The sequence below is a fragment of the Notolabrus celidotus genome, chromosome 16, assembly GCF_009762535.1.
Source record: "Notolabrus celidotus isolate fNotCel1 chromosome 16, fNotCel1.pri, whole genome shotgun sequence".
Taxonomy (NCBI): Eukaryota; Metazoa; Chordata; class Actinopteri; order Labriformes; family Labridae; genus Notolabrus; species Notolabrus celidotus.
This window is the reverse complement of record NC_048287.1, coordinates 27,978,364-28,050,452: the sequence shown is the minus strand read 5'-3', so window position 1 is coordinate 28,050,452 and position 72,089 is coordinate 27,978,364. Positions and strand designations below refer to the sequence as shown.

Genomic DNA, 72,089 nt, shown 5'->3' with positions numbered 1-72,089 from the left:
TCTAAACTAGAAACAAGCAGAAACGCCAAACAGAAAGTCGATCAGTGGAGCTGCAAAAAAAGGTTAAACTTATTCTAAACAAGAGGCAATAAACCTGAACATGATCCAACTTCTGTATGTAGCTCTGTGGAAAGAGTAGATGTTTAAATATAACATTTAATGATCAGTAAAACACCAACGTCTGTGAGATGTACAGCTTGTTTTTAAAAGGAATACATGTGCGTGTGAGGACATTCTGTTCTGTTGTTTCTTCTCAGGTTTTGGCTGAGAAATATCAGTCGTGACTGTTTGTGTTGATTCACAGTTGAGTTAATTCCAGGCTGTTTAGAGAAGCTTTTGAATGGGTCACAGCACACGCTGTCATTTTCAAAATTACTTTCTGTCAGAATGAAAATGACTGAGCAGCAACAACAACAACAACAACAACAACTACAGCACAGTTTAATGTCACCCCGTACCTCCTTACCTCTCCATCAAATCTGTCACATTCACAGCACGTCAAAGATAAGAGAGGCTTAGTCAAGCATTTAAAACGTACTGAGCGTGACGTGTTTCACACTGCAACCAAAACAACCTGCATCTGCACAGGATGACATTAAATCTAAAGTTTCCTCTGTGTTCCTCTCTGTGTGTACCTACAGGACACGTCACACAAGATAAATGTGCAGACATTACAGAGCATGTCCCAGTGCTGCTTCTCCCCATTACCCTGAAGGAAAGGTCCACTAATCCCGTCAGAGAGAGCGGTTGTGGGCTTTAGAAAAAGGAACAAAGAGGGCCAAAGCAAGGCCAACTCATTCCCCTGAGACTGTGTGTGTGTGTGTGTGTGTGTGTGTGTCTGTTACCAGCCTAAACAGCTGTTTGAAAAGATTATACTGTTTCCTCAGTCCCAAATAATGGACTCATTCGCCAACCGAGGAGAGGCTTATTCAACCTTTATTTTTGCCATCATCATTATTTACATTGTGCCTGACCACAAAAGAGAGACACTCATATGGTCCAGATCTGGACCCACCAATGAATTTCCAACAACTGCCTCAAATAATATGCAGGAGTCAACCAAATGCAAATATTCTCTAAAAAACACCAAAAATATTTACATTAATTAGAACTTAAACATAACTTTAATAATGGCTGCCATTATTTGAGATGTGGAAGTTCAGCCCTGTGAGATCTTCATGATATTTGATAGCCCATGCTCTGTAGATCTTGCCTTGTTCACATTTAAAGCCTTTTAAAAAAGCTGATAAATACCAAAGACTTTATAAACATGAACCCTGTCTTAGTAATGTCACCCATTAGTTTCTGAAGAGACTCCCATAAGCCCACCAATGGTGGTCACCAGAGGCAGAACTGAGGCCTCCAGGCACACACCTATAATGTGTCCACCTGTCAATTAAATCAAACCCCAAATTAAGCAAATCTTAGCATAGCATTGTGTAGCCCTTAGCCCTGGTATAATCAGAAAGGATGAGTTTTTAAAAAAATTCCAGTACATGAATTTAGACCAAATTGTCTGAAGTGTAGTCAATGTTAGACTAGAAAGGAACACTTAGGGTGTTGGTGGAACTTACCAAAACACCACTTATAGATCATTAATATAGGACCCCCCCCCCCCCAATATTTTATGTTCCTTCTATCAGAGTTTTATTGAAAGTCTTGTAACATATTCCTTTATATGTTGGTTTGGCTGTCTCTCTGTGAAAGACAAGAAGTGTCTGAATGACATCATCAGGCTGTGCTCCAAAGTGTAAATATATATTCTTCATGCTGTCACATAAAGGTCACACTGATCATGTTTTCACAATGAAACTTGTTTGTGACAGTATTTTAATTGATTTCTCAGTGCTCATATGCTTTTTCTGTCCATTGACACAGCAGTGTTGGGTTCATCTTCCATTATAGGCATTGCAAACATAGACCAAACTGGTTTCTGCCTCCATGTTTTCCCATCATTTTGTCCGTTCATGTATTAATGTTGGATCTACACTTGTCTGATTTCAGTGCACATCACTACCCATCATCCACAGGCTGTTCCTGAAACAACACAGTTCAGCAAAAGTTAAATCTTACAATGTTTAAAGTTTTGAGGTCACTAAGGTGTTGAAATAAACACTAACATCAAATAGCACCCGAGCCCCTAATATATTTAAGTTTGAAAGCATTGAAACAGATAACGTTCCCTGACTACTTCAGTGTCTCCTCTCTCCTCCTGCCTCCTCAGCCCCGTGTGGCCCTGCTGAGGGAATTGGACCGATTGGATCTGAAGGTCTTATCAAATCTGCTGTTCCTCGCACCACTGGAGCCGTACCATGATGAATAGACAGAGATTTCCTCTACAAGGTCATCCTGACACCTACAACATCCGTCAGTGTGTGTGTGTGTTTCCCAGGGTAACAGTGATGGCATTTGTATTCTGGCCAAATGAAACATCAACATTATGGAAGATAAGGAGAAGGAGACAGAGATGGATGTCTGAGGCGGCTCTATTACCCAGGTGAGTCGATCTGAAGGACTGCACTGCAAAAAATCAAACGTCCACCAACCCAGACCACCATGTGGGCTGTTATTTTCAACACTCTGATACAACCCACAGTAGTGCTTTTTGAAGTAGTACATCCAGTGATGGTGGGAGAGAGGTTTTAATGTTGAAGAACAGAAGGTTAAGCAGCAGGTCTGATGGACAAACAAGTGATGAACATCTTAGAACAGTTTTTTTTTTAGCTGGTTAGGTTTTGTTCCACTTTTCATTTCATTCATTTTGCTTTATTCCATTACTTTTCATTACCTTGCTTTACATTGTTTGACTTTAAACGATCTTACTTCACATTATGTTACTTTACATGGTGTTTCTTAGCTGTACAGTTTATGTTACAGTGATTTATATCGCTTTGGGTTACAATAACTAATGCAACTTTCCATCACAATCTATTGGGTTTGCTTACATTATGTTGCTTTAGGTTAGGTTACTCTTCATTAAAGTACATTATATGACATTATATTATGTTCCCATGTACATTGAATCATGTTGTGTTTCGCTACCTTGCTTTGTGTATCTGTTTGTAACGTTCTGTAACCCTACACTATGTTAATTATGTCACCTTCCCTTAACTTACCTTATCTTGTCTTACATTTTGTCACATTATGTTGCATTAGGTTGACTTACACAGTATGCATTACTTTTACATTGAGTTACGTTAAGTTATGTCCCGTCACATTAAGTTATGTCCCGTCACATTACATTAGTTGAGCTCATAGGACTTGGTAGTACAATCCCTTACAGACTAATCAGCACTTGGCGTTGAGTGGGGTAGGGGTAAGCGCTTCATTGGGGTCTTCAGGTGGTCACCCTCCTTCATTGGTGTTTCGTTGATAGGCCCACGACACCTGGTGTCCCAGGTGAGCCCCCCTCTGCTCTTACCTCCTGGTCATCATTTTGCAGCCCAGATGGGGTCCTTTCTCTAGATCCACAGCCATCTGCTGCTTCTTTCGGCAGCTTCCGACATTGATTTGATGGCTTGTCGCCAGGCCTGTCCTTGCATTCACAATCCCTTGAGGAACTTGGTAGTGGATGTGGCAACAAACACTCTACATCCGACCTTAACAGGAAGCGCTTGGGGCCGCCAGCCGCGTTGTTCTGCCTGGACTGCTATGTTCAGTCGTTATATTATGCTATGTTACATTAAGTTACATGACGTATTGCAATATTACAGTGTTACGTCACGTTACCTTACCTTTTGCATCATTGTCACATTTGTGTTCCCTCCACAATGATAATAATAATATTGATAAGATCAAAAATAATGCTTTTCTTAGATACTTTTTTTCATAATACTGAAACACATTTTACAAAAATCCCATTGTATCAGGAGGAAAGTCAATATTTCATTTTTGAAGAGTTAGACTAGCGGTTAAATTGGCGCCCATATGGCGGGTGTTCAAGGTCTGAGTCCTGTTTGCGGCCATCGTATGTCATTCCACTTCTCTCTCTCCCAGTTTCCTGCTTTTCATTCCTGGCATTCACACTTTTTGACTCCTGTCTTTGACCTTTGTTCCTGTCATAGCTCAGTTAAATATAAGGTGAACTACCACTTAAGGATGATTTTGCCCCTAAGCAGCAGGGGCTGACGCGGACATGTGCACCACATACTTGTGCGTCGATGTGTCAGTCTGCCGAAACCCTTGAGTGCAGTGTGGTCTCTCTGATAGCCAGTAGCATGCTTCCGGCCCTGCTACGATCTCTGTTTACTTTTCCACAGCGATTCAAAGCGTGTTATGTTAATCTGCAGCTGATACATGTTGCTGTTTATCATACAGACATGATTAGGGAAGAATAGAGAGGAGGAGGTGAAATACACGGCCGATGAGCAGGGTGAATGTGCTGTTAATGTGGGAAATACAATGCTGCCGAGCGGACCAATCATAAGGCTCGCGGTCTTCGTCAATTCTACGCGTAGTTACATTTTGGAGGAGATGCACGCCAGCTACGTGCGTAGGCCTCTGCGTAGGTACAGGAGCAACGCAGATCTTCGGCGTAGGCTACGCCGTCTATTTGAAGCCGAAGTATAAATCAGCCTTTAGTCTTGTTTTCTTTTTCTCCTAGTGGTCACTCCTGGTATTGCAGCAAAAAGACTCACCGTGGCCATCTGTTAAAAAGACAACCTCTAACTACATTAAGGTCAGTTATCACTCTCTGTTGGGTATCTGTTGATCCTTTTGGAGTTTATATTGTAGAATTTTAATCAGACAAGAGATTTAAAAATCTATGACATCATTAAATGTAAATCTACGGTCAAACAGGATTATACAAAACATATGCTAAAAAGCAAAATATTAACCTCCAAAAGAAAGAAAAAAAACTAAATTAAGGATAACCGACTAAACATAGATAACTTCCTAATTCTACTACTGTCTGAAAACTGTACCCAGCAACCAATTATTGATTATAAAGTGGAAAAAACTACAAACCCAAAGCATTATGGGAACCGAGAAAACATACAGAAATTCAACGTTGGTCTTGTAAGCCCGACACTCTTCTCCAGAACATCTGAAGCTAACACACTTCTTTTGTTTAACCCTGAACTACACATGCTTCTTCATAAATTATGTACACACTGTAGAACAATGGCAGCCACTCGTGCAATCATAAGTCATCATGGCTTCAATATCTGTAATGTAAAGATAATGTGGTTTCATCCCACAGTGAGTGCAGACATCTCATCCCTTATTCATGATCCACGTTAGTCCTATCTCATCCAAGAAATTATGAATCACTCCTCATCCGCTTCCTCCCTCAAACCGAGCCGACTTGTGCCTGTTTGATATTCCAGCGTCACAGAACTGAGAAAACAGCGTGATCATACGACGTGGTGTGTTGACATGCTGCTGAATGATCCGCTTCAGAGCTTGAATACAAAAGAGGGAACGGTTCAACATGTTAAGTAACACTCAGAGGTAACAGGTTGTTGTGGAGTGTAACATTCACACCTTTGACTGATCAACATTTGATGTGTTGGATGATTTCAGCTGTTCAGTGTCGCTTCGTGAGTCACTCTCCTCCTTCCTCACTCGCCCCTTCCTCACCTCCACCCCTCCCTCCATCTTGTCCTCTCTGGCTCACGCTGGGAATTATGCAACACAGTGCAGGGCTGTCAGGATGTCAGGAGGAACTAAGGGAGAGCCCTGTGTGAATATGTGTGTGTGATGGAAGTAGATGGATGGAGCAAGAAAGAGATAAGAGTTAATGCAAGGACAAAAAGAAAGAAAGTCAGGGTGGGACTTTTCCGCGACTATAAACTTCTCCCTCTTTCATTCATAAATTCCATCACACACTCTCTCACTTCTTTACCATCAAGGTCGTTTCCAAGGACAGTTTAGCCACTTTATCTGGCGTCTGATTGGCTGTTTCAGGAGAGCAGGGCCATTAAAGAGACAGGAGCACAGCAGCCATGTTTGCCACAGTAAAGAGCAGCAGCTGGAGGAGGCGTGACGCTGTTTGAGAAGTCCTCCCTCACACACATGGAATTTCCCAAACTGTCTTTTCCGCTGCTGAAATATTTAGTGCAAGGAGTTAATATAGCGGAAGGAGCTAGCAGTGAGGATGTGTTTGTTGTGATTGGGTCTTTAAAGTGAAGGCAATGTCAGAGTGACGTCCCGCTTCCACTAGGTATTGATTCTTCTTCAATCACAGTGTGTTTATAGACACATACTTCAATGCACGGCTTTTAATTTAGTGTCAGTGTCGGTGTTACTTTTCTTTGGCTGTTGTAGGTGCCAGATGATCCAATTTACATCACGAGACCATAGACTGTATAAATAATGGATGTAGTATCCGTGATGTCACCCATACCATCTGTTTCTGAAGCCAATCGTTGGCTGGAGCCTCCTAATTTCAATGTATGTCTCCTAATTTCATTGTAGGTCTCCTAATTTCATTGTATGTCTCCTAATTTCATTATAGGTCTCCTAATTTCATTGTATGTCTCCTAATTTCAATGTATGTCTCCTAATTTCATTGTAGGTCCCCTAATTTCAATGTACGTCTCCTAATTTCATTGTAGGTCTCCTAATTTCATTGTAGGTCTCATTCTATATCTATTCTATTGGAAATGCTGAACTCAACCTAACTGCTGTCGAGCTAGTTTGAGGTAAAGAGGCGGGCTTCAAGCCTCCTCAACAACAGCGACAGTGTCCACCCCTGTCAATCAAGTCAGCTGTGCCTCTCATTATGGAAAACTCGTCATCTTAATATTTTCAAAATTGCAGCGTTATTAAAAAATTCACCCCGTACAGTGTTTGCCGATCAAGAAATGAGCTATCCAGACTACACTCTTCTTTTGTACCAGGCTGTAAACATGTTTATTTCTGCTGTAAAGATTGTCTTTTTTTAATGGGTGTGTATGTGGTTTCCGGTACTTCCAGAGCCAGCCTCAAGTGGACACTCGATGAACTGCAGTTTTTAACACTTCTGCATTGGCTTCAATTCTCACGGCCGGAGGTTGCCGCTTGCACGAGACAAGAAAAACATTTCCTCTACTTTCTCCACAACACATATTCACAATGACGATACATCTGCCTGCAAAAAAGAAGCAAGATTTGTTAGAAAACACAACTTACTTAGGGGGCGGCAGTAGCTCAGTCCATAGGGACTTGGCTTGGGAACCGAAGGGTCGCCGGTTCGAGTCCCAGCATGAACGAAGCCTAGCAAGTGGACTGGTGGCTGGAGAGGTGCTGGCTCACTTGCCTGGGCACCTCGGCAAGTGCCCACACAGCATCCACCGAATCCCCCAACTGCTCAGGGTGCGCTTGTTGATGGCAGTATCCTCACTCTGACATCTCTCCCTAAACATGTTCACTGCATGTCTGTGCATTTGCATGTCCAAAAATAACATGAATGGAAAAAAATGTAATTTCCCCCCTGGGAATTAATAAAGTACCTTTACTCATGTAGATCAACAAAGACATGAGGTATTATTTTGACCACAGGGGGGCGCCAAAATTGACACAAACAGAAAGTTCCTCACAGAGGCTTTAATATAAGACACATTGACCTGAGAAGTTCAGATACAAAACGTATGAAAAACAAATATTACTTGTTGTATTGGTGGCCATTTTTACTCATTACAATCAATGAAGTCCTTTTTTTTGGCTGAGCGCATTCTCTAATGAGCTTTTCTACACACAGCATCCACCTGAAGCTTTAAGAGAAACAAATGATTTTACTTTTACATAATTTCTTGGTTATCTAATCTGCAGGAAATCATCTTTAAAATCACAGCCTGTACTTTCTGTGCATGTTGTCTTCCCTCCTCATTACAGAAAAACCCTCCCCGCTGTAACTCCAGTTAGCGCTGCAGCTCCGGCTCGGCCTGTGTTTCTATTATAAGATGTGACTGGAGCAGAAAGTGCAGCGAGCGTGGGCGGAAGAGAGAGAAGCTGAGATGGTGGGCTCACACACATGCAATGACACACACACGCACAAATACATAAATCAGAACTTCAATATGCAAAATTATTGATTCAGCAGTGCAACACTTCCTGAAAGAACTGTACTCAGAGCTTCAGTGGAAAAGTTCGTTTGTGGTTGCAGGAAGAGAGAACAAAGAGTTACGTAAGTCTCAAACACGGTCTGGATCCAGTTTCATGCTGTGCTCAATAATTTGAGGTCTTAATACTAAAGAATACTTAAGTGAAATGAATCGTTAGCAGCATACTATGTGAAGATTAGAGTAGTTTCAAAGTAACATTTAATTTCATCTGAATTATTTCTGTCCAGTGAGTTCTCTCAGATTTGTGACTCGAGATGAAGGCAAAGCTTGTGACTTTATTAAATGTTTGACCTCAGGGCAGACATACCAAACAATCCCACTCTCCAGCGAAGACGCATGAAAAAAGCTAGAAACTGAGAGAGAGAGAGAGAGAGAGAAAGAGAAAGAAAAAAAGAGATGCTTTCTAAACCTGAGACGAACTCTGAGAAGCTCATTTAGGGGAAAAAACAAACTCATCTTCTTCCCGGAACTGCTGCCTTCGAGGTTTGAAGTTACAATGATGGAGAGAGATGGAGGGAAGGAAGGAGTGGGAAAGTGAAGAGAAGAGATGAAAGAGCTCGAGGGCGGATAAGGTACGAGAGAAGAAGAGAAAAAGGCGGAGAGAGATGACTATTTGTTCTACTTGAAAGAAGGAGGCCACTGAAGTGGAACACTTTATTAAATGTTTGCTCATAAACTTTTATCCGTACCAACTCTGGCTTCAAAACAACTCGTACATATTTTTATTACAGTACCTTTTTAAGGTAGTTCACCAAACAAGAGAGCTGTCCATGGTGCTGAGAGCTGTCCATGGTGCTGAGAGCTCTCCATGGTGCTGATTCTGGAGCTCCAGGGGACAGTGATATAATGAGGACTACAGCTTCTAGTTACATTGCTTCTGTAACGTGTTTCTCAGCTGCCACCCTCCTTCTCTTACGTAACCTGTGTAAGTTTCAAATCATCTCTGTCAATAAGCCAGTATTTACCATAAAATTCAGAACATATGTCACACTGATGAACAGGACAAAGTCTGTCTCTGGGAGTTTTTAATAAAAGGTTTTAACTGTCTTCCTGCCCGGGAAGTTCCATCATGTTCAGCCACAATGTGCAGTTTCTGTGTAGCTCTTTGTAGTAACTTCTGTTTTCAATCCTGGAGTTTGTGACCCTGCTATTCTACTGAATGTAGTTTTTGTGCTCAGTGACAGTGATAGATGTGATGTCCAGACAAACTGGAGTTGTGCCAACCATTCCAATGGCCTCGCTTTGTCTCTCCAATGAGTGGTATCAAATAAGGCCTTGTCCCTTTTGTACAGATGTTCCTTCTGATCTATGAATCTTTATGATATAATCGATTGTAGATGATGAAATCCCCAAATTCTTTGCAATTTAACACTGAGGAACATTAGAACAGTATAGAATAGAATAGAATACATTGGAAAAGAACAGACTTCATTTGTCCATTATGTGGAAAATGGTCTTTGGCTTCACAAAAGTCACATACACTACCAGTCAAAAGTTTGGAAACACCTTCTAATTCAAGGGTTTGTATTTATTTTAATTATTTGAAACACTGTAGATTAATACCAAAGACATCAAAACTATGAAATAACATATATGGAATTATTTAATTAACAAATAAATGTTAAACAAAGCAGAATATGTTTTATATTTTAGATTCTGTAAAGTGGCCCCCTTTTGCCTTCATGACAGCTTTGCACACTCTTGGTATTCTCTCAGTCTGCTTCATGAAGTGGTCTCCTGGAATGGTTTCTAATTAACATGAGCCTTGTCAAGAGTTCATTTGTAGAATGACTTGCCTTCTTAATGTGTTTGAGACCATCAGTTGTGTTGTTCAGAGGTAGGGTTAGTACACAATGGATAACCCTATTTGACCACTGTTGTAATCCAGATTATGGCAAAACCAGATGATTTCATAGTTTGGATGTCTTCAGTATTAATCTACAATGTTGAAAATAATTAAAACAAATAAAAACCATTGAATGAGAAGGTGTGTCCAATTTTTTTGACTGGTAGTGTAGACAATAAAACACTACAACATACAAGACACCGAGAGGGGGCTTGGGGTTCTTCCCATCATTACGGTCCCGGCCAACATAATTCATAAACAAAGAGAACAATATTTAAAAAATGTAATTGCAACTGGATCTGTTTAACTATTTACTAATGCAGTCTCTCACAGAGTGGTGAACCACACCCTATCTTTACTTCTGAGAGACTCAGCCTCTCTGGGATGCCCCTTTCTTTACCCAGTCATGTTACTAATCTGTTGAAATGTATGTTTTCAGATCGTCCTGTGCAGGGACCACAGATTTGAATTATCTATATAGCTAACAGTGACTAACAGTTGATTTGTGCATGCATGGTCCCTGTTAAATAAAAGGATAAACTAAATTAAACTAAACAAATGACCCTGATTATTCGGGAGATGTTCCTCCAGGTGTTGTCTTATTTTATTTTAAGTAACCTAACTTTTTTTTGATGTTGCTGCCATCAAATTTAAAACAAGCATGCATTTTTGTGACAATAGTAATTTTCAGTTTCAATACTTTTGCACTATTTTCAATTAAATATGATGTTTGAGTTATTTGCAAACCATCAAAATCTGTTTTCATCAACATTTGACACAAAGATCCAACTTTTCTGGAATTAAGGTTGGTTTTTGTGTTCATTTAGGCGCTAATCTTTATTTTATAACACACTGTCCTGACAATTACATCAATATGTAACAACAGAAAACAGACCTGAGCTCTGCTGTCCTATCTGAGTCTATTCAAGTGTGTATGTGCGCGCTTGTGTGTGTGCGTGTCATAACTTTCAGCAGCCACTTTGAGCTAAAGGGCAGCAGAGGAGCCTTTTGCTCTTACAGCACACGTGACCACACACACACACAGCAGAGGATCTGTGAGCAGGGTGTGTGTGTTAAGTGCGTGTCTGTCCTGCTGCTGGTACCTGTATATCTTAACACCTGAACCGTGCAAAGCACCCGTCATATTAGTCCGGCCATGCTCTTTACTTCTCATGTGCATGTTTGTGTGTTAATGTATGTGTGTGTGTTTATATCTGCAGGACATGTCTGCACTCAGTGATGCGGGGATAATGCTCAGAAGAGGCACGCATGGCATCCTGTAAACACACACGAATACTCATGCACACACACACGAAAAAGCTTCTACACACACACAGGATTCCTGTTACTTGCTTTGCCTCTTGTTCTGTAAACTTACAGCTCTATTGTAATTTTATAGGTTTTTCAAACTTGTATTTTATTTCAGTTCTGAATTTTAAACATTTGAAAGTTTGTCTGAAGTTACGTTTAAAGCTTGTTTCAGGGTTTTCTTCTTCTCTTGGTAAAGCACATTTTAACTAAACTTTCTGACTGCTGATCCGTCAAGCAGGCCATTATACGTCTAAGTACAACATTCACGCTGTGGCATTTACAGAGTCTGTGAGTGAAAGGTTAGAGTGTGTGACCTGAATCCCCGGACACACACCCTGACAGTCCTGGCAGGGGAAACTGGTGAGTAACACCCTCCACTGCATCAGTGAGAACCACAGAGATCCCCTGAGCAAGGCACTTAACCCACTGCTGCTCCAGGAGAGCTGCCCGAGTGTCGGGGAAGCCACCAGATACAACGTTTAGAATTAAACTTGGAGCAGCTGCATGGTGCCGAGAATTAGCCCTGACTTTCTAAACTGATAATACCCAAAATATGGCACCAAAACAACATTTATATGATAGAAATTTGATTTGAAGTTGTTAAATCTTTCACAAATCAAGAGCTTCAGGTGGTAATATTTGTCTCTTAAATTTCATGCACTGTTATTCAGACATGACATAGTTTGATGTGTTTGTTTGTGCCTGTCTCCTGCTGAGTGACAGACTGGACTTAGTTCCTCTAACCATCCTCACATCCCTTTGATTACAAATGAAGAGCCGCTCCCATTTGTCTCCATCAGAAAGCTTTTGTTATCACAGTATCTTTCACATCCATTGCTCGCTGGGTTTAAACCGTAGTCAGCTTTAGGATCAGCAGGGTTCCACAAAAGCAACAAAAATACACAAGTTATTGTTCTTTACTCGTTCACACATTTCCACTCTTTGTCTGTTTTTACCTCCTCCTTCCATTCATCCTGTTTCCATGTCCTCCGTTTTGTTTTGTGTCAGCTCGGATGATTTTGGAGCCAGCTACCGGACTGGTTGTTTCCATGGTGACCAGGTCTGTGAAATGTTTTTGTGCTGTTCTTTCCTTCACTACTCTAAATCTCTGCTCTCCTCTCTGACCTGAAAGCACAGTCTTTGTGTTTGAACCTTAAGGTAAAGATGTACTGAGCATTTCAGCTTCCTGTTCTCTCAGCAGCTCCCTGCTGCACACACCTGGAAGCTGCCCAGAGCCATCAACCAAGAGGAGGGAGGAGGAAGAAGAAGTGCAAGAGAAAAAGGGAGAGGTGGGAGGTGGTGTGCAGAACACAGGACTGGAAAACACAAACACAAGAAGCTTTGAAATGGAAATCCGTAAGAGGACATTTTATACTCTGCTGCCCGGCGGGTCTCAGTCGGAGCTGCTGTGGATGTGTTGCATGTATTGTTGCATAAAAAACAACCTGCTGGTTGTAATGTTCTCTCTTTATCACACAGGTTATCTGAGGTTTGACTCTGAGGACAGAGCCTGTGAGGTGAAAAACTTCATATTGTTCACCAGCATAAAATGTTGGATTGTTTTATGAATGGACTTCTTTTCGTCCGCCAATGTGCCGCCCCAAAAAATGATGTCGGTCAGGCTTAAGCAACTAGATTTAAATGTTCAAGATAAAAGTGAGCTCAGTATCATAACTGGAGACAATCAGACCAAATCAGTCCATCAATCTTTATTTATATAGCCCCAAATCACAACAAATGTTATCTCAAGACTCTTTACAAACAGAGCAGGTCTAGACCATACTCTATGTTCTATTATTAACAAAGACCCAATATTAAGACAGGATAAGATCCAGTCCCATCTTACAGACAGGACTCAGTCTGATCTCATCTTAATCCACCATGAGCAGAGCACTTTGCAGCATTTAGCAAGTTACAGTGGCAAGGAGAAACTTCCTTTAACAGGCAGAAACCTCCAGCAGGACCAGACTTATGTTAGACACACATCTATGCGACCGAGTTGAGGTTTGAAAGAGAGATAGAGGGAGATGGAGAGAGAGAGAGAGAGAGAGAGAGAGAGAGAGAGAGAGAGAGAGAGAGAGATGATAGTAGTAGTTGTAGCAGCTGGAGTCTGGCACATCCACAGCTGCAGGCCGTGTACGGCAATGACTCAGAGGAACCTACGAGACAAGGGAGCTCAGGGACTCAGGGACTCAGGGACTCCAAACAACCACTTTGGTTAAAGCTTGAAGAAGGTTAACTCTGTCTGGAGAAGCGTTGATAGATACAATAGAGTCTGAGGCACAAACACAGCTCAGTAGTCCACCTTCATTGTTAATGTCCTCCAACTCCTGCATGGCTATTTAACAGTAGTTTACCATAATTTACCAGAAGGTGTAAAGCTCACCTTGGCTTTACCTTTTCCCAACTTTCCAGATTCATTGAAAGTTTGGTTGGGTCAACATTTCCAACATGGCAGCCCTCATCGTTGAGCTTGATATGCAGTCAATGGTTAATCTGGACAAAGTTAACTCTTCACCAATAACTCCTAAATGCTATCTGTTAGTGGCTTCATCAATAAGGTACATTCATATGCTGCAGTGACAACATGACAAAAGTATCATGTTTTATAGAACATTTTTTTCTAGGTCAGTTCAAACTTGATTGATGGTCCATACCAGAGAGATGACAAAGTGGTGCAGAAACCAGGCCACTCTTTGCATTGTGATGGAGGGCGGTATTGATCCCATCTGGACACGGCGGCACAAACACACTCACACACACACACACACACACACACACACACACACACACACACACACACCCACACACACACTTACACAGACAGGCATGCACCCAGACACTGCCTCGCAAGCAAACATTTACATAGCAACACACACATGTCTATACAGTGACATCCACACATTAACACACTCACTAGATCAGTGTCTCATTAGTCTGGGTGTTATGCAATCAAGTGTGCTTTCCCTTCATCACATACTAACTCCTCATGGCTGTGTGTATGCATTTGTGTGTTTGAATGGCAGCTGCACAATATTCATAGCCTCTTGCTCTGACTTAAAGCTCTGAAAGCAGCAGTATAATTGTCTAATCTTCCTCAGCAGGTGGTGATACAGAAATAAAGCATGAAGCTACAGATTCAGTCTGACTGACCACGAGCGGCACATTGTTTCCGTGTGATTCCTGTTTGCAGTTATTCTACTTGTGTGTACTTTGGCTGTGGTGATCATTCCCCAGTGTAAGCCATCTTTATTCCAGTGTGATGCAGCAGAAAGATCCAGCTCAGGCCTGATTTCATTCCAGTAAAGTCTCCTGCCTCTTGTGCCTCCTTCTATTCCTCTCTTCTTTTGTTATTTTCGCTGTGGTTATTCCCAGCTCTCTAATCTCCTCATCATTCCTGCTCTCCTTTCTCTTAACCGTCGGCACAACTTTTAAACAATCCCATGTTTTTGTGAGCTCTGCTGATGCTCACATCTGTTCAAAAAATGGCGACAGACTAATGGAGGCTGTGTCCTGCTGTCTGTTTGTGCTAGTCTTGCTCCCCAGATGCCGCTGATGATGCAGATGTGCATTTTGTTCACGTCTTTCTTGCAGCAACAGAAACACTGCAGACTGAACAGCTGCTGCCAGCAGAGCGAAAAGGATTCGTTTCATTTCCTGATTTCTAATGTGATCTTTGATAAATGTACGTAGAGATTGGTGTCAGTTATATCTGAGCAGAAAAGTATCAATGCCTAGTCTTGATGATGCATTGATTTCATCTGATTTCTGACATTTTCCTAGCTTTAACTACAGTCCACTCTCCTCTAGCAGTACACTGTTTTTTATTGTGTGTGTTTTTGTTATTGTCATTCTATAAGCCACCTAAAAACTCTTAATTAGATGGGGTGAATTGGTTTATGTGTTGGATCAGCGCAACGACTGATTCACTCGCCTACACCCCAAAAAACAAGATTAAAAAAAAACATTCTGGCGATACTTCTATCCTCTAAAACTTTTTGTTTTACTCCCATAGTTTTTTGGTTGTGAACTGGGCTGTTTAACCACCTGAACAGGGGCATCAAACACTTATAGATCCTAACTTTGCAGTGCAATAACTTCGTCAGTGGTCTTACTACAACAGGTAGTTGTATGTAATGCGTTGTTTTTTTCCCCATTTGGATCAGTGACAAAACTTGTAAAACACCCTTTATATTACTTTTTTAATATTTATTTTAATATAATCATGTCTCTGACCACATGTAATTTTACTTTGATGCTCAAATCAACTCAACTCAACTCAACTCACCAAGATCAGAAGAATACAAGAAATAAATAGATAAAAAAATAATCATATGAGATAAATAAATGTTAAAGCAATGATTAAAATAATAATTAAAATAATAATGCTGTCGTTTATGAACAAGTAACTTTCACACTTTTTCACATAAATACATACCAAGAATTACATTTTAAAAAAGCTATTTTAATTTAAAGAGAAATGCCTACAACCTGTTGTACTGTCTTTGAAATACAGTATGTCATGCTCTTCTCTTTGAAATAGAAAACAATTGATTGCAAAAAAAAAGCTATTTTAATGTCCTTTTATGCATACTATATGTATATATATATATATTTATTATGCCATTTGGATCAGTGATTAAACTTGTAAAATACCCTTTATATTACGTTTTTAATATTTATTTTAATATAATAAATATACCTCTCACCTCTTTCAGTATTTTTTAATATTTCTTGTCTCTGACCACATGTAAATTTAACTTGATGCTGTCATTTCTTAACAAGTAGAGCCTGTGTTATCGTGTTTCCCTCCATCATAATAAACATACTGGTTTGATGTCTCGTCAGCGGAGTGACACACAGAGGGAACGCCTCGTGAAGCGGCAGACTGGGCAGACTGGGGGAGAGGGGCGGAGGGATACAGCCTCCACAGAAGAAGCCTGCTCTCCGGGTCTACTTTCCACCGGTATCATTTGGGGAGACGGTCGGAGAGGAATCATCCACGCGCTGCCAAATATTTTAACATTTTAACCATTAAAGTAAAACATTTTTTGACTTTTACTCGCATATTTTCAGCTTTCTATTTAATTAGTGTTGTAAAGTTATCATATGACGCTTCCTGTGTAAAAAAACAAACATATTTTTGTTGATTTTTGTTGATTTTTCTCGTCTAAGTGATATCTGTTGAACTGAAAGGAGACATTTTTTCCCTCACTTTATCAACAGAGTCGGACCCGTGTCCCTGCTTTCACCAGCCTCCATCAGATCCATCCTGTGAGGGGAGCCGTCTGACAGCACCAAAATGGGGGTAAAGAGCTGCTTTTACTTTACTTGTTGGTTGTAAGTGACAGCTCTGTTACAGTGAATGGAGCTGGTGGCGTTTTAATCAATGATTCGTTTCCATTGAGGTGAATAGAGACACAGGTAGGAAGTCAAATCTCATTCACCATTGTGTTATCCCCTCTTTGCTGAAACTAGGTCTTTGTGGAAACGTGTGGCATAAATATTAATCCGCATTGTTGCATGCATTATCACCGCCTATCAAATGGATCTACTTTCTCTACATCATGAATGACTTACTACACTAAATCAACATGCAAAATGTTGAAACAGACGAAATGATAATATAAGGGATGTAAAGTGCCTTTTTGGGAGGAACACGCGCCACATTAGACTCATCCAGGGTGGTTACGCGCCACAATAACGCGCCTCACGTAGTATTTCAGCCTCCATCCCCTTTTTAAGAGCTCTAAACCACAACATAAATATCACACACAGTGTTGCTGTGCAAAAAAAACACTCCTTCAAATTGCAAAATCTTAATTTTCCTCGAAGGATGAGACGATATGGAGTGCACAATCACAGTCACAGCATCAATTATAACGACTTTACAGACATGGGTGATCATTTGACATCCTTACAGGTGGATTCCTGACCATTACAGCTATACACATTAATTGTCTTCTTCTTAAGCTGCCTAAGAATCGATCTGGCAATGCAATGTGAAATAAACACGCATGTTTTGATAGGTTTTTGATAGGGTTGGAGCCAGTGGTGGAGCCAGACAGTTTTGACCTGGGTGGCCAAACAGGGGCACTGACTGTTAAGGGGTGGGCAGGCGTGGAAAACATTAGGGGCTTACCCCAAACCTAGTTACCTCCAATAATCACATCTACTTTAACTTCTTTTCATAGAATAATTTAACAAATGTTACAAATTTGTAGATTTCTAATGTTAAAGCTCCTGTGAGGAGTTTTTAAGTGGTCATGAAATGGACTGAAATTAACAGTGATGCCTTTTTATGACCTAGAAAAGCAAACAAGATTGTTAGAAAAGGAATTGATCATTTCTGTTTTGTTATTTTAAAGCCTGAAATCGCTGTGAGGGGGTAGGTGTCAGATGAGGTGATTGACAGCGCATCAAAGAAAAACCCTTTTTCTGCGGTAAATGTTCTTAATGAGTGAAATAGTTGACTGTTTGTTGAAAGCGGGAGGAGATAACATAATTTACACATGTACCGGACAAAATAAGCAAGATCACTTAGTCCACAGGGGGGCGCCAAAGTCAACACAAACAGAAAGTTCCTCACAGGAGCTTTAAGATTAAAAATGTAACTCGACAGAGTATCAACATTTAAATGTGCTGAACTCTTTAAGAGCTCAAAATGAAGATGATTGTCCAAAATCAAATCATCAACAAAAATAATATTCAAATGCAAAGAAACTACTGTCTCTGCAGCTTGTTGAAACACAACAACACAATAACAGATTTCAATATAAGTAATGCCTCTGACATGGCAAATAGCCAATCATGTTTAAGAACTTCAGGGTGGCCAATCAGTTTTCAGAGGTGTCCATGGCCACCCCTGGTCACCCCCTGGCTCCGCCACTGGTTGGAGAATGTGTTTGTGACGGAGGTGCAGAAGAACGTGCCGCTTCGTCCAGCGGTTCCAAAAAGCGAGATTACACCGACTGAACATCTGGCAGCAGGCGATTGAGGGGAATTCACAGCTCTTGAGCACACGATTAGCCAGACTGCATGATATCATGGAGGAGTCCTGTCAGAGAGGGAATGGATTGTGCAGAATGTGCAGGTGAAACACGCAATTATGCACAGCAACCTGCTTGTACTAAATCGAACTGCATGCAAATCGTCAAATAGGTGACTACAAATGCATGCATGTGTGTGTTTGAGCTCTAAGCAAGAGCCTCTATGGAGTCGTGCATTTCAAATTTTGGAACATGAGGCTGCAAAGTGGAAAATCAAAACCAGCAGTGGGCGTGGGCTGGGAAACGAAAAGCATGCTGAGTCTTCCTCATTTTCTCTTCCTTCCATTTCATGCATTTTTATTAATCCAAAAAAAGTGAGAGATGTGTTTGTGTGCCCTGACTTGCTGGGTTTAGTGAGGATGCAGAAGCGGGCTGTAAGTCTGGGTACCAACTGGGCACACAAAATGGTTCTTCAGCATCGATCCAGCTCCCTGTATTTATGTTTGTGGAAGGGTCCCAGAGGAAGGTGCTCTCCACAAATGTAGACACATCCAACCCCTCCATCGTCTCGTTTTACACCAGCAGCCTCTGGAAACCTCCCTGATGTGCCGGGTCATGAAGGACATCCTGTTCCAGCAACTAGAATTAGACTCAATGATGTCATTGTTGCTGAAAAGTCCCTCATAGCTCCCTGTAGTTTGATCCAGCATGTATACTCAGTGGTGGGTTGTAACATTGCTTTATGGAGTAATGTATTTACCCTTTGAGTTGCAGCCTTTGTCGTGGTGTGTGGAGGGTGTAGATGATAACTAACAGCTCAATTTCTCAGTGTCACGGTGCATCACTGCTAATGGAGCATGATGGGCAGGGGTTTCTGCCTCTGCTCCATATCCGGGGTTTGAAATGGTGCTGCTCTGTCACACTTTGTGATGCCGTGCACTCGATCGCCTGAGGGGGAAACCACTCTGAAGCACAGCGTCAAAGAGTGGCGTGTGTGTAGAAGTGGAAACTCCCACATTAGGGCTGGGATTCGCCGATTGGAGGGGTGGAAGTGGAATGAGAGAGGGTATTTGGGTGAAGAGGGGGAGGGAGACCACACGAGGGAAGTTCAGTTGACAAAGCAACTGGGGCCGTTTGATCCGGCCCCGATTGATTGATTAATCGGGGCGGTTGCTGCAGGACGGTGAATGAAAGGATGGAAGGAGGAGATGAAACGAGGGAAGATGGAGAATGATGGAGAGAGAGAAGGAGTAATAGAGCGTGAGAGAGAGAGAGAGTTAGTCACCTTGAGATGGGTGCGTTTGGGAAAGATGAAGGAGTGAAGGGATGCTGCTCATGTGGAGTGATGTCAGAGATGAAGGATGTCGCTTGATGAGAGGAATGGAGATGAAGATGTGAGATGTGGAAGAGATACATGAGAATGAATGCCTCCTCTGATATCCTACAATGCACTTTGGTGTATTAGCTTCACAGAGCCGATTGCTGTGGGGATGGATGATGTGTAGTTTGTCACTGTTTATGATATGTTGATGTGTGCGTGTGTGTGTGTGTGAGAGAGAGAGAGAGAGAGAGAGAGAGAGAGAGAGAGAGAGAGAGAGAGAGAGAGAGAGAGAAAGGCAGCTCCTTGAGGACTAAACCTACTTTGAACTAGGTAGTATTCTTAGTCTATTGTAGGGCTGTCCCGATCCTGATACCGAGTCCCCATCCAATACATGTGTTTGCCTAGATAATAGTTGCACAAGAGATCAGAGAGTTGAGCTGCACACAGTTTTTTGCCCTCTAACACAAATAAGTAATTTAAAAAATAACAAACATGTCTCATGTTTATTTCATGAGACAGTGCGTGATTCATGAAGGCAGCATCCGGCTGTGAAGACAGAGAATGTAAATATGGGAGTGACAGCGAGATCCAAACACGCCCGGTTGCATGCCACTATCTACTTAGTGGCATGCCGGTATAGAGAACGGCAGCAGCACGAGGATGCTAATGTAACAGACTGTCCTGTGTTTGGTTTATGTGTTCGCCTTTTTGAACCATATGTCCCTGGAGAGTGACACAGGACTTCCACCAGATCTGTGTCTGGCTCCATGCTCTCTCGTCCGCCAATACCCACCGGTTGCATTTTCAGAACGCAGCACGGAGCAGGACCGCCGGATATCTGGAGTCATGTGACCGAGGTTTTCATGGCAATCACTGAATCAAGGATTCTCCTCCTCCTGTCCTCATCCATGTTGTCTTTATGGTCCTCTGAAAACCTCTGACTTGTTGACTCCAGGCCTGGCTTTGCTCTAAATGACATTTTGTACACAGAGTGTTTTATTCTGAAAATTAACTGGATGTTTTCATTTTGTTTTGGTGCCTGACTTCCTGTCCCGCTCCATCTGCTCTGTTGAGATTGATGCGTCGTGCCCCGGCATCCGGCAAAAATAGAAGTCTTGCGTATCTGATCCGGAGGGCTCGGACCTGCTGGATCAGAGACGCAGCCGGAACCCAACGAAGTTCCAGTGGGGGTTAACAGTTTGACTAGAATAGAAATAAATCGGAGACGGACCAGAGACAGATCTGCTTGAATTTGGCCTTTACTGTAGGTTGCGTAGAGCAGATGAAATCTGTAATGTGTCTAGTGCAGAGACTGTAAATAAAAATGGACAGCGTTGCTCCACCTCTTCCTGTTGTACGGTTCTGAAGCCAAAAAATCCCTCTCCTGGGCGCCGCCATTGTGCAGCCAGAGCCTGCGAAGCCACTGTAATAAGCTCCGCCCTACAGCGTAGCGTCATAAGACGCTGTGTGTCCTTTGAAGTTTCCCTCTACGGGGGCTGTGAATCAAAGGAAACAGGAAGTAAAACCCCGTTTTTTAAACTCTAATAACTAACGAAAAAGAAACTTTTCAGGTAAAAAGAGGCCTTGAACACAAAACATTCAAATACTAACTACATATCACCACAGCATACGGATGTGAGAAACATTCGTACGACGTGTATTTATTTTTTAAAGTTTGACTGCTCCCCCAGACGGATTTTTTGACCTATACTGCAGCCAGCCACCAGGGGGCAGACACACTGCTGAAAGCCTCACCACCAGGGTTGTATCCAACACGCTTGGTCGAGCGGTTCTCATGTGAGCTCTACAATAACGCTTAAATCATGGCTTGAGTTCTACATCAATGTCCCATTTATTATTTTCTCATGAATACGCAGTTAAGCAAACTCAGAACGCTCACTTACACTCAGCTTCACATTGCAGTCCCTCCAGGATTTCGCGGGATTTTTTTGTGATTGTTGCGGCCCAAAAAGCCTGATTTTGCGGCAGCTTTTTGAAAAAATTGCGGTGAAAGTTGCGATTTTTTTTTTTGCTTTTTCCCCCCAATAACATCTCAGGGGCAAGTAAATATGCTAAATTAAAGTTGTTTTTAGAAAACATTCTTGATGTGACCACTGTGACTGTATTTTGATTCTCTTGATTCACAGAAAAATGCCTGAAATTAATCTGCATCTTTGACTACAAGGAGTTGATCAAAACTTACTAAATGTGTCTGATGTTTCACCAAACTAGAATAAATCAAGCTGTAGACGCAGAGCTTTTTACGGTAATGGCGGCAACAATGTCAAACCTCAAATAGTAGTACCTTAAATAGTAAACAGACGCCCCGTGGATGTGTCTGTGTCACTAACACACACCGGGGGTAAAATCATCAATGAAGATGAGACAGATGCATGGAGGAGGGAGAGCTGGTTCATAAAGCACACTTGCTGCAGGTAGGTGACCAAGCTAACACTGAGCACCTCAATCTATAAATAATAACGTTGTCATCGTCACTTGTCCTGCCTGCTGTCCCCTCTCTTTACCCGTTCTCTGTGCATGTTTTGCTGTTCAAAAGTGCCGATCAAGTGAGGACTTACGTTTAAGGAAGTGAAATTGATGACAAAACCGATGACTAACAGGGGCTGAGGTTAAGGTAATTGGTCAAATTTGCGGGAAAGTTGCGGTGATTGTATAAAATTGCAAGGCCGTGAAAAAATCGCGCTGATTGGTTGAATTTGCGTTGATAGTTGCGATCGCGAAATCGCAACTTCCTGGAGGGACTGACATTGTGTTCAGTGACAGCGGACGTAAACAATCGGATGAGATGATTGGTTCAAATGACGATCACCGATCAATTAAAAAACATCCAGATCGGCTCCGATCCGATAGTTAAGATGGGGACACCCCTCGTCTTTTGAGTGTCATTTTTCAACATGTTTCTGTTCTCTGTCGTACAGCTCTCCTAACTTTGTGCGCAGTTTGTGTCACTTTGTGCCCAAGTAGTCTGCAGCCCTACAGCACCTCATGTTTGGTCTCACATTCCTCCTCATAAACACTCTAACCTTTGCAATCAGAATCACAGACTTAAAATTCACTGGATGTACAGCGACAGTCAGAATAGACTCACTGATCGCCCCTAATGACTTCAAATCAATTCCCTGTGCTACATGAATGAGCACTAAGGTGAGTCACTGTTTGATTCGTTCATTGTGCGTTATGAAGTGAGTGTAGCTTTGAGTCTCATCGTTTGTGAGTTGTAAATCTATTAAGACAGGAGATTCAGAAGTTGAATTAGAAATAAAACATCTCTTTGTGCTGATTAAACCAGTCAGATTCATTGTTACGCCACAGTACAGTATTTCACTACAGGGGAGACCTCCTGCCCACCAACTTATCAAATCAATAAGAGAGTGAAACAGCCCGAGGCTCCGGTCTATGAAGAACGCTTCAGTGAGATGACATAAACTGGATCAGTGGGGGCCTGGATAAATGCTGCTCCTGTGGTAATATGTACGCAGCTCTGAGGAATTCAGAGGCAGAGAACAAAATCATTTCAAGTCACTGCATAAAATTACATTGAACAATAGTTGGATTTGTCATTCAAGAGATGGGGTAGATCTTCATGGTTTTAAACGAGGGCTGGACTTTAGACTCTCTATCTGATGATTTAGTTAGCTTCTGTAATTCATTTAAAGGCATCAGTGTTCATTTCATTCGGTTTCATCACCAGCTGAAGACTCTCACAGGAGCTCAGAGGTGGTTTCTATCAGGGATGTCCCGATCCTGATATCAGCTTGCCTCGGAGCCGACCTGGACATTTGTTAATTGATCAGGGATTGGCGAATCATCTCACCCATCAGCTGTCAGTGTCGCTCATACAGCAGACCACGTTAAAGTGATTATATGAGAGCTTTAGAACGATGCTAGCTGGTCTTAGTTAATATAGCACTTTTCAATGCAGGGTTACAAAGTGCTTTATAAATAGGAAAGAAACTAAAAGACAATAATTTGTGGGTGTTAAAGGTGACATATTACGCTCTTTTTCATCAAAATATATTGGTCTAAGAGGTCCCCAAAACATGTCTTTGAAGTTTATGCTCAAAAAAACACTTTGAAATCAGATTTTGGTCTGCCTGTAAACCCCTCTTTTTCAGCCCTGCTCAGAACAGGCTGTTTTCTATGTCTGTGTCTTTAAATGAGAATGAGCTCTCTGACCACGCCCCCTCAGGAAGTGGATGTGCCCTCGGCTCTCCAGCATGTTGATCTAATGTTTACATGTTGGCTGCATAGACAAGGCTGCTCACAGACCCGCGTTACTTCAACCCTCTGAATCTGATCCAGAATCTGATCCTGACGGAGAGGCGCCTGCAGCAGGACCTTTCTGAAGGATTGGTCACAGATTTAGTGTTTCTTGTTGTTTTATTTGTCAGTATGTCAACGTGTGTCTTGGTACACAGCTACTAACATGTAGCTATGTGGCTATGCTAACTAGCGCTAGCACTTTTCCAGGAAAAATAAAAATCATCCACTAGATCTTCAAATCTGCAGACGTGGGGAGTAAAGCCGACCTTTGTGTTTATGAAGACAGCCTACATCTAGCATGCCTCCCTCCTAAGCTCCTTGTTAGCACACATGTGTGCAGGTAATGAAAAACAGAGGAGGGGTTGAGTTGTATTTTATACAGTCTATGGGCTGAACAAGCTCAGAGCTCTGACTTCCGTTACAGACCGGATGTTGTGACGTATGAAAAACACTGAAAATTGAAACGGCTGGTTTCAGCACACATTTACAGAAAGGTGGAAAAATCAGAACAGGGGCAGAATGGATTCTTTTCATTTTCGGGGGGTTTGTAGACATGCCAGGGACACATATTTCAGATTTTGCATGATATGTCACCTTTAATGTCAGGCTCTGATTGTTTGTACTGCAACACATGGTTCAATGTAGTTTGTAAAGTCGTTACAACATGCATGTTCTCGTGGTCATGGACTCTGTTGCATAATTGTTTCAGTCAATAGTTCATCATTAGTTCATCAATACCGAGTCTAGAGTCCCCGTAATATTTTCCACATGTATGTGAGTGTGTGTCTAACAGTGTAGATCCATACTGCAAACCACTCTTCACTGTTTTCCAATGTTAAACTGTTCACTGCTTTGGGCGTTTCCCGTGAGGTTGTTCTGACATCACTTCCTGTTTGCTGAGGATAACAGGCTGACAACTGTTGCACCCTACAGAGTATTACATAACACACCATCACATCAAGTGCTTCATTGAAAAATTTCTCTTCCCCCCCTCCCTCCCTTCTTCCTTCGCTTCCTCGACAATTACATAGATGGACCCAGCGGATTGGGTGTTGCTAGGAAACCTCACATCCCTCATCCATCCATTGGAGGTAGACGCTGTCAATCGGATTCTGTCCAACACTGCCATTTTCTATTCTCAGACATGCTGACACACAGGAGGTGACACACGGCTTAATGGTGGAGAGAAACTCAAAACCTGGAGTCTGACAACACTCTGTGTGAATGTGTTACAGCATCAAATAACAGCAGTCAGACAAATGTGTTAAACAAGGATGGGTGAAAGGTGGGGTTGATAAAGATGATAAACTTCTATCATTTCCCCTAATATGGTTCGATCAAACAACCTATCACACAGCAGAAATACAGCAGCCATCAAGTCTGCACCTTCTGCTCACGTGCGGCACAAGCAGGAATGCACACCCACTTTCCAATGTGAAGGTGTATTTCATAAGTAATGGAATAAAACAAGTGGATCTGAAGGATGTAAATTCTCCAAGATTAGGACATTTTTCACAAGAAATCAGAACCATGACATCAGTTATATGGATGTAAGTAGCAGTTAAGTTAGCAACCCTCTCACTGGAGGTCCTGTGTCGCCTGAGGAGCATTGAGACACTGACTTAAAACCTGAAAATGACAGAAATTGCTTAATGTGTTAGTTTGGCCAGCTTGTATTTATGCTTATACTTATTTTAGTAGATTTGGAGACAGGGAGATTAAAAAGCTAAAATCTTCATAAACAATGAACCAGAACTGGAAAGGAATCCTAGCTTCAAAAGAAACCGGGCTCCCAGAAACAAGCTGACTTAAAGGTGACATATCATACAAAATGGACTTTTTAATGGTTCTCTACCTGAAATATGTGTCCCTGGCATGTCTACAAACCCCCCGAAAATGAAAAAAATCCATTCTGCCCCTGTTCTGATTTCTCCACCTTTCTGTAAATGTGTGTGAAACGAGCCGTTTCAGACTTCCGTGTTTTTCATACGTCACAACATTATCCAATCTGTCACGGAGTCAGAGCTCAGAGCTTGTTCAGCCCATAGACTGTATAAAATACAACTCAACCCCTCCTCCATTTTTCATTACCTTCACACATGTGTGCTAACAAGGAGCTTAGGAGGGAGGCATGCTAGTTGTAGTCTTAATAAACACAAAAGTCGGTTTTACTCCCCACGTCTGCAGATTTGAAGATCTAGTGGATGATTTTTATTTTTTATGGAAAAGTGCTAGCGCTAGTTAGCATAGCCACATAGCTACATGTTGGTAGCTGTGTACCAAGACACACGTCGACATACTGACAAATAAAACAACAAGAAACACTAAATCTGTGACCAATCCTTCAGAAAGGTCCTGCTCGAGGGGCCTCTCCGTCAGGATCAGATTCTGGATCAGATTCAGAGGGTTGAAGTAACGCGGGTCTGTGAGCAGCCGTGTATATTCAGCCAACATGTAAACATTAGATCAACGTGTTGGACAGCCGAGGGGATATCCACTTCCTGAGGGGGCGTGGTCAGAGAGAAAACAGACCGTTCTGAGCAGGGCTGAAAAAGAGGGCTTTTCAGGCATGCCAAAATCTGATTTCAAAGTGTTTTTTTGAGCATAAACTTTAAAGACATGTTTTGAGGACCAATATATTTTGATGAAAAAAGCGTGATATGTCACGTTTAACATCACAGAGCAGGTGCTCAATTGAGAACCATTTTTTTGTGTTTCGACTTAAAGGTATATTTTTGGGCATTTTTCCTTGATACTCATTGATAGTACAGCTGTAGATAGACAGGAAATGTGGGGGAGTTGAGTGGGGGAAGACTTGCAGCAAATGGTTGCGGCTGGGAGTCGAACCGGCGACCTCTTTGGCGCACTTCGACTGCCCCAGCACCAACTCTTTACTGGTCGAGAACCGCGAACCGCTTACAGCAGTATAGAGGGGTGAAGTCGCCGTCCATGTAAAGCACGACGAGTAGCACAGAAGTGTTGGTGAAGTTGGATCAGTTCTCTTCGGGACCTTGTGATTACGTAAAGCCAGGAGCAACACCAGCAAGCATGCTACGTTGTCCGCCATTGTTAATATTGTGAGAGGAAGTGTTGCTGGGAAAAGCGGTCACGTAGGAGTGATGTCATGACATGGCTCTTCCACGGGCTTAAGCGGTTTTGGAAAAACAAACTGGTGCTGAGTTGGTTTGCAAGTTGAACCAGCTCCGAACCAGCACGAGCACCAGCCAGGAACTAGAACCAGGTTCAAGTTGGTGGAAAATATTATGATTAACATTGATGTTGATCAGTGAAGGACAACTGTTGTAATCATATGAATTATGAGATCACTAGTGCTAGCTTTATCCTGCTTTGGCTTTAATTGACCATTGTCTGTAGATACATTTACTAATCATCATCATCATCATCATCATCCTCCTCTTCGTCTGCAGCCCGCTCAGGCCGTCTCCTCCTGATTAAAGCTCTGTGCAGACGAGTAGATCAGAGTAGACGAGAGCAGAGAAGCAGATGGGCAGCACTGAGGGAGGAGAATTTAAACAAAGGGGGAGGGCGAGGGGAGGGATACATGATGGAGGACCCCTTCGAGTGTGTGTGTAGTCAGTCCATCAGCATTTTCTAGGTCGCCCAGTCCGCTGATCTGTAAGATAATCCAGTTCTTTATGTGTGCGCCTACGATGATCCACTGTGGCACATCCACAGCCCTGAAGCTCCTCAAGAGGCAGTGAGATCTTTCATTCAAACACTGGATCAGTTGTTAGAACATCATAAGGTTTAGATTGAAATAAGGCCAAGTCTTATCGTGTGGAGCTGCTGTGAGAGCGAACATTTGCTGCTTAGATTGTGAGTCATCGTATGGGAACAAAGCAGCTCAACGCATCTGCTGCTTTGATGAAAAACTGATGCATCTTATCTCATCACAGCTCACTTTAAGGCACTGTCTAACATCAATAATGTGGTTCATTTAGAAAGCCTACATTGGTTTCTTCATAGTCAAAATCAGAAACACGCATCAAACTGTTGTCTCTTTGATTTCTGGTTGTTGGAGAAAACCTCACCCCGCCGTCCGCAGACCTGCTGCAGCACCCTGAGCTGCAGGTCAGGCAGGATACAAAGAACCAGACTTGAAAATGTTCAGCTTGAACAATCTGTCCTGTAGTGTTGCACACAACATCTGGAAGCTATTGAAACCTCTTCATCCGGGACTTCCACTGCGGTCCAGCTCTGTGCTCTCTCTCGTCCGTTAACACCCACCGCTGTTAAAGCGGAGGACACCAGGATATGATGGGATATCTTTTGTCGAAAATGACTTCATCATCCAGTCATTTATTATTCTTTCCCTCAATAATTAGCACATTTATTTTCTGAATTTCACCACGCTCAAATTTCTTTCACTTTGAGCTCAAATATTCAGTGCGTGTCATGTGCAGTGAAACATACTTGGTGTTTATTGTATTTGCCTGCACATAGTTCAGATGTGTTGGTCTTGGTCTCTATGACTTCTCACTTCATTTGATGCTGCAGCACTGATGGGTCTGTTTATGTGCTTGAGTTGGCCTTGTCACCTCTGAAGACTTCAACTTGAATGGATGTGTGCACACATGAGTGAAAGGGAAGAGGGAGGAGGAGCTGAAGTAAGGCATATAATAAGGTCTCCATGATGCGTGCAAGAACATTGAAACTAGGGGTGCAACGGATCAAAAAACTCACGGTTCGGATCGGATCACGGTTTTAAGACAAGACAAATATAACTTTGTCCTCCATTTATTTTGTAAAACCCTTGTAAACTTTTGCCCAAATAAAAACAAGATTCAACTCAAAATGTACAGCTTGTGCAAAGCACCCCATATGTGGGCCCAGTCCTGCCTCATTCACTGCATTTCATGGCATGACAAGTGAAGGAGCAGATTTGCCGATTTTCACCGTCCACTTTTCTTTGAGCTGCAAACTGTGAAAACCCCGTTTTGGTGCATTCTAGGGTCCTACAGCTGGCAAAGTGCCAACATGCAAACCGCTCCAGAAACGAAAGTGAAAGTTAAAAATTTCACTCTCAGCATTCAACTCTAAGTGACCCAGTAACAGCCTGTCTGCGTATCTGACATGGAGACAAGTCCCGGTAAACACACGGTGACCCGACAAAAACACAGATTGCAGGAATAACAGTTCGGGGGCCACAAATAGGCGGCCGGGTGCGGCCCGCGGCCCGCGTATAGACGGCCTCTGGTCTAGTGGGTGCGCAACGGAGTTTCATAACGTGGCTCAAGCACATTAAGCATTCACTGTATTTCACAGGGAAACCAAAATGCCCCCATACATGTGACTTACAAGATGCAGGGGGTTTTTCAAGTCCCTCTGCTCCTCCACTTGCCATGACAACAGCTGCGTTTGACGAGTGAGTGTGGATTGAACATGCGGTCATCACGTGAACACGCGCAACTTTTTTCATCAACCGATCCGCGGACCACGTCCGTGAACCGTGGAGAGGCATCCGTACGGATCACGGATCAACGATGATCCGTTGCACCACTAATTGAAACTGCATTTTTTTTTAATGTATTTATGTTGTCATGTTTTGGGCATATGTCGAGGCAGGAAACGTTGGGAGTGGAGGGAAGGGGATGACACGCAGTAAAGGGTCATGGCCTGGAGCCGAACCAGCAACTGCTGTAAGGAGGACTGGAGCCTCAATGCATGGAGCGCATGAGTAAACCCTTGTTTCTACTTCTGCGTTGACCCTACGCAGCAGTAGCCGACACGGACATGAGCACTTCGTACTTCGACTACATTGAAACACTTGAGGGCAGTGTGGCCTCTATGATAGTCAGGTCGCCTGTCTCCGGTCCCCTCTACGTTTTCTGCTTCAAAGCAATTCAGAACGTATTATGTTAATTTAGAGCTGATGCATGTTACTTTTTATCAAACAGTAATGATTACATGAAAGAATAGAAAGGAGATGAAATGTACGACCAATGTGCGGTGATTCTGGAAGTGTGCAATGCCGTCCAGCAAACCAAATGCAGGACTTGCGGTCCCCGTCGTTTCGACCATAGACTATATTTATAATGGACGTAGTATCCGTGATGTCACCAATCTGTTTCTGAAGCGCTGCTTTGAAGCCATTCGTCGGTGGGAGCCACATTGGAAAGGCTGAACTCAACCTAACTTCTGTCAGGCTTTGAGCCTCCTCGCCAACAGCTACAGTTTTCCCGCCTGTCAATCAAGTCAGCTGTGCCTCTCATAATGGAAAACTCGTAAGTTTAATATCTTCGAAATTACCGCGTTATGGAAAAATTCAGCCTCCGTACAGTGTGTTCCAATCGAGCATCAGCTATCCAGACTACACTCGTCTTTTGTACCAGGCTGTAAACATGTTTATTTCTGCTGCAAAGAGCGGCTCTAGTGGACACTTGAGGAACTGCAGTTTTTAACACTTCTGCATTGGCTTAAATTCTCGCGGCCGGAGGTTGCTGCTTGGTTTCGACACGTAGTTACATTTTGGAGGAGCTGCACGTCGGGCTACACGCGTAAGCTTCCTTGTCAAAAAAGAGCTACGCAGACCTACAGCGTTGATTCGATGCATAAGTATTAACCCAGTGTTAAGCCAACAGATGACCCAGTTAAACAATTGCTTTGTCATTTTGTTGTCACTGGTCTTTACCTCAAGGTCTTTATCAGCAATCATGCAAGCTTACCTCACACTCTCCATCAAGTGACACCAAGTAATCTGATGATGAGAAGACAGCATTCAAATCAGACACTTTACAGCTAAAAGTTAAACCAGAGTACACACAATGTATATCTCAAAACAACAAGAGTTTCACCTCAAACCTAATCACAGTCAGGCCAAATGGAGTTCTAAATGTAGCTCAGATTTAGTTGAGTTGAGTAGTTGATGTCTTTCGATGTACAGTAGAGTCAGTGAATGAATGAGGATGAATGAAAGGCTGGGATTGAAAAGATGAGCGGCAGAGAGAGAGAGAGAGAGTGATGGAGGGGGATTATTGCTGTTCAGTGGGTTAATCTGTCAGTGTAGTAAACAGCAGTAATCTCATGGCCCACTGGACGCGTCTGCCCGGGGAAAACTGCACCTCCAGACAGATGGCCACACTTACACACACACACATGCACACTTACACACATTAACATTCAGTACATACAGCATTACAGGCACACACTGTAAAAATCACGAGACTGGATAAATGCTCACGTTTGCAGTCGGGCAGAAGACAAACACATGTGCACAACTGCACAGACTAAATACAGGTAGTACTCACAGGGGAGCGCTTCAGAGCTCACACGTGCAGAGAAGACTGTATACAATACTTAATGCACTGAAAGCATCACAGTTTAAACTATCGAATAAATCCTAATAACACTTTTTCATCATGAAGCCGCAGCGTCAAAGCTCCCACTCTATATTTCTGCACAGACTGTCAGCTTAAACGTCTTCTGGCAGGTGAACACAGGACACAAGGTCACATGTCATACTTGGTTGGTAGCTGGAGATGTGCAGGTTCACTTCCTGGGCACTGTCGATGTGTCCATGAGCAAAGCACCAAACCCCTCATTGCTCATGTGTTTGCAGCCCCCTCACTCAGACCTCTCTCCATCAGTGTATGTACATAGGATTCTGTTGTGCATGTGATTCTACACCAGAGTGAGACAACTGTATTTCTCCCCGATCATTTACATCAGCTGAGCACAGTTTGCAGCAGAACCCAAATATGCAAGTAGCTTAGCATTAGTACCTCAATATTCGAAAATTGGATCAGGATCAGAGGCCAAAACAACTAATTGCAACATCCCTATCATAAATCATTGAATGACAAGTTTGCATGTATAAAGGTATAAAGAGCTGTATAAAGGTAGTTTTGGTAAAGTTAGCTGGCTTCTCATTCAGAGAGGTAGACGGCGTAAAACAGCCATTAAATCAGAAACCCTCTCAGCTTAGACTCATCCACATTAGAGCTCCTTAGTCCAAGTCTGCTCTCCCCTTTTATCATGCATGTTTACCCAGAAGATGTCAGGACATGTTCATAAAGGGATAAACAGATGTGAACATCAGGATGAGAAAACAAATGCATAGTCAGATTGCAGAGAGTAGAAAGCTTTCACATATTTCACCACACTCCTCTTAAGACTCAGAGGAAGTGTCAGCTCTGAGTTTAGATCTAACTTATAATATTTAGTATGCTGAACAACTTCTCAACATTTGTTTGTGTGACTACCTCAAGCACTGACTTGATTCAGTGACTCATACTTGACTTTATCCCTCCTGTTTCCTGAACCCAATAAATACGTGGTGAATTTTCTCAGTGTGTTTTTGCCTTTTAAAATTCATCCAATCATGCGTCAGCAGCTGAGGCTCCATTCTGAATATCAACATGTCAGCTCTATGCTCTAAAATTGTCCGTCACGACTCAACATTTTTTAAAGCTAATTGCTGTTTTTAGTATTTTATGCAGCTTTCACTCAGCGTGGTGTTGGCTCTAAATTATGGCACTCACTTGACTCGTGTAGGTTCAACAAAGTCAGTGAATGTAAGTCAGGAAATTAAATACACACAGTCTGAAATTTCTCTGGAAGCTTAAAGGTGACATATCATGCAAAATTGACTTTTTAACAGTTCTCTACCTGAAATATGTGTCCCTGGCATGTCTACAAACCCCCCGAGAATGAAAAAATCCATTCTGCCACTGTTCTGATTTCTACACCTTTCTGTAAATGTGTGTGAAACGAGCCATTTCAGAAAGGTGTAGATTTTGTTACGTCACAACAATATCCGGTCTGTCACGGAGTCAGAGCTTGGAGCTTGTTCAGCCCATAGACTGTATAAAATAATACTGAATCCCCCCTCCGTTTTTCATTCCCAGCACATGTGTGCTAACAAGGAGCTTAGGAGGAAGGCATGCTAGTTGTAGGCTGTCTTAATAAACACAAAGGTCAGTTTTACTCCCCACGTCTGCAGATTTGAAGATCTAGTGGATGATTTTTATTTTTCATTGAAAAGTGCTAGCGCTAGTTAGCATAGCCACATAGCTACATGTTCGTAGCTGTGTACCAAGACACACGTCGACATAGTGACAAATAAAACAACAAGAAACACTAAATCTGTGACCAATCCTTCAGAAAGGTCCTGCTGCAGGCGCCTCTCCGTCAGGATCAGATTCTGGATCAGATTCAGAGGGTTGAAGTAACGTGATCTCTGAGCAGCCGTGTATATTCAGCGAACATGTAAACATTAGATCAACGTGCTGGAGAGCTGAGGGCACATCCACTTCCTGAGGGGGCGTGGTCAGAGAGAAAACAGAGTGTTCTGAGGAGGGCTGAAGAAGAGGGCTTTTCAGGCATGCCAAAATCTGATTTCAAAGTGTTTTTTTGAACATAAACTTTAAAGACATGTTTTGGGGACCTCTTAGACCAATATATATCGATGAAAAAAAGCGTGATATGTCACCTTTAAGGATGGAAATGGGTTTTTTATTTCACTTAAAATCCTTTAAGGGAACCATGGCAATTAAAAATTAAATGTGGGGTGCTGGTGGTCTAAGTGCGCCCCATAGAGGTCACTGGTTTGACTCCCAGCCGTGACCATTTGTTGCTGCACGTCTTTCCCCCCACTTCTTACTCTCCACGTTTCATGTCCCTCTTCAGCTGTCCTATCTAATAAAGGCCCGAAAAAGGATTCCCCCAAAACATAACTTAAAATGATAATGATAATAAAAGGATCCACTTCGGCTTTACTGTTTTACATAAAACTCCACATGTTGAACACCGGGCTGAACGTCTGAGTCTTGGTCTCTAGTAATAAGCCGAGCAGCCGGCTGACATTTAAGTGCTTCACTACAGACCCTCAGGATGTTGAATGGTGCATGCTGGGAAACTAGGTTATTTGAGAAAAAGGTAGTATTCCCCCAGGAGCATATGAGCAAGCCAAGTCTACACACAAACACACCACTACAAGTTCTTAGAGATGGCTCCACGTTGTTTAAGTCAGATCTCGTCGGCTGTGCAGAAACACATCTCTCTGTGTGAGTCGTGTTCTGCCCCGATCCTTCACTCTGATGGTTATTATAATCGACTTCTTCTTCTCTCATTAGCGTCTTCTGTTGTCTGAGAGGCAGTAGCCTTAATATTAGCGCTGTAAACTGCAGTTAAAGCGGACCTCTTGAGACAGGCCTGTGCTGAAATGATGCCAGATCTAATCAGGAAGCGTCAAGTTCTCCTCCCACACCGGGGGAGTCCGCTAATTGGGAAAAATGGAAGTTGGCAACCGAGCATGATGATCGTAAAATGGTTTGTGTTTTTAATCCTTGGTGGAAAATGGCTCTTTAGTGAGGCTGTTGAATTATCAATAAAGGTCTCCTCTCCAAAACAGACAGGCCTGATGGTTTAAACTCATAACACTTCATACAGCAGATTTACATTGACAGTAATAACCTCTTCAGCAGGACTCGGGCAGCTGTGACCTGAGCTGCTGCTAACTTCAGCCGAGTTTTCTTTCTCTGGTAACTTCAGATCCAGACATGTGATGACTGAAATCCTTTCAATCACCGGGAATGACTGGATGACATGAAAACTCTGTTTAATGTCAAACTTGTAACCCGGGACGTCCACCAGATCCATATCTGATCCACTGCGGTCTGGCTCCGTGCTCTCTCGTCCGCCAACACCCACGGAGCAGGACCGCCGGACAGCTGGAGTCATGTGACTGAGATTTTTCCCGCTGTAATTAATGAATCAAGGATTCTCCTCCTCCATGATGTCTTTCTGGTCCTCTGAAAACCTCTGACCTGTTGACTCCAGGCCTGGCTCCACTCATCATGACGGTTTGTTGTTGTAGTTAAGTGAAATACGATCTGGTGATAACACAGAGTGTTTTATTCTGAAAATCAACCAGATGTTTGCATTTTGTTTTGGTGCCTGACTTCCTGTCCTGCTCCATCTGCTCTGTTGAGATTGATGCGTCGTGCTCTGGCATCCGGCGAAAATAGAAGTCCTTTGTATCTGATCCGGAGGGCTCCGACCTGCCGGATCAGAGACGCAGCCGGAACGCAACAGAGTGGATCCAGTGGAAGTTAACACATTGACTAGAATAGAAACATATCAGATCCAGTGCTGTGACTGATTGGAGACGGACGGGACACGGATCTGGATTGGATACCGTCTTAGTTTGGGTGTTTATGATGCATCCACTGTTAATGTCATTATAAGTCAGGCTCTCTAGGCTTCCCTTGACTTCTTGTGCTTTATTCTTTATCGCATTTTCTTTTAGATACTACTTTTATTCCTCAGATCATCACGGTTTGAAGTGTTTTGGTGTGAACTAATGTGATTTTATCGTTGTAAATATAATCTTCTTTTAGTGTCACTCAGGCAAGAGTGTATGAGAGTCAGACGCCAAGTTTAAATGGTATCTAAATAATATGTCAGGCCCAGTTTCAGTGATCTGGTCTCTGTGTGTTGCAGTACGGACGGTCGGACAGCTACCGCGTGGCCACCACGCAGGACAAGGATGAGAAGGAGTCACCCAAGAAGAAGGGAGGCAAGGATCTGGATGACCTCAAGAAGGAAGTTCCCATCGTGAGTACACTGCATCCTGCTTCCTCTGACCCCACTTTGTGTGCCAGATGTGACACACAAATACCCCCTGATCTCATTTAACATCAAAGCTGAACTAATCAGGTGTAAAAAAGCCGGTAAGTCCCCTCTGAGGAGCTCAGAGACGGAGAACCCTGGAATCCCTCCAGCATTCAGAGAGCAACAATCCAGCTGTGATATAATCTCCCAGTTTAAAGGAGATAACAGAGACGTGGCGTTCGGGAGCAGCTGCTGTACAGAAGTGGTTCAGTTTGAGGTTTGAGGTTTCCTGCCAGAGCACTGTAATCTTGTTGTGGAAGGATTTGTTCTTGGACGGGGCGGGGAGCCAAACCCGCAGGAAATCCCCTTTGTTGTAGCTAAAACTGCACACGGCTGTCAGTTTAGCAAATTATGAATCCATGTTTTTGAAATGAAAGAATCCCTGACATGGTATCAGAATATTTGACTTCAAAAGTGTTCTTGGCTTGTTTTGATCTCGAGCATTTCGAGAGACAAAGAGCTCCAGACCAGACTGACCAGTGTAGAGACATACTTCCTGATACATTATGCTGATAACCAGAAATATAAGCATTTGTTCTCTTAAGATAATATAATCAAACTTTCACCTAAAAAATCTGGATGTGTTATCTTGAGGTTCACTTTTAAAACTTTTAGCCCTTCATGAATAATAAACCAAACCCAAAACAGGCTGATGAGACTCCATCTCTTAAGAAGAGTGACCACCAAGCAACAAGCTTCTCAGGGACTTGATGCATGTTGGAGGGAGTGTGGTACATCTATGGCAGATCATTTCATGTATTTTGGGCCTGCCCCTCTAATCCATTCTTACTGGCAAGAGCTGGCAAAAGAAATAAGGATCATTTTTAGAATTGAAGCTGTTTCCTGCTTTGTCACATTATACCTGGGCAAAATGCAGAATGGTCTTAAGACTCAGGACAGGTATCTTTCCAAAATCTTCTTGGCTGCATGCAAAAAAGCCATCACACACAAGTGGATGCAGAAAAACCCACCAACAAAGAAGGACTGGACTGCAATTGTCAACGAAATGTATTCCATAGAAAAACTCAACTCCTTCTTAAGACTAAGAGCTGATGACTGTGTTAAATACTGGAAAAAATACAACTCATACGCTAGAGTTTGTAACCCTTCATCTGTGTAGATAATACTGTTTTGTACCATTGAATGGCCTGGAACAACCTCAATGTTATTTTATTGTATTTTATTTCGTTTTATTTTATTTCATTTTATTTTATTTTATTTTGTTTTGTTTTGTTTTATTTTGTTTTAGTTTATTTTATTTTTTGGGGGGGGGGGTTGTTGTTTTTTGTTTTGTGTTGTTTTATTTTATTTTATTTTATTTTCCTTTCTGTAAACCTGAAATTGTAATAAAACAAAGTAAAACAAAAAAAGAAGAGTGACCAAGATCAAAAGTTTTACCATAGATAGCAAATAAAGCTCTAGGAACAAAGTAAAAATTGTCAATACACAGCAGCAACTGAGGATATTTCAACATACTAAATATCTGAATTCTGTTGATGTCAATGTTTTTTGACATAATCAAATTTGTGCATAATTTCTCTTCAAAATGATCTTAAATAAATATGAATACTAGGTTTTGTAAGTTAACTTTCTATTCTTATTTTGCAGACGGAGCACAAAATGTCTGTTGAGGAGGTTTGCCGTAAATACAGCACTGACATCGTCCAGGTGAGTTCAAACCAACATATGATCTGATTCATCAAATGGTGACGCCTGATTTACAACACTTCCTTCCTCATATTAGCCCTTTACTTCCTTAATAATCGTCCTTTCACTCTCTGTCCTTCCTTTCCTGCCTCCTTTCTTCCTTCTTCCCTCACTGTAACTTAAACCTCTGCACTGCTCTTGCCTCCTGCTTCCTCCTTCCATCTGTCTCAGGGTTTGACCAATGCCAAGGCAGCAGAGTACCTGGCCAGGGACGGCCCTAACGCGCTGACCCCGCCCCCCACCACCCCCGAGTGGGTCAAGTTCTGTCGCCAGCTGTTCGGTGGCTTCTCCATCCTGCTGTGGATCGGTGCCATCCTCTGCTTCCTGGCCTACGCCATACAGGCTGCTACAGAGGACGAGCCCGCCGGAGATAACGTGAGTGGAAAGTCGTAGGATGGATGATGATGATATGATGAGTCCTAAGCCTACAACTGTTTGTGTAGCAGCCAGATATCATGAAGGACCAGAGGGGGGAAACACTTAGAGAGTGATGAGCTGCAGCTGATGCATGTGTGCTCTCTGTCCTCCAGCACATCAGTCAAAAAAACACACACACTGCTGAGTCACTACTCCTCAGGGATTGTGCTGTGTCAGCGATAAATGATGTGTCAGCGGTTTGTCCGACTCACACCAGCTGACCCGTCTTTAGTGAGACAGACACCGTCCTGTTAACATCTGTTTTTCGGCGGGCCACGGGGGGTAAGTGACTCATGGTGCCGATAATGGCAGGGCAAGAGGGGGGCGTTCATGGGTCAGCTCTGTTTCATGTCGGGTCAGAGCGCAGCATAAAGCCTGGGACTGAGGCTGAACGGGCATGACACACACTGAATGAAGAGAGACTTGGATCAGACCACTGAGGGATGACTCGGGGTGAAACAAAGACAGTGAGGAGTCAGCATTAGGGGGTCAAGACTCTTATCTGCACTGCCAGAATGTAAATGACACTCTGATAACCGGCTGAGCTGAAGACCTTCTGCTAGGATCCATTAAAACGTGAGATCGTAGACACACAAGCAGCGTCATAAAACCACCGACAGAGCAGACAGAAGACAGATGGGCAACTTTCAGATGAATGAGTCCAGATCAATCCACATGCCAGCGTCGGCTGCAGAAAGAAATCAAAGACAGACGGAGAATTGTGTCGACGATTCAAACTTAACAGAAGCTGCAACTTCCTACAGTAGCGTCATTACATCACATGCTTCTTTGAAGTTCCTGTTGAAGTTCTTGTCTCTACTGGTTAATTTTTTTTTCCTTTAAGACACACTTTGAGATAAAGAGGTGTAAAATGGAAGCCCCATGTTCCTCTCTTACCTCCTCTCTGCAGCTGTACCTGGGTATCGTGCTGTCGGCCGTCGTCATCATCACCGGCTGCTTCTCCTACTTCCAGGAGGCCAAGAGCTCCAAGATCATGGAGTCCTTCAAGAACATGGTCCCTCAGGTACTGGACTCTTCAATGTTCATCAGGGAACAGTGATTATTTGTGCTGCCCGAAATAGATTTAACAAAAAGAAGGTGGAAAATAATATCACGTATTATGAGGGATGCAGTCATTTAAATGATTTTTAAAAGGTATGTTTGAAAAAATGTTTTGGTAATTTTTCTTTACTTTTTATTTTTCATTTTTCACACAGAAGGACAAAATAAGACCAGACATGATAACTTAGGGGGGTTACAGCTCAGTGTCTGACATTCTCATTCAAGCCACATTGGATAATGATGAGCAGTGTCTCTTGTATGCAGTCCATTTTGCACAGCGTTGTTCATATAGTCCTGCCTTGAGTCTTAAATAATGAGTCAGTTTTACCATAAAGTGTATTTCCTCGATCATACCCGACCACTGTCCTGGTTGAGGGGGGTCACATTTTAGCCAGTTCCTTGCAATGGCTTTCTTACATGCCAGGACAAGACTTTTTTTTTTTTTAAAGTTATATTTTTGGCCTTTTTGCCTTTAATGTATAGCACAGCTGAAGAGAGACAGGAAATGTGGGGATTAGAGAGCAGGGGAAGACATGCAGGAGAGGGTCGACCGGCCGGGAATCGAACCGGCGACCCCTGCGACAAGGGCTGTAGCCTCTTTATGTGGGGCGCTTAGATCGCCAGGCCACCAGCGCCCCCAGGATCAAGACTTTAAAGAGATAGGTGCTTCCCTTAGAATTAAATCCACAGGCAGCAGTCCAAGGTTTACAGTCCGTGGGTCTTTAGGTATCTTATAGTGCAAAATCCCTTTAAGGTAACACTGTCACAAAATTTTTGAATTTTCACACACGACCAGAAGATGTGTGAGTGACCAGCATTCACCTGCCCACACTGCCGCCAGCACTTCTGTTGTTTACATGACTGTATTTGTAGACTGTGGGGTGTAGTAAAGAAGCGAATCAGATTCTTCCAGCCAAACTCCCTCCACCTTTTGGAGCTAGTAGACGACTGTATTTAAAAAAATGTTTTTAAATAAGAGCTGCTGTGATGCTAGCTTAACAAATCGATGTGAATCTCCTCAAGAAACTCCACTTCGTTCTCCTCTGCAGGGTCCTGAAAACAGACTTGTTGGTTGTAGAATAAGGTTGACACAGTTTACTCAGCTCTGTTTTAAAGTCAAAGATAACGTGCAAAGCATTCATGAGTAACCAACAAGTGTAAGCACCTTGGTTGAATTTAGTTTAAGTCATGATGTGTGGTGAAAGAGTTTCCTTGCAGAGCTTTTGAGCAGTACTTTCAGACTTTTATAACACTCTGATTTCCTCCTCTGTTCTCAGCAAGCCCTGGTGATCCGTGAGGGAGAGAAGATGCAGATCAATGCTGAGCAGGTGGTGGCAGGAGATCTGGTGGAAGTGAAGGGAGGAGACAGGATCCCAGCTGACCTCCGCATCATCTCCTCCCACGGCTGCAAGGTGAGATACAGACATCCTGTAAATACTCGGGAGAATCTTAAGTCCTGTCTGCAAGATGCAGTCAGCGTCTGAATTCTGTTCACGTCCTGGTTTCTCCAGATTTCTGTGAAAAATAAAGTCTGCATGAAAGTCCTAAAACACTGCACAGCAACACAAACAGTCATTAGAGGAAAACAAACATGAGATAAACAAACAATCGGTCCCTCTGTGTGGCTTTGTACATTATCACAAGTGCTCTCAGCCAGTTATTCACTCGTTTATCTTCCCCTCCGCTCTCACACACTTACTCAAATGTGTTTCTCTCTCTGCTCAGGTGGATAACTCATCCCTGACCGGTGAGTCCGAGCCCCAGACCAGGTCACCTGACTGCACCCATGACAACCCCCTGGAGACCCGCAACATCGCCTTCTTCTCCACCAACTGTGTCGAGGGTGAGATCATCACAACCAAGATAATCCTTATTAAGACCATAATCATAACCGCTTAGTTGATTAGTCACTCTCTTTCCCTTGTGAATGTGTGTGTGTGTGTGTGTGTGTGTGTGTGTGTGTGTGTGTGTGTGTGTGTGTGTGTGTGTGTGTGTGTGTGTGTGTGTGTGTTCATTCATTCACAAGGCTGCATGCGTGTGTGTGTTTGTACTGTTCTGGTTCAATGATCAGATAGTCATGGAAACAGTGATGCTACACTTTGAGCTTCTGCTGCACAGTCAGCGTCAATGTAGGCCACACAGGACAGAGACGTCAGCGGTCAGCAGGGAGAGCTCATCTGACCTCATTTAACCCCTGTACCTGTTCCACTCCAGCTCAGCTCATCATGTTCCTGAGAAACCCTGCATCTTAAACTATGCTGCTCATAGTGGGGCAAAGGGAAACACTGATGTATGCTGCCCCCTGGTGGACGTATAGGAACATTACATTCAGTCAGAAGTTGCTCTTCCAACCAACATCTCTTTTTCAAGTTTGACCATCAGTTCATCTGCTCTCCCCTTCAACACTTATTCTTGTTTGACATCTTTGACCCTCTTTCTTCAACGTTACTGAACGCAGATTCAAAATATTCCTTAAAAGTTCAACTAAACCCTCTTCCTCCTCCTCCTCCTCCTCTTCCTCTCTTTCCTCAGGAACTGCTCGTGGTATCGTTGTGTGCACTGGTGATCGTACAGTGATGGGTCGCATTGCCACTCTCACCTCCGGCCTGGAGACTGGCAAGGTACCACATTTCTCATTCAGTGCAATATAATATCCACTTAGTGAAGGCTGCTTGACAAAAACATCTTCTGCTCATTCCAGTGATAACCCTCAATTTAAAGACTTTAAAACTTTGTGAAAATCTACTGTCAGTCAGGAACTCTTCAGCTTTTCTGGTGACCTTTAAGAGCTGCCAAACACAAGTCATTTTATGTGCCATGGTTTTATTACAAAGCTTTAGTTTTGCATTTGTATTAAGGCCTGTCACACCTTGACAATTCAGCCAGAGTATGCCAGCGTAAAACAAATTGGCGAGTACGCTGGCGTACGTTGCATAAGTTATAGGTATTTGTATAAGTTAAGAGTATGCTCAGGGTTCCCATGCGTCCTGGTAAACCTGGAGAACCTGGAAAACAGTTGACCAGTTTTCCAGTACTGGAAAACACCTGGAAAATGGGAGAAAAAGTAAAATGTCCTGGAAAATCACATATTGTGCTGGAAAATTATTCCAACATGACTGCGTGCGACCTGACACTATTAAAAAATCACATCCCCATTCATTGAAAGCCAAGTGCACAGTGTGCAGCGCTACCCACTGCTCCACCTGGACAAGACAGCGACGCAGACCGGTCCGGCTACGTGACTTGTTTCACATCTTTTCTCCCTCACTTGGTCATAATCATGCATTCACAGAAAACGGGGGTTTATTGTTTATATTATATGGTAAATTAACCTTGTGGAGTGCTCTTTTGATTCATATATATCATTATATTAACTTATCCATCCATCCATCCATTATCTTGACCGCTTATCCCGTTAGGGGTCACGGGGGGCTGGAGCCTATCCCAGCTGGCTTCGGGCGGAAGGCAGGGTACACCCTGGACAGGTCGCCAACCTATCACAGGGCTAACACAGAGAGACAGACAACCATTCATGCACACACTCACACCTATGGGGAATTTAGAGTGATCAATCAACCTGAGCATGTTTTTGGATTGTGGGAGGAAGCCGGAGTACCCGGAGAGAACCCACGCATGCACAAGGAGAACATGCAAACTCCACACAGAAAGGCACCCACCCGCCCGGCCGGGGATTCGAACCAGGAACCTTCTAACTGTGAGGCAACAGCGCTACCCACTGCACCACCGTGCACCCCTATATAAACTTATATTTAAGTTAAAGAGTGACCAGCGGAGTCGGGCAGAGAGCTCGGGGGTCTGTGCCTCACAACTTTTCCTTTAGGCTGAGAGCTCAATTACCGTTCAAAACTTCACTGAAAATGTCCTGGAAAATTACCTCTGGAAAAGAGTGGGGACCCTGTATGCTAGTGCGGCGGAGTGTGAGAAGCCTTGGAGCCCTCAGTCAGTGTCAAACAGCAGAGCCTCTGAAACAGCAGCTGAAGCCAGCATGTCAGAGTCTGGTGGTGTTCAACAATAAAGCTGTCAATACGTCAATAAGTGTAACTTCTTGTAAACTCCAGAGGCTGTGTTCCTGCTGGTTTCACTCCTCTGACACTCTCCATGGCTCATCATGTTCTTACAAAGAGAGGCTGCAGAGTTTTTAATAAAAACACAGAGCTCTGCCATCACACAGCACACAGCTCTGAAGATGTATCAGAGACAGAGTAAATGGCATGCAGTGCATTTTCCAAAACGTATACATTGTCATTAACGAGCGGCAGCCTTCTTATACACTTTGTCCGCGTTATTACGCGGTGACAGGGCCATGACATGTTAAAATGAGACTTAACAACTGCTAAACGTCCCATCAGCTTTCATAATCAACCATAACGTCTTCTCCTCAGACACCCATTGCCAAAGAGATCGAGCACTTCATCCACATCATCACAGGCGTGGCCGTCTTCCTCGGCGTGACCTTCTTCGTCCTGTCTATCATCCTGGGTTACAGCTGGCTGGAGGCCGTCATCTTCCTCATCGGTATCATTGTGGCTAACGTACCTGAGGGACTCCTGGCCACAGTCACTGTGAGTACGAAGAGGAGTGAGAAACCGGGGGTTACATGTGTGTGTTTGTGAGACAGTTAGCTGGGTGAGAGGATTCATGGATTTCACAGAATGATCTAGAAGCTAATCTGACTGTTTAAAAAATGTCTTATAATTTAATGAAATGTTGTTTGCAGCACCAACTCACACTCACTTGACGTTACAACTAGACAGTATGCTATGATCTATGCTACAATAACCCATCACTGATAGGTGGAAACAGACCATGTGACTGTTCAGACTCAGCGTCTTGTGTCACGTCTGGTTGTGTACTGGCTGATGTCACCGTGTTGTGTTCGCGGTGTGATTCTGAATCTGCTTCCTGTTTCTCCGTGCTCGATCTTGTGTACTGTAATGTGTTGTGTTGTTGTACCTGTGTGTGCATCTTTGTGTATTTCCATGCATTAACATTCTCTCTGTGCTGGTTTCTATATCTGTGGTGGAGGTATTGTCCCTGTGTATCTTTCTTTCCATCCCTCTCTTCTCTCTCTCTCTCTCTCTATCTCTTTTAATGCAGACCCATAAGTGTTTGTGTGTGTGTCTCTCTCCATCATCCTCTCTGTATGTCTCTCTCTCTCTCTCTCTTTTCCAGGCCAGTCACGGTGCTCTCTGCAATGACAACGACTAGCTAATGTAATGATATTAGGCTCTAATGACTGAATTTGGCCTCCTCTGCTTGGCCTTGGCTAGTTCTGTTTGGCCCATGGGTCCTGCCATACTTGGCATGATGGCATATAATGCACCGCTGCTCTGCTTCACTGCTTCATTGGTCATGCCTCATCTTCTCTCTGCATCGCTCTTTTGGCTGTTTCTCTTCTTTTGGACTTAGGTTGACATTCTTAGTGCATTTTGCTGTAGAGGGATGTTTTGATGGCAGGATGAATATCTCCAGGTGTCAGGGAAGTTTGGTCTCGTGGTTTTGGTTTAATGAATCAGGTACTCCACTCAGTTTTAATTATATAGCACCTTTCATACATTCAAGCATGCAGCCCGAAAGTGCTTCACAAAAGAACAGAGACAGAAAACAACAGGAACAGGTACAAGTGGAAGGAAAGGGATATGAAATACTTTAAAATAAAATCATTACGATCAATAAAATAAAATAAAATAAAACCTGAGAAATATCAGAAAAATTAAATAAAATCGTTACGATCAATAAATTAAAGAATCTAAGAAATATCATTAAAATAAAATTTGAGAAATATCAGAAAAATAAAATAAAATTAATATGATCAATAAATTAAAAATTAAAAATCTAAGAAATATCAAAAAAATAAAATTTAAGAAATATCAGAAAAATAAAATAAAATCAATATGATCTATAAAATAAAATACAATCTGAGAAATAAAATAAAATCGATAAAATAAAATCAGATAAATATAGAAAATAATAAAATAAAATTTGAGAAATATCAGAAAAATAAAATAAAATCAATATGACCAATAAAATAAAATACAATCTGAGAAATATCAGATAATAAAATAAAATCAATTAAATAAAATCAGATAAATACCAGAAAAAGAAAATCTGATAAAAATGAAATATATTACAATAAGATAGAATACAATAAAATAAATAAAGATGATGTTAAAACAATTGCCATAATTGTAATAATGCAGTCCAGGGCTAAAAGACAGTCTTCACTCTTTATTACCATGTTTGCATGTGTTCATGATCAGAATGTATTTATCTGAAAAGTCACTTTTGCTTCTGTGTCTCAATTTATGATATAATAATATCTCTACTTTCACTCAGTCCCTTTTTACTCACATCTACAGGGTCAGTAAATGATATATAAGAACACACCTGCTTTTTCCACTAAAAACGCCTTAGAAAATACTATAATAAATGGCTGTAACTTGCTTAGTAAAGGATTGATAGTGACAAAAATTCATTTAGAAGTCTAAAACACCTAGGTAAAACTTTCTAACAAAACAAAACAAAACTTCACAGTTCACAGTAAAAATAATGACCTAAATTTCCAGACGTTTTTTAAAAATCTTCAGTATTTTCATCCATTATCAGACAAAACAAATGTATAACTGTTACTTTAAATGCAGCATAGTGAAACATAAGGTTCTCTTGAATAAAATGATGTATGGCACTTGATGCTGAGTGCTTCAATAGGTTAGAAAAACAAAATAAATACAGGAGAGTCTGGCGCCCCCAAAATTGGTCTAGGTCTTTAAGGGTTAAAAAACAGATTAATAAGGTAAGTATTAAATCTACTTTTAAAATCAAACCCAGAGAGCTCGCCGTTTTAATGTCCAGAGGAAGAGAGTTCCACACGTTAGGGACATAAAACAGAAAGCTCTCTGGCCGGCGCTATGGAGGGACACATGAGGAACATTTAAAGGGAAAAGCAGAAGTTTCACACCTGGAGATCTTCACCTGTGCTGTTAGTTTTCCACATACTGTAGATACTAATTATTGTTTCTCTCTCTCTTTTCCTTTGTTTCTCTTCTTTTGTCCAATGTTATCATCAACAACTTCTCTACTCCTCTCCTTACTTCCCTCCCTGCTATGACGTTGTCTCTTTGCAATCTCTCTCTCTCTCCCTCCTGGTCTTTCTCTCTCTTGCTCGTCTCTCGTCCCTTAGGTGTGTCTGACTCTGACTGCAAAGCGAATGGCTCGTAAAAACTGCCTGGTGAAGAACCTGGAAGCTGTAGAGACTCTGGGCTCCACCTCCACCATCTGCTCCGACAAGACGGGCACTCTGACCCAGAACAGGATGACCGTGGCCCACATGTGGTTCGACAACCAGATCCACGAGGCTGACACCACCGAGGACCAGTCTGGTGAGACTCTCCATGCAGTAAATCATGATTATCGAGTTTCTCTCCAGCAGCATGATCACTGGACCTGTCAGAGCTAGGAGTCCAGGTCAGGGTCAGCTTGCTGCCCTGCACCTGTGATTGTCTTTAGACCCGTAAGTAGTCTACTCTAATACTTCTGTGCCTGTCGTCTAGGCTCCTCCTTCGACAAGAGCTCCACAACATGGGTGTCTCTGGCCCGCATCGCTGCTCTGTGCAACCGCGCCGCGTTCAAGGCCGGTCAGGACGCTCTCCCGATCCTTAAGCGTGATGTGGCCGGTGATGCCTCCGAGTCCGCCCTGCTGAAGTGTATCGAGCTGTCCTGTGGCGCCGTCAAAGCCATGAGGGACAAGAACAAGAAGGTGGCCGAGATCCCCTTCAACTCCACCAACAAGTACCAGGTTTGTCCCCTTCGCCCATTCAAAACCACGACATACGACTTAATGTCTTCAATACTAACACTGACCATGTTCCCATCAGCTCTCCATTCATGAGATGGAAGAGGAAAACGACACCCGCTACCTGCTGGTGATGAAGGGAGCCCCAGAGAGGATCCTGGACCGCTGCTCCACCATCATGGTGCAGGGCAAGGAGCAGCAAATGGACGAGGAGATGAAGGAGGCTTTCCAGAACGCCTACCTGGAACTGGGAGGACTGGGAGAGAGAGTACTGGGTAAGAGACAGAAGGCAGACAGTAAAACCTGTTTCTTATTGTGTGGTATCGTTCTGATGTCCTCAACATATTATTCATTCTCTCCAGGTTTCTGTCACCTCATCATGCCAGAAGACAAGTATCCCAAAGGGTTTGCCTTCGACACGGATGACGTCAACTTCCAGACAGACAACCTTTGCTTCGTCGGCCTCATGTCCATGATCGATCCTCCTCGTGCTGCCGTGCCTGATGCTGTCGGAAAATGCCGCTCTGCTGGCATCAAGGTGGGCACCTTTTAGAGACGGCATTTAAATGACTTGAAAGGAGAGGATAGTAAGCTCACGGTTAGGCTGAGAATACTGTCAGGAACATTTTAGAGGAACTTCATAGAGAGTATTAGAACAGTGTTTTTCTCTCAATGTTCCTCTCAATCCTTTTCCCTATAACCTGTCCCTTTAATATTGTCCCCATCCTCTCCCGTATTCCAGGTCATCATGGTGACTGGTGACCACCCAATCACAGCCAAGGCTATTGCTAAGGGTGTCGGCATCATCTCTGAGGGCAATGAGACAGTCGAGGACATCGCTGCACGCCTCAACATCCCCGTCAGCCAGGTCAACCCCAGGTCAGACAAACTAAAATGTTTATAGAGCTTGCGAAAATATTTGATTTGATAAGGTAGGTCTCCAATATATTTATAGAAACAAGTTAACTTGTGGTGTGAGTCAGATTAAAACAAAACTATTTGACACTTACAAACACAAATGGTTAGAAGAAGTCCTGTGTAAGCCCAAACTAAGAACATATTGCCTGTTCAAAAAAAATTATCAGCCAGAGCTCAGAGGTCTGTCTGTGCTCAGCTGAGATGTGGTATCCTTCCTCTGGCATTAGAGACAGGTCGCTTCCACTCTGTTCCAGAGGAGGAGAGAAAGTGTTCCTTGTGTGATCTGGAGGAAGTTGAAAATGAAATGCACTTTTTATTCTACTGTCCTTCATATCATGATCTCAGGTGCCTCCTTTTCAACAAAATATCAGGAAACTGTCCTGATTTGTTTTGCATGTCTGATGAAGAGAGACTTCAGTTCCTGTTTACACACAAAGTGTTCCAGTTTGCTCAGTTTGTGTTAAATGCTGTTCAGCAGCGTAGGAGCACACTCTATGTCTGATTTAGTTGTTGTCACTGTCAAATGTCTGAAGTGTACCTCTGTGCTTTTGAATTACTTTAGGTCATTGTTGGACATGTGCAGTATTGTAACTGCTCTTCTTTCTTCTATTTTTCTTTTTCTTCTTCTGTTGTTGCTCCTATTTTGTTTTGCTTTTGTAGTGTCTTGTAAGTCCATATGGGCTGGGCACCTTAAGGTGCACGACACGATGAATAATAAATAAACTAAACTAAACTATATGATGAAATGCTCAGGTTAAAAAAGGAGGAAGCTTTTATACTTCAGTCTTCAAATGATTGATTGTGTTTTGCTTCATTCTTGTTCTGCAGGGATGCAAAGGCCTGCGTGATCCACGGCACAGACCTGAAAGACCTCGGCCAGGACCAGATGGATGATATCTTGAGGAACCACACAGAGATCGTCTTCGCCAGAACCTCCCCACAGCAGAAACTCATCATCGTAGAGGGCTGCCAGAGACAGGTATGTTGATTCTTCATACACATCTGTGAACGAACATGTAGAGTGCACGTTAAGATGCATAAACTGTGTCTTCTGTCAGGGTGCCATCGTGGCTGTGACAGGTGACGGTGTGAACGACTCCCCCGCTCTGAAGAAGGCCGACATCGGTGTGGCCATGGGAATCTCTGGCTCAGACGTGTCCAAACAGGCGGCAGACATGATCCTGCTGGACGACAACTTTGCCTCCATCGTCACTGGTGTAGAGGAAGGTGAGGGATGAAGGACAGAAAGGAGGGAGGATAAGATGAATAATAAATAAAGTAAAAAAATAATGTAGCATCTCTAGTACAACTTGAGCTTTAGCTTTTTAAGTCTCATGACATTGTTTCTGCATTTTAAAGTAAGTATGTTTAAATGACCACTCTGTCTTTGTCCTCACAGGCCGTTTGATCTTTGACAACCTGAAGAAGTCCATCGCTTACACCCTGACCAGCAACATCCCAGAGATCACTCCCTTCTTGTTCTTCATCTTGGTCAACATCCCGCTGCCTCTGGGCACCATCACCATCCTCTGCATCGACCTGGGAACTGACATGGTACGTGACACAGACATCAGCACACTGTGACACAGTCAGACTTATGTCTCATGTGTTAGAGTGCAGTCAGGCAGACCACAGGTGGCCCTATATGCTCAGCTCTATCACATGCTTACATGTTTGACCCATGGAAAGTCATGCATGCACAACAAGCCTGTAATGCTCAATGTGCATGCTCATGTTTACTGTGAACATGTGAGGCAGGTACTCAGGGGCAAAAAGATAATCAGAGCAACATAACAGGTGATCAGCTGAGTAGGAAGTGGACGTCTCTTCTGCATTGATAACATGTCATTTGGAGCATTTAGGAGGAAATACTTAACATAGCAAAAATATGATTTTAAAGCTAAGAGAAGTGAGGAAGTTTGGTTTAAAGTGAGACAGAGAAAGAGAAGTGCACGAGACAGCCTGAGATGGCCTTCCTTCTTCCCTGTAGCTGTAGCCCTTCAGACTGGAGAGAAACATCAGCTGTACTATAACCTCCCTGTTTATCATGCTCATTAAGTTGCATCTCCATTTCACAATAAAGAATCTATTCAAATATAGTTTCAAAGGTTTGCCTGAAATGCGTTTACACATAAATGACACTAGGTGGCAGCGTGGGAGCATCCAGTTTTTCATGCTTGGATAGTTCAGCATGTTCAGATAATTTAAACTGAATAAAGATGATGCACAAAATCACAAATGAATGTGTTTTAACAAGACTGTTTCCTCTGTCAGGTACCAGCCATCTCACTGGCCTATGAAGCAGCAGAGAGTGACATCATGAAACGTCAGCCCAGAAACCCTCTGAGGGACAAACTGGTCAACGAGAGACTCATCAGCATCGCCTACGGACAGATCGGTACGAGGCGTTTAATGGTTTTTAAATGAACGGTATAAAGGTTTCTGTCAGATGAACCTGTCAGTGAGTGACTGAACTCTGTTTGTCTCTGTAGGTATGATTCAAGCTCTCGGTGGTTTCTTTGCGTATTTTGTCATCATGGCTGAAAACGGTTTCCTGCCGTCTGTTCTCGTCGGCATCCGGCTCAACTGGGACGACCGCTCTAACAACGACCTGGAGGACAGCTACGGCCAGCAATGGGTACGAAACAGAACCAGGTTTCTCCTGCTTCAGTTGTGTTTGTTTTAAAGGGGTATTTCAGCTTTTTGAAGTTGGGTTGTATGAGTTACATGTCATTAGTAATTGTAGTTGCAATAATGGATGCCGGTCAGCTCAGCCTCTGTAATGAGAAACTGCCCAGAGGAACAGCATGTAAGCTAGTGGCGAAGGAAAGTGCTGAAAAAATTCCCATTGGAGTGTACACCTAAACCAAGATGAGTGCTCAGATCAGAGTCTCTCTAAACTAGCTTAATTACGTGACAGAACCAGCCCCAATGTTTCTTCTTTGGTCTGCCTGTAAACCCCTCTTTTTCAGCCCTGCTCAGCACAGGCTGTTTTCTGTGTCTGTGCCTTTAAATGAGAATGAGCTCTCTGACCACGCCCCCTCAGGAAGTGGATGTGCCCTCGGCTGTCCAGCATGTTGATCTAATATTTACATGTTGGCCGAATATACACGGCTGCTCACAGACCCGCGTTACTTCAACCCTCTGAATCTGATCCAGAATCTGATCCTGACGGAGAGGCGCCTGCAGCAGGACCTTTCTGAACGATTGGTCACAGATTTTGTGTTTCTTGTTGTTTTATTTGTCAGTATGTCGATGTGTGTCTTGGTACACAGCTATGAACATGTAGCTATGTGGCTATGCTAACTAGTGCTAGCACTTTTCCATGAAAAATAAAAATCATCCACTAGATCTTCAAATCTGCAGACGTGGGGAGTAAAACCGACCTTTGTGTTTATTAAGACAGCCTACAACTAGCATGCCTCCCTCCTAAGCTCCTTGTTAGCACACGTGTGCAGGGAATGAAAAACGGAGGAGGAGTTGAGTTGTATGTTTTTGTAGACATGCCAGGGACACATATTTCAGGTAGAGAACCATTAAAAAGTCCATTTTGCATGATATGTCACCTTTAAAGGGGCCAAGCTGAGCAGCATTCGTTTTGACTGGAACAAATACTAAAAAAAGGAGACTGAAACTCATACAACCTCGTTTCAAAAACACTGAAATATCCCTTTAATGTATCAGCTGTATTGTGTGACCTCAGAATAGTTGTAATGTTATATTACCCCAAAAAATCTCCTTCAGTATTCAACAGTAACCTTTAAATGACTGAAACAACTTTCACAATATTTACACAGCTTGAGAAATAAAATCTACCACAGAAGAAGACACTGGTCACACATTTATTTTCACTTCCTGTTTCTCTGCACAGACGTACGAGCAGCGTAAGATCGTGGAGTTCACTTGTCACACAGCCTTCTTCGTCAGCATCGTGGTGGTGCAGTGGGCCGACGTCATCATCTGCAAGACCAGACGCAACTCTGTATTCCAGCAGGGCATGAAGTAAGTCCAAATCAAACCTCAACGACATGAATTTGTGTCAATAAGCATTAAAGTGTAGCGTTCGATTACTGGAGGGAGCTGCAGACTTGTGGCTGAAGCTCGTGTCTGTTTATTCTAACTCATCAAACTCTGGCAGACTGACATGTTTCTGTACATTGCTCTTTCCTGCTCGCCGTGTTAAAGGGCAGGCAACTGGAATAGTGGTGCTGCTGCATCTGTGCTCAAATTCAGTCTGCAGGAAATATGATTAGATTCTGTTTATGATCCAGAAGAACAACAAACATACATACAGGAACTGATGAAATTATCTGTTTGTTAAAGAGAGTGGCCAGGGATCAGGATTTCTTTCATTTAGCAATAACTCATTCCCCACTATAATCTAACGTATGTCTGCTCTGTGTGTGTTTGTGCATGTGTGTGCGTGTGCCTGTGTTCTGTAATTAACTCTCCTGCCTTCTTTTTTTTTTTTGTCTCTCAGGAATAAGATTTTGATCTTTGGTCTGTTTGAGGAGACAGCTCTGGCTGCTCTCCTGTCCTACGCCCCCGGCATGGACGTGGCACTCCGGATGTATCCACTCAAGTAAGAATCGTCACGCAGACTTGGAGAGAATGAGCAAATCAACATGTTAACGCAGCATCGGGATGTGAAGTAGGGGAGCAGATGACACCAAAAGTGCAGTAGTGTTTGTCCCTTTAAGATATGAATCAGTTGAGGGAGTTAGCATGGAGTCTTTCTGGATGGTGACTCATACGGTGTTCAAGTACTCCTGACTTCTGCCTCACAAAAGATGAAGTCCTTCTCCAAAGGTTCTTCTGTCCTGGCTGTAATGATAGGCATGTTCAGCTAAGACTGCTCTTATTGGTTAACTGTTCAGTGTGACCGCTCTATCATGAAGCCCTGGGTGCTTACTTTCAGATTGCAAAGACTCTGTCTTAAGGTGCATTTTGACCAGAAGTTCCAGGAGCTTTAGACCCCAGATCTACTCTTCCAGAAACTAAGTGGTTCCTGTGACCAAGGGATCGGCCGCCATCTTGGTCCGGTCATCCTCCCCATGATCGTACCTGGAAACCGAAACTGAAGCAGCAGAGACTTCAAGATGCCAGAGCACTGTGCGGCAAAATACCTATCACACATCACATATATCACATATCAGAATATTCTACTACTATTAACTCCACTATGAATATTAACATACGCCGAACCATGTGCCCTGTATCATACCTACATGTGTGACGTTTGCAGGAAATAAACCCTGCATGAAAATCAGTTTAGTATTCAGCGAGTTATGATTGATTAAATGCGCTGACACTTAGTTGCGCCTGCCAAACAGATTACACTAAGAGGAGCGGGTGACCGGACCAAGATGGCGGCCCCACAGCTCGTCAGCGTCAATAGGTAGTAGCTGTCGATGCGGCGTCTACTCTTTATATCTCTAGGAGACAGACAGGCTGGCATCATTATGAGCGACACAACCGTTAGCCTGCTAGCATGGAGGTTTTACTGAATCAACACTTGAAAGCGATTTCGACAAAGGCTTTAAAATCAGTCGACTTAAATGAGTTTAGAATAAATCATTTAAAGGTTTAATTGTTCTCTATCTGAAATATGTGTCCCTGGCATGTCTACAAACCCCCCGAAAATGGAAAAAATCCATTCTGCCCCTGTTCTGATTTCTCCACCTTTCTGTAAATGTGTGCTGAAACGACCCGTTTCAGTTTACAGTGTTTTTCATACGTCACAACGCCATCCGGTCTGTAACGGAAGTCAGAGCTCGAAGCTTGTTCAGCCCATAGACTGTATAAAATACAACTCAACCCCTCCTCTGTTTTTCATTCCCTGCATACATGTGTGCTAACAAGGAGCTTAGGAGGGAGGCATGCTAGTTGTAGGCTGTCTTAATAAACACAAAGGTCGGTTTTACTCCCCACGTCTGCAGATTTGAAGATCTAGTGGATGATTTTAATTTCTCATGGAAAAGTGCTAGCGCTAGTTAGCATAGCCACATAGCTACATGTTCGTAGCTGTGTACCAAGACACACGTCAACATACTGATAAATAAAACAACAAGAAACACTAAATCTGTGACCAATCGTTCAGACAGGTCCTGCTGCAGGCGCCTCTCCATCAGGATCAGATTCTGGATCAGATTCAGAGGGTTGAAGTAACGCGGGTCTGTGAGCAGCCGTGTATATTCAGCCAACATGTAAACATTAGATCAACGTGCTGGAGAGCCGAGGCCACATCCACTTCCTGAGGGGGCGTGGTCAGAGAGCTCATTCTCATTTAAAGGCACAGACACAGAAAACAGCCTGTTCTGAGCAGGGCTGAAAAAGAGGGGTTTACAGGCAGACCAAAATCTGATTTCAAAGTGTTTTTTGAGCAATTAACTTCAAAGACATGTTTTGGGGACCTCTTAGACCAATATATTTTGATGAAGAAGAGCATAATATGTCACCTTTAAGTCAAGCATATCAGGGGAGATTCACTACCCCAGATCTAAATTTAGATCCTGGTTCCTGTTGTTGAAAAGCACATAGTTCCAGAGCAAAGTTCCTGCGGTTGAAAAGCACCTTTTATAAATCACTCATCCACACTCAGTCAGCAAACTAAAAAACACTGTTCTCCTTCAGGACAGGAAGTGAGTACTGAGCAACGACTCTGTTCTCTCCTTTAAAGGTTTTAACTCTCACTCCCTCTCTGTGGTTCTCTCTCAGGCCCAGTTGGTGGTTCTGCGCGTTCCCGTACAGTTTCGTCATCTTTGTTTACGATGAGATCCGAAAACTCATCCTTCGTCGAAACCCTGGAGGTAAGACAACTCACACACTATCACACACACACACACTGTCTGGTGGACTCTCTCAGTGGGGACTCAGTTTCTGTGTGTGGTCCTGGTGTGGAGGAGAGATTCAGCTCATTCACATCTTCTGAATGTTCAAAAGTCTGATTCAGAGACTCCCAGTGATTCACACAGTAACACCTTTCTCTTTCTTCCTGTTTCCCTCTCTCTCTCCTCTCTTCCTCTCTGCAGGCTGGGTGGAAAAGGAAACATACTACTAAATTATCAAAGCATCACTTCTCACTCCCTTCCTCCCCTGAACTCACCCCTTCTTCTCTATCTCCCTTTCTCTATCACTCTTTCCCTCCATCCTTCCCTCCTCTCCTGTCAACACGCTCAAACGTTACAAGAAAACTATGTTTACTCCCCCTCTTCATCCTCCCATCCTAATCACCCAAAGAGACAAAAAAAATAAATCAAACGCCAAGACGACGAGGACCTACGTGGGAGGAGGAGCGGACGCGGAGGATGACTTTTATCTCCTCCCTGTCCTCTCTCTTCCTCTGTCTTCTTTTTCTACCAAAAGTCTTTACAGCTCTATTCTGCCAGTAACTCCGTCGTGCCGATGTTTCTTACTGCACTGCCAGTCGCAGCCTCTCTTCATACATGTGCTCAAATTAGAGAGCGATAGAGTTAGAAGAATAAGATGAAACCTGACTGTTCCACTGCGATCACTCGTGCCGAGCAGAACAACAAGGCAGCTCCCGTCTAGACTCCCAGAACTGGCGATTTGAGCGGGTGGGTTAGTCAGCCACCAGGTTCCAGCTCTTTGATCACTGCCATTTCCTGACATCCGCCTTCTACGACTCTTCTTCTACTTTTCTATCTCGATCAACTCACTGCCAGACTTCTACTGCCTTTCTCTCTTCTTCTTCTTCTTCTTCTTCTTCTTCTTCTTCTTCTTCTTCTTCTTCTTCTTCTTCTTCTTCTTCTTCTTCTTCTTCTTCTTCTTCTTCTTCCCTTCTCCTCCTCCTCCTCTATCTGTGAAGAACCAGTGTCACCATAAAACTTGAGCACTCACTCGACAGGGTGGATAAAGGACCCTCTTCCTCCCTCTATATCTCCCTCCCTCCCTCCCTCCCTCCCTCCCTCCCCCTGGTGTTATTTTCTGCTTGTGTTGTTGTTGTTTTCTAATAGACAACTGGTTGTTTTTTAAAAAGCAGAAATGTTCGTAAAGGTTATTCTTTGTCTTTTTATTTAAAGTTTGGTGTGGGTCTGAGGGCTCCTTGTTTTCATTCGGACATGACAAAGCACACTCCCTCCTCTTCCTCTCTCTCTCTCTCTATATCACACTCCCTCTTTACCTCCCCCCTCCTCCCCCCCTGCCTGTCAATCTGTCCCCGTTTGTCCGTCTGTTTGTGAACACCGTGCAAACCCCTCCGTCTTTGTAAACTACAACCCACCTTCACCTCCTGACTCCTCTTATTCTCCCACCCTCTCCCTCCTTACAAACCTCACCCGACCACACACCTATAAGAAAAAAACAATCTTTCTGTGTCTGCGGAAAAAAAGAGATTTCTCTCCAGTTTCATTGTTTAGACCAGTGGAAAAATGAAAAAAAAGGCACTGTACCTTTAATTTGCCAAACAGCAGTAAAAAAAAAAAAATAGGAGAAAATGAAATAAAACAGAAGGATCTCTCTTTTTTCAGTCTGGTCTCCACTTTGTTTTGTGTGCAGTTTTGTCAGAAAATGGAAATAAATGCTGTGACCAACTCTAAATAGCAGTCTCAAGTCATCTGTTGTCTTCCTTCATAATCTCAGCATCTCAGAGGAAATATTACATTACATGTAAAATCATGATGTTTCATGTGATAATGTTATCTGCCTTTGAAGGGTGAACGGAGTACTCTTCAAACTGTGGGCCTGTTCTGACACGTTTCGGCGTCTTCATGAGGAATAGGTACAAAAATTGCTCAACTAGATTGCTGCAGGCGGCAGCAAAGACTCTAATTGTTGCAATGAAACTTTTGCAAGCAGCTGCACTTGATCCTAAAGATTGTTTACCAATGACAAGCTCACATTGTTAATCTAAGTGTCTGACAACTCTTGTCAGTTTCCACCGTCGTCTTCCTGCAACGACTCGACTCTGAAGACTGGAGTAAGACTTTACTTTAAGGCTAAACAAAAACAGACCTACAATGACATTCCTAGATTTGTGCAAAGCATGCTGGGATACATAGAGCTAGCAGTGTCACTTTTTCTTTTAAGTTATATTTTTGTTTTTTACCTTTTATTGAAAGGACAAGCTGAAGAGATGTTGGAAGTGAGGAGAGCAGAGAGAGGGGGAAGACTTGCAGGACATTCGAACCGATGACCTCTGAGATGAGGACTATAGCCTCTCTGTATTTGGGGCACTTAGACCCCAAGACTTTTTTTTAAAGATTAACCAAATGCAGGCATACAATGACATTCCTAGATTTGTGCAATGCATGCTGGGATACATAGCGTTAGCAGCATCACTTTTTCTTTTAAGTTATATTTTTGGAGTTTTTTACCTTTTATTGAAAGGACAAGCTGAAGAGATGTTGCAAGTGTGGGGAGCAGAGAGAGGGGGAAGACATGCAGGACATTCAAACCGGCGACTGCTGCGACGAGGACTATAGTCTCTCTGTATGTGGGGCGCTGAGACCCCAGGACTTTTTTTTAAAGATTAACCAAATCAGACCTACCATGAACTTCTTAGACCTGTGCAAAGCATGCTGGGATACATAGTGCTAGCAGCATCACTTTTTCTTTTCTTTGTTTAAAGTTATATTTTGGGGCTTTTTCACCTTTATTTATTTATATGACAGCTGAAGAGAGACAGGAAACATGGGGAGTAGAGAGCGGAGGAAGACATGCAGTAAAGGTTCAGAGCTGAGAGTTGAACCGGCAACCCCTGGGATGAGGACAATAGCCTTTTTATGGGGGTGTGCTTAGACCGCTAGGCTATCAGCGCCCCAGCCAAGTAGTGCCACTTTTTTGCAGCGTTCTCCCTCATCATGTCAGAATCATGTCCATCCATCCATCCATTATCTTGACTGCTTATCCCGTTCGGGGTCCTGGGGGGCTTGAGCCAATCCAAGCTGACTTTGGGCGGAAGGCAGGGTACACCCTTGACAGGTCGCTAACCCACCACAGGGTCAGAATCATGTATTCATGCTACGTCAATAAACCTTGTTGAATTGAAAAGCCTTCCAAATACACCAACAAGTGATCAGAGAGACGAGGTGGGCGGTGTCAGTCTAGAAGAAGCTCTATAGCTGCACTGAAACTGCACATAGTGGACTTTGCTGAACACAGTGAAATCCTCAAGCAGGGTGACAGTTTAAACCTTCTTCCCTGTGAGAGAGAAACACAAACTTCATCTCCTAAACCGGTGTGACTTTCATTCCAGAGTTTATGGTCCCTCTTAAACCAAAGGTCTGTTTGTTTCTCTCTTAAACTCTGTCAGACACTTAAAATAAGAATGTGGGCCTGCCAGTGGAAAAACAACTCTTCACTTGTGGAAGAGTGGATCAGTTTCCTGCAGGGACTGAGTTTCAGCCTGTTTTATAACTGCTGGCTAAGAAGATGTAGTGGAGCAGTTTTCTGCACCTATTGATCATTTTGACCCCTAGACATAAAAAAACATAGGGTCGAGGTTTCAGAGGACTACAATAACCCTTCAGCAGTCAAGCTACAGGAAGAAGACTGAAGAACCAAGGACCTCAACACCTCCTGGTAGGTATTTCTGACATAGAAACAAATAAATCACCCAACAGGATTCATATAGACACTGTATCACATGATGGGTTTTTCACATGGTCATAGTGATGATGTTTAAGCTTGTAATGACTTGTTTTCACCACTTGGGGGCAGCAGAAACACGTTTTGAACACCAATTCAACACAGTTTGATCACCTCATATGTTTGAATGGCAGACTTGTTCACAGGCTATCCCTTTTGATGCATGATGGTGTACTTGAAAAAATATTGATCATCATCTAGAGTCATGACTCAGCAACTTTCAGAAGGTAAGTCCCATATTCACTCTATTAAAGCTGTTTTGTCTCTTACCAACTTCCAAAGGAAATATCAGGCTCTTGCTTTGTGGCTCGCGTCTTCTGATTGGTTGCAGCAGCTGAGAAAACAAAACTAAAAGGTTCAAGCAGAGCAGTCAAGTTTCTTAATATGAGCTAATAGTGGCAGATATGAGGATGTGCCAAAAACTGCACTTCCTCAAATGAAAAGTCAATCCCTAAAGACAGGATAAGATCCAGTCCCATCTTGCTGACAGGACTCGATCTTATCTCATCTTAATCCACCATGAGCAGAGCACTTTGCAGCATTTAGCAAGTTACAGCGGCAAGGATAAACTTCCTTTAACAGGCAGAAACCTCCAGCAGGACCAGACTCATGTTAGACATACATCTGCTGAGACCATGTTGGGGTTGGAAAGAGGGATAGAGGAGAATAAGAGAGATAGATGATAGTGATGAGACGGATAGTAGTAGTTGTATAGCAGCTGGAGTCCAGCACGTCCACAGCAGCAGGCAGGAACCATAGACTGTACTGAAATGCGGAACTCAACCAGGCAGAGTGTGACGTAAAGGGGCGGAGTTTGAGCCTCTTACCCAACAGCTATGTGTTCCCGACTGGGAGTCAAGTCAGTCATGTCCTTATCTTAATATCTTCTGAACCGTCGCCTTAGAAAAAAATTCACCCCCCGTACAGTGTGTGCCGATAGAGAGATTAGCTTCATAGGGCCAAGCTGTTTTTTGAACCAGGCTGTAAACATGTTTATTAATGCTGCAAATATCGTCTTTTTCCCATTCATGTCTATGTGGTTTCCGGTGTTTCTGCAGCCAGCCTCAAGTGGATTCTTGATGAATTGCATGGGCTTCAGTTTGAGAACGGAGGTTGCAGCTTGGCAGGAACCTACGAGACAAGGGAGCTCAGGGATTACAGAAAGGTCTATGGTTAGTAACTTTAATGGGACAGGAAGAGTTAATGTGATGATTGTTTGCAAATCCTTTAATTCCTATAGTTTACTTAAGAAATGAAAAGACATCATTAATTGGTAAAAGTAAAAGTGTTTGTTGTTTTATGATAAATATATTCTCATTGTAAACACTTTTCAAAAATAGTTAGGACAACAAAACACTGAAGAGTTCTAAAAAAAATGACCTGGAGCAACATCTTCCTTCTCATGAGTTTAACTTGAGGTATAAAACAGGCATTACAGGGACGCTGGTTTGGTCTAGTGGTTAAGACATGTGCCCCATGTGCAGAAGCTTTAACCCTCGAGTTTACGGCCTGTTTTTGTGTTCACCCTGTGGCCCCTTTTCCAGAGTCCCTCCCCACTCTCTTTCCTAGTTACCTGCTCTATCCATTGTCCTGTCCTCTCCAATTAAGACACAAGAAGCCCAAAAATATAACTTAAAAAGAAACAAAAGGGCATTTAAGTCTCTAACATACAACCAATGCTTAACTAATGAGCTTTATTGCTCATAAGAGAAATAACTTGGTAGTCTGTAAATTAACTGCAGCAACACAGGGTCATAAAGAGCCTGTTATTCAGTTTGATACTTTCACACCCTCACTTGTGAACGGATGAGTCTAAATGTTTGTCTACACGCCTGCTCTCTCTCCATCTCACGCACACACACACACACACACACACACACACACACGTATATAACACAATGATTGAGAGCAACTGTGTCCATGTTTCATGAATACTATTACAAGGCTCACAGAGCAAATGATGCTGCTGCTCACTTGACACACTCACACTCACACACACACACATCCTGTGTAACCCAGGGATATAGGTCACCTCTTTTATGGTTTCATAGTTTTTCCTTCCTCTGTTTCGTTCTCTCTGTTCTTCATTATCCTCAGTTAACGTCTTTTTTCCTTCATGAGGCCTCGTCATTGCAGCTTTAATTACACCCAAATGTATGATATTAATATGCTGTTTACAGGCTGTTATCAGCCTACACATTATATATATGTAAACTGTAATGTCAAAAGTATGATAAGAAGTGTTGCTAAAACATAAAGAGGGATGTTGTAGCTATGGGCTAGCTTGCAAAGCACAATTTCGCAAGCTAGCCCATGTTTTCAGAGAAGTGTGATTTTGAATTCAGATGTTCACCTTCACTGAGAAAAACAGACTTGATTTAACGTCATTTTGCTGAGCTGATAACATATCAACACAACATGTGGCACACCCCTCAGCTCTGCCTTGTAGAGGTCGCTTCTGTTACAAATATAAACTACCAGTCTCTATCTAACACTCACAAAAATACATTACACACTTTATTCTCACAGCACAAAAATGACGGACAAACAATGGCATTTAATTACCCTGCTGCCTCTGCAAAAGTTAATAAGTGATGATATAATAACCTGTAGGTATGGGATAATTATCTTGAACTTTGACCTGCCTCAGCGTCTGAAATGTTCTTTATAAATATAGTGTGACAAAGTATTTCCACATACTCTGATGAATTCACCTGAAGACCAGGACATGTTCATTTAGCAGAGGCATGATTCAATTAAGGAAATTAAGACGTGAGCAGTGATTTAATCTTTAGTCTTTATCTGCATAGAGTTCAGACAGTTTTGCAAAAGTATCAAAATACAAAACATGCAAATATTTGGTGATACACAAAATTAGAGAAAAAACAATATTAGAGGTACAGTGTGTAGAAATGGGAATATTTAGCGATATCTAGCAGTAAGATTCTGGACTGAAACGCTCCCATGCTCACCCTTCCTATTTGTTAAATCACGGTGGCCCTCAAGGTCAAAAAGCTCCGGTGGTGAATGAGAAGTTTTTATTATCAATACAAACAACACCCTCTTCTTGTTTTTCATCCTCTTCAAATAAGATAAGATAAGATACTCCTTTATTCGTCCCACGACGGGGAAATTCATGGAGTTTCAAGAGCAAACAAGAAGGTGTACAGAAAAAGAATTTCAACAAGAATATATATATAAAAAAAAAAAATGACACGTACAATAAAAGTCTATCCATTCCATGCTACTGTAGAAACATGGCAGCCTCTGTAGAAGGGGGCCGCTCCTTCTGTAGATATAAGAGGCTGATTCTAACTTTTTATTTGAGTTTAAGATAGATTTATATAATACATTCTCAAATGAGCACTTTTTTTTCTTACAAAAGAAAACAAAGAAAACCTAACAGTCCATGTGTAGCAGAGAACGAAGGGAGTTACAGTACAGCTTTAGATCTTTACCTGAAATAAAATTAAAAAATAAAAACCTGTTAATAAACTCAATCCATCCTTTCCAACATCTATCAAACACATCACTTTTGAGCCTCAGAGTGAACGTTAGTTTTTCCATTACAAAAAATGTCATGCATCACATTAAGCCACTCTACTAATGCAGGTGAATCCTGACATAACCACTTTTTTCTTATGGCTTTTTTGCTGGCCGCCAGCTTCACTCTAAACATGTAAACTCTGGAAAAGCCTTGAAGTTGAGGTGACATCTTACCCAGACATACAAGACTAGAAAACATAAATCAATCTTGATTTTTAAAACTTGTTCAATGCTGTCTCTGATTGACTCCCAGTAATTTTCCATCTCTGAACAATCCCAAAACACACGATGGTGGTTTGCTCTCTGCGTCCCACATCCTCTCCTGTATGCTGCCTGCCCCTCTGAAGGTTTGTGTGCAGGTGTTATAAGAAACCTAGTCATGTTCTTTTAGTTCTACTCTCTCCATGACAGGGAGTTAGCTGACTTCCAATGCTTAGCATTTAAATTCTCCCACTCCTCCATCCAGATTGCAAAGTTACCCTCATGTTCCCATTTCTCCTTTATGTAGGATGTATTCCCTCCTCCTAACTCTTGAAGGCCTTTGTACCTAACTTTTGAATTTATTAATATAAACAACAGTTTTGATATAATCAGGTGATTACACAATAATCTAAACATACATATATGAGTATCATATTCCATTTCTACCAAGTCTGGTGTCCTAAAAATGACACACTGTACCTTTAAGACGACAAAAACAAACAAAAAGTCAAATAAATGAAAACACACACACACACAACATGTCAACCTTTCTCCCTCTCCCCTCTGTGTGAAATGTAAGACATGTCTGTTAGAGCTCGTGTGGGCCGGGCACCCTCAGGTGTGACACAGTGGAATAAAAGTGTTCAATTCATGAGGACACACACACACACACATACACACACACACACACACACACACACACACACAGCCAGGAGTCCTCTAACAAACATCTGTTAGAATAAGAAAGAGAGGAGATGCCTTATAGCGGTGCAGCTCCCCTCGACTCATAATGATGCTCACACACACACACACACACACACACACACCTCTTTCTTATCCACCATAACAGCCACACTAAAACACCTTTCCTCTGACACACACACACACACACACCTTCTCTCAATCTTCTACCCACTTACACCCTCAGCCCCCACCTTCTTCTTCCAAATCACACACATCTACTCCCAATCTCCTACCCGATTACACCCGCACGCTAAAACCCCCTTTTTTTTTTTGCACACACACACATCTCCACCTTCCTCAAAACCCTTTTTCGTTTCCTCTCATGCACACACACACACACACACACACACACACGAACGCTGGCTCTCTTTTTGTCAACCACTAACCCCCCCCCTCCTCCCCTCCACCCCTCCTCCCAGTAATCTGGCTGGCCCGTGGCCTCCTCTCTCTCGCTCCACTGTTCTGTGTGATAGAATATCGATCGGTTTGCCTCGGCTCGGCGTGGAGCAGGAGGAGGAGGAGGAGGAGGAGGAGGAAGGGGGGGGTGGGCGGCTGTAGGGCTAAAGGGAGTGTGTGTGTGTGTTGGGTGGGGGGGGGCAAGTGGTCAGACATGCTCCAAGGTTGTTACCACAGCAACAGCGGGATGGGTCAGAGGGTTGCCATGGTGCCTAGGTCGCAGGGTCAGGGGGAGGGTCCTGGAGGGCTGTGTGTGTGTGTGTGTGTGTTAATAGCAGGGGAGGGGGCAGGCGGGCGGAGGAGAGAGAGGTGTCCAGTCCGGCTATATTGGGTGTGTTAATAATGAATGGTGTTGTATGTGGTCGCTGTCTCTTTCTCCCTCTCTCCCTCCATCTGTGTCTCTCTCTGTCTGTGTCTGTGTCTGTGTGTGTGTGTGTGTGTGTGTGTGTGTGTGTGTGTGTGTGTGTGTGTGAGAGAGAGAGAGAAAGAGTGTGTGTGTGTGTGTGCAGCAATAACGTATGAATCAGCTTAACCACACTTCAGTCCATTTGATTTATTTTCCAATATAAAAATAAACTTTACAACGAAGAATTTTTACCACAGAGCAGAGCCACGGATGTATACACCTGGATGAAAACAAGCCTGCACAAACGTATGCTGAACACACACAAACACACAGACACACACACACACTCACACACACACAGTCAAACACACACTCACACACACGCATCATTTAAGTCAAAGTTGTGAGGAAAGCCAAAGGACACGAAACAAGAATACATAAAATTCAACATCAGCAGCTTTCTGCTTTGTTTTATGTTATTGTGTGATTTGATGTGTCCTGCAGACAGAGTTCACACACACACACACACATACACACACACACCATCACTTAGATTCACACAGACTTTTCATTATGCATTAAAAGAGCCATTTCATTGATGATGTTTGCGCAGACACACGGCTCTGACTTCTCTTAATTTATTATTTTGAATTTGAAATCTTAAAAATCCAACATTAGTTTACTGATTTCAAACAAAAGATGTATTTGAAGAGTTAATTTGCAAAAACAGATAACCTCACTTTTTAACATTTTTCAAAATGTTTCAAAAAACATATTTTTTCTGTTACTAGCTTTAGGTATTATCAATCAACTGAAGTTGGGTGGCTTTGCCCAAATCTAATTAACTTCATTAAAAATGTATTTTAAAAAAGAAATGTGTTTTTTTATCATTTAAAAAAACTGACATATCTGTTTTTGCAAATTAACTCTTCATTTTTACTCATAATTCTCAGATTCTCCCTTCTGGAGCTGAGGATTTTTCTAAATATGACACCTTCTTGATTTACTTTACATCCTGTAGACCCACGAAAAGTCTTCATTCTGAAATTAAAGGTCATAAAAAGTCCAACTTTTCTTGCGAAATGTCTTAAATTTCAAATGAAATGCATCTGAGACACATCTAAATACTTCATCTAATCTACACGGTCTACATATGATTCTAAGAATGACTTTGTGGGATATTTATTGAAGATGCAACACCTGTGTCAATTACTGTTTCTTCTTCTGCTGTGCAAAAATGTCATTACTTATTCTTGTGTCCTATAAAGGTCTTAAAGGTGCAGTGCGATGTAATTAGCAGAACAGTAGTGTAGAAGTATGTTTACCTGGATTTCAAAATCATTCTGTTCTTGTATCTCAGAGTGAGCCTTTCCTGTCGACAAAGGGAGCAGGTCCCATTTTTGCATCGCCGTGTTTCTACAGCAGCACAGAGCGGACAAACTAAAGGTTGTATGTGTTTTTGTATGAAGTGAAAACGCACCTGTTTGAAGACAAAGATTTAGTTTTGATGGTAGAAACTTGACAAATGGAGGATCGCACTTATCATGCATCAGAGCTTCAACGTGAGGTGAGTAATCTAGAGAACGTTCTCATTCCTATTTATTAATCCTAATATTAGATTTTAAAATAGAGTGCAGCAGCTGTCACGTCCCTTTTAGGATTCAAGTCATTCGTAAACAACTGCTGACTTTAGTTAAGCTTTCAAAGAGATCAGTGTTGTATAAATAAACCGTATTGACTCTAAATGACCACCATTTTCAATATTCATGACTCTAATACTGACAGAGATAGCTACCCAGATTTTTTTGCATGTCTGCTACTGAGGAAGTGAGTCATGGGTTGGATACATATCACATAAAACCAGAGATTTAGCGTGAAACTGTGTTATTTGTGTGCTAGTACCACATACGATTCAAACTCCATGATTTGTCAGTGCCACAGTCAACGCCGAGCCCTCCTCTCCGTCATACAGAGAGAACATAAAACCCTCCAACCTCTTGTGTTTACAGCTCCAGCTGTGTCTAATTAAACCTGCCGCACAAAAGAGATTGTGCGCATTTCTTCGCCTTTCCTCCTTTGCCATGAACTCTTCCTCACCTTCCTCATGAGAACACCGACTGCGAGGACCGCCGCTATCCAGGACACACACACAAAAAAAAAGACATGAAGAAGAGACAGGTGAGATTTTGTGACCTATGTTTCGACACATCAGTGGAGTTTAATGTAACACGTGTAGGTTGTCGTGTTTGGAGGCGGCGTGATTCATGTTTCATTCAAATAATCCCAAAGCTGATGCAAAATTGTGCATTAATTTCTGCCTTTTATGATACCTTTTCCAGATTATGAACACATGAGATGAGAGTGAGGGATTTCTACGTGTCTACACACCTCAGATATTTGTAGGTTTGTAAACCAAACAACCTCCTTACATAATGCCACACAGTTCTAGAATAACAGCATCTATAAACCTTTGAACTGGAACAAAAACCCTGTTAGATATTTGGAAGACATATTTTTTTATTGAATGGACCAGGCCGTAAAAAGTGTGTATTTTCCGGTTAGCTCCCCCTGTGCTCAGAAAAGGCTTCAGTGTTTTGAAAAGTGAAAAATGTTGCATCCTGTGGTTTAGAATACAAATTCACATCCAGCTCCACTTATCTGCTCAAAAGCACCTTAGTACCAAGATTTCCTTTTTTAGATTTTAAGCCACTGGACCAAATAGGATCGTAAAGTCACAAGGCGTCCGTGCCAAGTCAATCTCTGAGCGCCACAGACCCCCCCCCCCCCCCCCCCCCCCCCCCCGAGCCCCTTCCCCTCCAACACATCCTGCTTTAACACCTTAGGTTATCAAACAGGCCCTGTGCAGCTTCAGCGACTGCATCCAGATGGAGATCTTTACAGAAGGACATACATTCAAATGTGTGTTTTAAAACAGAAGCTCACCAAGTTTAGCAACAAAGGTGACTCCCGTCCACTGCAGGTTAAAAAACCAGTACAGCCAAATATTGGGGAAAATGAAATACCAGGAAGGAGTCCCTGCAAGGGAGCAGAAGCAAATCACTGACAGGACATTTTTCTCACATGACTGGTCCTAAAGATACTTCAACTTCCAGTTATCGTTACTCACCGTGCGAGCCCAACATCGTATTAGTTATTAAGATTCTGTCAAGGAGAGGAAAGAAGCAGATTAGATGTATTCACTCAATCACATATAACATTTATATAATATATGCAGAATCTCTTTTGCAGAGTACACACTAAGTTATTGAGGATTGATCCATTTTGTCTTCATCAGAGGAAGATTGATATTTTTCAAATAAGATATGAAAAAAATAATGCCTTGTTCCATCTTCACATATGTAAGAATGTCAAGTTAACAGCTGATTATTTCTCTGTATGAAGGGTGGGTAAAATGCACATTTTTACTAACACAGGATATTTTAAACCTCCTGTTATGTTCGTTTCTCTGGAACAGCAATAATGTTCCTGGTAAATTTGACCTGGGGCGTATTCAATTATCCAAAAGTGTGAGAACCCCAAAAAATCCAAATACACATTTTTTAAATCTAATATTAACTCCATTACTAACCATTTAAATCCAGATTTAGTGCATTGGTGTTCTTTAATTCTCACAGCTCATGGTTCAATGAGGATAACTCACTCCTTTTTCATTAAAATTAATGTTTAAACTTTTTTTAATCTACATTGGAAAGCCCTAAGTATAAATACAATAGTTTCACATGACACAGATTTTTGTTTATTTTATTTTACATTTTGATTATTATTTTTTTTTTTTATGAAGTGATTTTGATAAATTAACATGACACCTCTTCTGTCACATGCTGCCAAGATTTTTATGCTGCATTTAGCTGGTTTGGAAGGCATATATTGCCTATAATAGACTTTAAAAGGGTCAGTTTGACCCACAACATAACAGGAGGGTTAAACAGGCTTTCCTCATTTTTTGTGTACATACATAAATATATGCTTAAAACTATCAGGGTAAACTGACTCAAATCTAAGCTACATATCAATATTTATATATTTTTTTACAATTTCTCCAAATGTAACTTCACAATATTGACCTTCAGACTGTCCACCTCTGTAAACAAGATTATTTGAAGCCAAGTGACTTCTTGAATAACAACAAGGGGGGATTATTTGGTTTAATCTAACCTCATGAAGTCAAATAAAACTCTAAAAACCTACAGTTAACTTTCAATCAGATTCAGCCACACTTGATGCCATGAAAATATAACAATTCCCCACTTTAGGCATGCGACGCTCATCTCACAGAGCCGATCAATCTAGTCGACAGGAAGAGACTCCCCTTTTTTCCAGAAAGGAATTCTGAATGTTTGTTTATTTATTCAGACAATTTTAGTTATCTTGCAGTTATAACAAAACAAAAGAAAAGCGTAGTAGAAAACACATTTTATTTCAGGCCCACTAAGGGCCCCCCTCCCCACTTGGGCCCTAGGTTGTCAGTCCCAATTGACGCCCCACTATGACGCCCCTGTCTGTGCATGTGCTGCCTCACTTTAAGAAAATTAAGGAAAAGGGAGGGAGAACATCTGTAATAAAGCGGCCTAAATTATAAGTTTTGATGCAGTTCTTCATGAAAAATGACTTGGAAATAATCAAATATTCCTATATAATATATTAGATTCCTCTGAGCTGCCGTAGACGTCCTCCTGCTGCGGACGTTCTGGACTTCAGCGGCGACAGCTTCTACTACTCGTCTCATCACTATCACCTCACTCTCTTACTCCCCTCTATCTGTCTTTCCAGAACCAACTCGGTCGAGGCATGATGGCTGTCTAACATGAGTCTGGTTCTGCTCGAGGTTTCTGCCTGTTAAAAGGAAGTTTTTCCTCGCCACTGTAACTAGCTAAATACTGCGATGTGCATTGCTCATGATGGATTAAGGTGGGGTCAGACTGAGTCTTACCCTGTCTTGAAGTTGGGTTATAATTTGACATAGAGTGGTCTAGACCTCCTATGTTTGTAAAAGCGTCTTGAGATACCGTTTGTTGTGATTTGGCGCTATACAAATCAAGATTGATTGATTGATTGATTGAAATATTAAATACACATTTGTTAATTAAATAAAAAAATATGTATATCTATATTTATTTAGGCAAGGCTTGTTTTTGTGTTTTCTTTTGTTTAAATGTTAATGTAATTGTCTGTTTTTGTTTAATTTGTTTGTTTGTTATGGTGTATGTATGTAATATTAAAAAATATACAGAGAGAAAAAAAAAGAAAAGTGCTATATAAATAAAGTTTATTATTATTACTATTAAAAGATCTGCTCAAAACTAACTTTGTCTTTGAGACTGGAGGCGGATAGATTTAAAAGAATTTGGGAAAACTGGATGGAGTACATAACACCAATTAGGTCAGATTTTATTTGAAATGTCAATTGTGGAATAGAAACCCTAGTTCATAGCTACAGAAGTTGGAATGTTTTGTTTCTTTTGATTTTATTTATTTATTTCATTTGACCTTTTACTATATTCGCTACACTGCTATCATAGTGAAATTCTGTAAGCCGAACTGGCTAAAATACATGGCTGAATGTAAATAACCATTATGTCCTGGTCATAATTTTATTTGTGTACATGAAAAGGTACGGTCACTTTATTTTGATTGAAAGTAAAAGACTGAGGAAGTCTACGAGTGTCATGTTTAAGTTAAAGATAATGCATTTGTAAAAGAATCTAGAAAAAACACTCAGTCTTTGTGTACCAGCTGTATGTAAAGTATATGGTATAATCAATAAAAAGAAAATTAAAAAATAATAATAATAATACAAAAAATAAAAGTTCTGCTCTGTAGTGACCTTTCACAAACACATTCAGCTGGAGTGACAGTAGCATTTAGTGAATATTCACCCTGTGATAGCAAAGCAGAGGAGGAGGAGGAACACCACTCTCAGCTTATAGTTGAACGTGACCTCGCTGTTGTTCATGAACCAGCAGCTGTCATTCAGCCTTTTGACCACTGGGTGGCGCTCGAAGCCCTTCCTGCGTGAAGAACAGGAAGCAAACTTTAACGCCTGATTTCAACGTGGTCGAAATAAAACACTGAAAAAGCTTCACAGCGACATTTTTAATGTAACATCCCTGATATAAATACAAGAAGAGAAGAGTTACCTTTCCAGAAACAGGGAAAAATGACCCTGACATACCTTTCTTCGTCATGTTTGAAGGCTTCTGGAGTTCCTTCAGGTCTCACAGAGATCTCCAAATCCTCCATTAAGCAGATTCAAACCAGAGGTGTTTGTTTAAAGGTGTTTGAATGGTGTGGGAGAAACACAGCACAGTTATGTGTACAGGTTCCTGACTTTTCCTTATTGTGCAAGGACTGTACGGGAAGTGTCTGCCCCACAGACTGTAAAAGGTCTGGTCTGCCCCATAGGGTCTGCCCACACACACAATGACATAAACAGAGGGAGGAGGAGACTGGGACTGTCACAAGGACCTTCAGGTAATGAAACTGAAAGTAAGTAAGTTGATTTTATTTAGTAAAGCACTTTTCATAGAATAAAATCACAAAGTGCTTCACAGGAGAAATATTCAGATTCAAATGAAATCATAAAACAGTAAAAGAAACAGACAATAATTAAAACATTAGTCTGTAGTGTGAGTCGAAGGCCTGTGTAAATAAATGTATCGTTGAGAGTGTTTTTTAAAGGGACAACAGATACAGCTGATTGAATATTTACAGGAAGAGCATTCACTTCAAAAGCACGGTCACCTTTTGTCCTTTAGAGGAGCTTGAGGGAGAACCAGCAAGCCCCTGGTCAGAAGACCTGAGTGTAAGGTTGCCAACTTTCTCACTACTAAATAAGGGACAGGTGCACGGTGCCATGGTGGTGTGAGCATGATGTGTGAAATCAGCTTGTATTCTGATTCTGAAATGACCCTGACATACCTTTGTTCGCCATGTTTGAAGGTTTCAGGAGTTCCTTCAGCTCTCACAGAGATCTCCAAATCTGCCATTAAGCAGATTAAAACCAGAGGTGTTTGTTTAAAGGTGTTTGGATGGTGTGGGAGAAACACAGCACAGTTATGCGTACAGTTTCCTGACTTTTCCTTATTGTGCAAGGACTCTGAAAAGGAAGTGTCTGTCCCACAGACTGCATAAGGTCTGGTCTGCCCCATAGGGTCTGCCCACATGCACCATGACAGAAACAGAGGGAGGAGGAGACTGGAACTGTCACAAGAACCTTCAGGTAATGAAACTGAAAGTAAGTAAGTTAATTTTATTTAGTAAAGCACATGTCATAGAATAAAAATCACAAAGTGCTTCACAGGAGAAATATTCAGATTCAAATGAAATCATAAAACAGTAAAAGAAACAGACAATAATTAAAACATTAGTCTGTACAAGGCATGGCTGTGGGAAGTAGGGGTGCTGAGGGTGCTGCAGCATCCACTGTTGGAAAAGGCATCACACATTTTTTTCTGGATGCATAAATAAGTTGAAACAAATACATTAATTAACACAATAAATCAGTTTTTTTTCCTTGTATTCTTTTCTGAAAATGTAATGCCTGAGGAAGATTTGAGAAATAATTATAGCAATTTTAAATAATTATTCATTTTAAATGAACCTGATGCCTGGGCCCTGTGTGTGTGCCTGCTTAAAAACTAAAAGTATTTGGATAAGTTCTGTTCAATGTGCTTTACTGCCTTTTGGGTCTGTTTTACCAGGTTTGGCTTGTATGCTCTTTGCTGTACAACGGGGTATGGAAGTTGCAATTTGTGAATTTATAATGAAAAGTTATCTTGGAAGCTTGTATTCAAACCAGATGAATAGAAATAAAATGTATGTGCGTATATGCACTGACCTAAATGCAAAAAGAAAAAAAAATGCACCTCTTACTATAGCACAACCAACTTAAAGCCACTTCCCACTGCTCTGGTGCCACCACTTCAAAAGCACGGTCCTTTTGTCCTTAGAGGAGCTTGAGGGAGAACCAGCAACCCCCTGGTCAGAAGACCTGAGTGTAAGGTTGCCAACTTTCTCACTGCTAAATAAGGGACAGGTGCACGGTGCCATGGTGGTGTGAGCATGATGTTTGAATTCAGCACATATTCTGATTCTGATTCAACTGGAAATGCAGAAAGTGTGTATATGCCCTTTAATCCTTACTGTATCATTATGTAACCTCATATGAATAAGCCTCAAAGAAACCACAATTTGGCTCTTTACATCAAAAAACAAGCAAAAGAAAAATGTAATGCAAAAGAGGAGTATGACTCACCAAATGTACTTTTCCCATGGATACTTTTTGCTGCTCTTGACTAACTCATGCACCCTTTTGTCCTTTTGCACAGCCAGCGAGAAGTCCTTACATGACAAGTCACAGTTTACAGATATTTGAAGTTCATGTTTGATCAGCTCTGTGCTGCAGCTGTTTCTTGAGTCTGACCATTCAATGGTCATCAGAGAGAAAATCCTCTCCACACTTTTTTGCAGGACTTGGCGTATTTGCGTTGTATACAACTGATGCGCGTGAGGGGCCCTGTGATTGGATGACAGGCGGTGTGATTGGCACACTATTCGCCACTGCCATTTTATCTGATCTAGGATCTGTAGAGTGCAGTCTGCTGTATTTACAAGAGGTAATAGTCCATATACGGGACAATTGCGGTCCTGTATGAAACACCAATTTAGCCCAATATACAGGATGTCCCAGCTAATACGGGACAGTTGGCAACCCTACCTGAGTGACCTACTGGTGAGGTAGGGGTGGAGAAGGTCTGTGATATATTCAGGAGCCTGACCATGCAGAGCTCTATGCACAAAAACAAGAACCTTAAAATG

At 42.3% G+C, this 72,089-nt stretch overlaps 1 protein-coding gene and 1 long non-coding RNA gene across 2 annotated transcripts in view; both read left to right on the top strand.

Annotated features, from left to right (window-relative positions):
* The first annotated feature begins 16,087 nt into the window (after positions 1-16,087).
* On the top strand, positions 16,088-55,909 carry atp1a3a (ATPase Na+/K+ transporting subunit alpha 3a). The gene is made up of 24 exons (XM_034704644.1): positions 16,088-16,244; positions 16,432-16,513; positions 35,263-35,376; positions 37,042-37,101; positions 37,312-37,515; positions 38,468-38,581; positions 39,897-40,031; positions 40,345-40,462; positions 41,152-41,240; positions 43,023-43,202; positions 45,821-46,019; positions 46,191-46,435; positions 46,515-46,707; positions 46,795-46,970; positions 47,175-47,311; positions 48,179-48,329; positions 48,409-48,577; positions 48,750-48,904; positions 49,625-49,748; positions 49,843-49,988; positions 51,222-51,352; positions 51,831-51,932; positions 54,068-54,159; positions 54,382-55,909. The coding sequence occupies exons 2-24, from the start codon at positions 16,508-16,510 to the stop codon at positions 54,408-54,410; spliced, it is 3,069 nt and encodes a 1,022-aa protein (XP_034560535.1). The 5' UTR covers positions 16,088-16,244; positions 16,432-16,507; the 3' UTR covers positions 54,411-55,909.
* A 13,389-nt stretch (positions 55,910-69,298) lies between these two features.
* The window catches only part of LOC117827522, a 9,087-nt gene continuing 6,296 nt past the window's right edge, over positions 69,299-72,089 (top strand). Inside the window, exon 1 of the long non-coding RNA XR_004634233.1 lies at positions 69,299-69,758. This is a non-coding gene — a long non-coding RNA (uncharacterized LOC117827522). The remainder of the gene's footprint in view (positions 69,759-72,089) is intronic.

What these genes read in the sequence shown, in the direction of transcription:
- atp1a3a (XM_034704644.1), top strand. An exon ending in ACAGCACTGACATCGTCCAG is followed by an intron (nt 37,102 to 37,311) that starts GTGAGTTCAAAC and finishes CATCTGTCTCAG; the next exon opens with GGTTTGACCAATGCCAAGGC. An exon ending in ACGAGCCCGCCGGAGATAAC is followed by an intron (nt 37,516 to 38,467) that starts GTGAGTGGAAAG and finishes TCCTCTCTGCAG; the next exon opens with CTGTACCTGGGTATCGTGCT.